The following is a 52,446-nucleotide window of genomic DNA, read 5'->3' on the forward strand; positions in this document are numbered from 1 at the left end:
CCTGCAGGATCCTCTGTTTTTCTAAGACCTGCTGTTGATGACAGGTGGCGTGGCATTGGCCTGCGTGAGGAGGGCTGGTTTCTGTGCGCGCGCCAAGGCTCTTCCCACTGTTAGAGCAACTCGTTTAAAACGACACACTTAAAACAGAAACCTGGAGATGAACCAGAACATTTAATTTTTGTACTATTTCCCTAGAAAAATGTTTGCAAATAAGCATTTAAGAGAAAATGTTAATAGCAATATGTAAATTACTCCTCTTGTGCAGTAAAGTTGTTTTTCTTTCTTTTTTGACAGTCGTAGCCTTCATTTAACAGGAACTGGACAGGGAGAGAAAGGGAAGACATGTAGCAAATGGCCCAAGGCTGGGAATCGAACTAGGGACAACTGCATTGAAGAGTATATGGATTGCCTACTCTTCCACTGAGCCATGTCAGACTCTTGAGTTTACTGCTACAAACAGAGCAGCTGACATGACAGGTCGAGGTCAGATTATACATTACAGGTGTGGAAACGTTTCTATCTGCATTGTAAATAAATGTTCTGGTTGAAGTTTGTGTATGTGTCCCACATAAAGTATGATCACCACTATACTGTTTTTACCTGGCCAGTGTCTGAGGGTTCAACCAGGACCTGTCTAAGACCAGCAGTTCGAGTGTAGTTGTGGTAGGAACACAGAAAGATTCCCTAAAACCAAATGCTTCCTTTGGTTCAGTCCAAATCTCTGTATCTAAAATCTGTTCTACGAAGACTGGAGGAGTATTTGTATTAAGAATTAAAAAGGAACTATGGTATTAGTTGTTTCTTTGTCGTACCCAGTGAGCAAGATTCATCATGGACTCTTCCAGAGACACAACCATTAACACTTATGTATTTACATTTCTTCACCAAATCAGTGCAAAGACAGAAAATTATCTCTATCCTCATGTTTATTGGCATCTAGCTGCTTTTAGATCTTTGAAGCTGTTGGTGGCGCTAGGCTCTGCTTCAAATACATGATCCCTTGTGGATGTTATGTTGCGTCTTTAAGACTGTTTTCCTACAGGTGAACTTTTAATAGAAATACTACTGGATGAAAAAAAGATGGCATGTATCATATCTGCCCAACTATGCCAATGCACATATTAGAAAGCACATCTAACTAAATGTGTTCCATCAAGGGAAAAACATCCCAGCCTCTCTGGGAACATTTGTTCTAGGTTTAGGGAGAGGAGGCTTAAAGTGATTGGAAAATTGTTGAACAGGTAGTGTAGATGTTTTATGGGTCATGGAACAACAAACCAGAGAGTTGATACTGCAGAGTTCTTAACATATGGGAGTTTAATTGTCTGGTTCACATGTGTTTTGAGGACCATAAGAAGGCTCAAGACTGTGTCCCTTCCTGTTGTGGGAGCATTGTGGGGACATGGAGTCCTGGAACTGTTTTTACAGAGTGTTTGGTATCAATAAAGCCAGAAGTATGTATTTTTTGCACAAAAATGTGGTGAAATTTGTTAGGAGTCTCAGATTTAACCAGATCAGATATTTAGCTGTATTAGTGGTGGTGTCGCCCTTGTGTGTTCTGGTCGAGAAGGCGCTGAGCCAAAAGGCAAAGACCTCATTTTACAGCTATTTATACTCTAGGCATTATCTATAGCCTTGAGATGTGGATAATGACTGAAAGAACAAGATTCTGGAATGATGTGAGTGACATTAACTTCCTCAGTAGGGCGCCTGGCGACAGCCTTCGTGACATGTCAAATAGCTCCATCATTTGGTCGGAGGTCAGACTTAGACCAATGCTTTTCAAATGTTTTCAGCTGAAGCTGCATCTGGTCAGGACGCCTCCTCAATGTCTTTTTTTTTTTTTTTTTTGGAGGTTATCCATTAAGATCCCACTCAGAGGAGACCCCAAGACAAAAGCAGAATTTGCCAGACTAGAGACTTCTTATCCCTTCTTTAGTGAAACTTCTTGAAAAACCCCAAGGAGAACTGGAGTGTCACTGGGTAGAGGGAAGTCTGGGTTTCCATTCCTGACCTGCTGCAAAGACAATAGATGGATGGTTTATCGGCAAAAAGAACAATGTTTCTTCTTTTTTAATGTCAGTGAAGAATTTTAGACATTGTACGTCGCTGATTTAATTATTTTGACATTAAGATAGTCTTGTCTTGAATTTCTGTGGAGTATGCTGGTGCTCAAAGCTTCATTTGTGCAATAATGTAACAACAATGATCACATTGTGATTCTTTGCCACCCTTTAAGCATGTTAAATTTTTGCCAGTCATTACTAATTAATTGGTGATGGTGTGAAACAGAACAGAGCAGTGATGGCGTCTCAAAGGTTCAATAATGGATGAAGTTTCAGATTAAGTTACGTATGTGACACCGTCAGTGCTGGCGTGACGATGGCGTGAAGCATTTCTCATATTTAGAATAGACTCAGTGTCTTCTTTTAAATATACTTTATCATGTGTTCTAGGATAAATAAAACATTAATCCTTCCATCTTGCTGCTTTAAATGTCAAGGAGCACATCCAAGAGAGGAGCATTATAAATCTCTTTCGACGTGAAGGTTGGCTGCTTTATGTAATTCTTCCAGAAAGCCACTAGAGGGAGACAGATCCCAGCTACTGCTGCGCCTTGTCAGACAATTTGGATCTGTGTAAAGAGAAACTCCGAGGTGTTGAAACACACATTCACTCATTTAAAGTAAACATTTCAACGGAACATCACCGAAGTTTATTGCTGCATCTTCTACTAAAACGTAATGCTGTCAGGGCTTACAACCCTTCACACAATCACTCTTATTCAAAAGACAAACCGATCTCTTTTAAAGTTTTTTTTAACTTTCATTCAGCTACAGTTTATCATCATGCACAAAGTCAGTATATCTGACCGCAGGGAGACCAAAGCAAAACATTCCCTCAGAGTCTTGGATAAACATACAGAAATCAGTCGGTTCATGTGTCAGAGGGTACATGAACCAACTATGAAACATGAAAGGGCAAATTTGCAGAAGTGGCAGGAGCGGACGTGGAGCCATATTAGCTTCAAACAGTTATCTCTCTGCTGATGAAGGACGATGCTGGGGGTGGACAGATTAGGGGCCCAGGAGTAGGTCAGAGAGGCAACAGGAGCAACTTTGTGATGTTTAGAGCTTTTGTATAAACTGAACTTAAACCTCACTTTTTAAATGTTACTTTTATTGTGTATCGATATTAACTTTATGTTGGAGTTTATTTACAATATGAGGATACAGATGCATGAATGCTTAAGATATATCTTTAAATACAACTTCTTTCTACAGCCGAAAAACATGACTGTTAGATTAACTGTGCTTCTCTCTCTCTCCTTTCCTTAGGTGTGAGCGTGCATGATTGTATGTCTGTGTTGTCCTGTGGTGGAATGGCGGCCTGTCCAGGCTGTACCTCACCAGCCACTGCTGGATGGATGGAGGTTTTACCACTTATTATCAGAATCTAACACAAACGTAGTCACAACGCTAGTTCACTTCCAGTTCACTTCCAGTTTATTTACAATTTATTTACATCAATGTGTATAAGTAAACTTCACAATCAATTCAATTCAGTTTATTTATATAATGCCAATTCACAACAAAAGTCATCTCAAGACACTTTACAAAAAAATTATTTTATACATACTTACTTTCCAACTGATCCTCGTTATCAAACAGTACAGAATGCTCCATTAATTGTTCAAAGTAGTTTAAAAAGTTTCCATCTAAGGGAACCCAGAGTTTTCACTGAGTCAATAACTAACATAGAACTTGCAATACAGGTGAACTATTGTTATTCAACTGCATATACATGCTATTGCACATCAACTCAACAAGTGCTGTTCAAAAATAATTTGGATTGGTATGAGAGACAAAATAATTCACATTGGGGATCCTAAGATCCATCACATGGTTTGTAGAAGTAAGCATATTTTAAATATTTTTTAAGAAAAAATCTGGTAGTCTGAGAAAGACAGATGTGGTCAAATAGTTTTGCAAAAATAAAAAATAAACCCATCTATTTATGTAGGAGCTGGTTTGGTGTGTGGATGTTATGGGTGGTTTTCCAGGAGAACAAAAAGACGGCGTACAAGTACAGGGAGTGAGTGGTTGTTGTTCTGCTTCCAAACTATGAAGCATTCATGACACGAATACCACAGAAGAAGAAAACTGAAAACTTTTAAGAGTTTTGCTAGCTGTCACATTATGGTTGATGATATTCCATCTTGATTCAACCAAGAAACACTCACACATTAAAGATTTTTATTCTCTGTCCCAGACCAGCAGCTCATAAATGTGAATACATGCATACGACTGCAATAGTCCAAGTACAACAGCTCAATCTGTTTCACGGTGATGTGTAAGTATTTACTTAGAATGGAATGCTTTTTGAGATCAATATTACAATTTAGACCAGTGAAAGGTTCAAAATGTTACCACTAATAGGTTCTGAGAAGCACTATGGAACTCTCAGTACAATATTGGGCCTTGTACAAATTTCAACAATAATTTGGAGTCTCGTCCCACAAAAACCGGTAGCGAATGAGAGAATCAGAGAATACCTCCCAACAAATAGGCAATAAATCACCGTAGTCACTTCAACCCAGAATTTGGGTGAAAATCCAACCCAGTTCTCTCGGGTGAACCTTTATCCCAGCAGTGTTGTGCTACATCGTCCCAAAACTGGGCTTGCAAGATAACCAGACTTGTTTTGTCTCAAAGTATTTGTAGAGTGCAAGTGTACCCTATTGTTCTGTTTACCTTTTGCAGGTTAGAGTTTAATATGGACCAAAGGCAGCTGGATGATATTTGGTAATGCTGGAAATAAATACAATGAACAGATTATGTAGCTGGTCAGCATAACCTGCCAGCAATGTGGAAACAAGCCAGCCTGCAATCAAATTCCACGAAGTAGATTCCAGGCTCCCTGTGGAGTCCGGTGCGCAGGGTCACACTCGTGTTTACCCTTTCCTTCACCTCCGTTTTGAAATCACACAAAGTGCCTTTTGGGGTCCAGTCAGTGCTGAGAGTTTACTCTGTATCTCACCTCAGAATTGGTTTTCCTGAAACACCTCTTCCTGATGGGGTACAGGACGCGTCGTGCTTACGTAAATAAGCGGGGGGAGCAGGCACAGCGAGCCAAAGGTGAGACCCTGCTGCCATATTTCATAAGAAGAACCATTGTTTTGTTCCAGACTTATTTCTTGCAATGCAAAGTAGTTTCCGTTCTTGCAAATGGCCCGAGCCAATAAATTTGTTGTTAGCGGCAGGAACAGACAACTTGCTGGCAGGTACAGAGAGGACTGCGACAAAACAAAGCCGGGGGAGGCTTCTTCAGAAAGCGGCTCTCGGTTAGAGTTTCTCGTTTTATATTGTTCACGCAGAGAAACTATAATGGACAGAAATGTGTGAACTTCACTGAAGCATTTTTAGACATTTTGAAATTCAAATGTTTCCTAAATTTTAGAGCAAAGAAAAAATAGAATGTTGCACAGATTCTCGTTTCATTGCTTAATCTGACCAGCCAAGGACTGCAGACATCAGATTATTATTATTATTTTTACTATTGTAGACAGAAAAAAAGAGTGAATTTCCACTAAAAACCTCTGAAATTTTCAACTTTTGAAATTTCTTTGTTTCTTCTAGAGAATCAAAGAAGAAACAAAGTAACATCAAAATTACTGTTTCTTCTAGCACATTTTCAACTTTCCAAACTCAGAATTGTCCTTTTTTTTCCAGACAATTTCTGAGATCAATCTCAAAAACTTTTGAGTTTTATGGCTGAAATTTGCTCTCCTCCTTTTTTTTTCTATCTACAATGGTCCTAATAGGCCGTCGTATTTTTTAAAAGAAGCTTGAACAAGCATGTTTGTTTTTGGGGTCTTACAACAACAGCCGTTCCTCCCAGAGAATGAAGGTGAGGCCTCTCAGACAGGTCATGGACTTCCCTCACAAATATACAGCCTTTAAGGATGTCCGTTTGAGCAGACTTCTTTTTCTGTAATAAAAGATCTGACAGTCTGGTCTCCGACTGTCATCCCCACTCTCTCCTCTTTCTCCTGCCTCTTATCTATTTTTAAACTCATGTTTGTGTAGGTTTTAGAAGGAGCTGCTGCCCCAACAAGAGACAAAGCACTCTTTCACTCTCTAAAGCAGAGAATGTCAGGGATGTGGTTTTTTTGGTTGTTGTTGTCTTTTGTTTTTTATGTCTGTGCACTTGAAATTATGCTCTTGATATAAAATGGTTGCATGATGAGTAAACATGAGAGGCCGCTGTCATGGAAAAAATGGATTAAAAAGTAATATGGTCCACACAACCCTCTTAAAACACTAGATGTAAAAAAAACTTTACAGAAAAAAAAATCATTTTAAAATGTTTTCACCCTTTGAGGTAACTTGTATTCTGTATAATTAATAATAATAATAAAAAGCTGCAGTACTCTGGTCGCATAATTGTGCATAACATTTGTGGAAGCACATTTTGATTGAATTTCAGTATTCAGGATTTTTTAGATAACAATCAGCATCCCACATTTTGACTTGGTAATGGTTACAGACTCTGTCTAGCAAACATTTTCTAAATCTACCAGATTGTGAGGATATTTTCAGTGTGAGTCCACACACAGACCCCACACATATAGTGTGTGGAGTGTTACTACATGTGTCCTGTTAGAAGAACCCTTAATGAACTGCTTGTTTTTTTGTTGCAGATATGAATGTACAGGTGAAACCAGATGTTTGCGTACACCAAATTTAAAAAGACATGCCTTTTTTCACTCACTGCATGAAATTAAATCAGACCAAACATCTCTAGTTTCAAGGTCATACCTGAGCTATGGTCCTACATCCAAAAGGAGTTGTAAAGGAAGTGCCTTGGACGCAGAGCAGGACCAAAAACCAGAGCAAGAAGGTAGAATCCTAAAGAGCAAGGATCATATTCCTGACTCCAACATCCCTCTGCCTACCTTGCTAACCTTACAGGCAAAATGAGATTTTAAAGGGGCAGTATTATGTAAAATCAACTTTTATGAGGTTTATATCCCCTCATCAACAACATATCTGGAGCGTTGCCTTGATTCTTCCATACATGTTTGAGAAATCGTTTAATCTCCCGTGGCAACCATTCAGCTGTGCAAAGCGCCTGGGTGGACCGAGCGCCGCCTTCAAGGCACAGCTCCTCATCTGACCTGCAGTTTCCAAGCTTTTGAGCTTCCGCCTCAGAGAGCAGCCCTCCCCCACTCAGCTCCTTCAGACTAGCCAGCATCCATTTGCAAACACCTGGTGGAACTGCACATCTGGTGAGCTCATTATAGGGGCTACTTCTCAATGCAATTTGAAGGTGTTGAATTGTGAAGTCAAATTTGATATTATGCAGCATTTTTATAACAACTGAAGATGGCATAGTTGTTTGATTGTGCTATAAAATGGCAATATGTACCTGGAAAACGCATAATACACAACACTGCCCCTTTAAACAGGAGCAGCAAAAGCAAAGCAGGTTGCTAATAACATATAGTGCCATCCAGGAATATTGTCTCTACTCCCCGGACACTGAGGTGTTAGCATCTCATTAGCATGTCATCATCAAAATGTCACACAGCATGACCATCCACAACGACTCTTTGAGATAGACAATAAGATTTATGTCATTCAGTTTCCCTTTGAGATAAAGTATTTCTGAATTGAATCGATTTGAATGAGCTGGACCGACAGGCATGATCGACAGAGCCAAGGTAAAGGTTTCGCCAACATGGGTTCAGGTTGTTTATCAGGGTATTGCATTGCTTCTGTTTTGCTGATCACACCTGAAGGTCAGAGGTCTCCTGTTCTCCGCCGTCCTGCTGTATCACAGCTCATGGGCGTTGACGGTCTGCTGTCTTGCTGCCACGAGGCCAGGTCTGCGAGGCCAAGGGATGTGCTCACATAAATACAGACAGTCAGAACCAAAAAAGCCTCCTCCTGTTTTTTTCTCACTATTATAGAGACGTCAAAATAGTTTAAACAAAGGAAAACAAATAACTCCACAGGTTGGGATGTTTATAGCATACATGGCATTAGGCCAGATAAAACTTGAGAAAAATATTTAGGTCCCTCCACCCAAATACAAATCAAATAAATCAACTCTCATGGAGGGACATATATGGTAAAACAAAACAAAAAATCTGATGCATGCCAGAGTTTCACTGATGTGTTTTAGTACAAAGGCCTTCTGATTTGGAGAAAGTTTACTTAAGATTAAGCGATGGCTTTTAACAAAGTTGAGCTTCCTCCAGTCTGCCCGCCTGAGGCCAGGATCCTGAGAAACGATCATTTAATGTGACTGCTGATAACGAAACAAACATGTTGACGTGTCCGGAGCGTAGCGGGCACACGGGAGGCAGGGCCCTGCTGCTCCACGCTGCTAAATAAAGATCCACTTGATGGATATACTCGGATAACATAAATCAGGATATCCCATCAGGAGTGACGAAGTGCACTATTGTTTTGGTTCAAGTGGGCAGCCATCCTGATAGACAGCACATTCTGAGCGCAGGGAGAGGACAGGAGGTTCTCCTTGTGGAAGCTTTCCCTGATGGGTCATGTCAGAGCTGGTTGTTTTCGGATTGTTACGCAATTGTTGTTAGCTAACAAGACGGCGCTTTGGTCTTTCCACGAGGAAGTTTCACATGCAATGTGATTCTCTGCTTCCGATATCAGGATTGATTTGCTGCCAGATTGCGATATTTTCGTTTGCAAGTTTTATTTAATTGTTTTTTTGCAGTTCCATTTGTATGTTTAATATTTAGACATTTGCAAGAGGCAGATATTCAAGCTTAATCTATTTTTTTAATTGCACTTATTCATTCTAGGGATACAACAGCACTGCAAAAACACAAAATCTTACCAAGTATTTTTGCTGAGCTTCTAGTGTAGATATCCGTATACACTTGAAATAAGGTAAAACTAACTTAAAATGGTATTTCAACAAGATATAGGAACTTGTTTTAATTCAATATTTTCTTAATACATAAAAAAAATACACAAAAAATCTGCCAGTGGAACTTGTAGTTTTTTTAAATTCGTGTTCTGCTGTTTGCTGTCTGCAGGTTCTCCCAATTTTTTGATCTTGCAAAAAAATTTCCATCAGTAGATGTTAGAAGCTGGTAGTGTTTATGTCTGTTGGACTTTAGTTTGCTTTCATCATTTTAGTTGTTACTTGTGGTTATTTTCAGTTTTTTCTTGTACATCACCTCAGTGCTTTACGTTATCTGTTCTTCAGAATGGCCTTTTATTGTGGGCAGTATAAGGTACACCTGTGCACTAATCATGACGTCAGATCAGCATCTTGATGTGGCACACCTGTGAGGTGGGATGGATTATCTCAGCAAAGCAGAAGTGCTCACTATCAAACATTTAGACAGATTTGTGGACAACATTTGAAAGAAATGGTAATATTGTTAATCTGGAATGAATTTTAGATCTTTTAGTCCATCTCATGAAAAATGGGAGCAAAAACAAAAGTGTTGCGTTTATATTTTTGTTGAGTGTATATGGTGGATTCCATCCAAAATCCATGTGCACAGAAAGAGGAAGAGGGCTAGTGAGAATCAGGACCACTATCCAAGATGAAACATTCAAGGACAGGTCCAAGAACAGATCAGGAAGATGGCCACAAGAATGAACCACTCAGAGTGTTCAAAAGACCCGTAAATGGTTTAAGTTTGATGTCGAGTACTACTGTTTGTATTACTTGATTTCTGTTCAGCGGTACTTTTGTCCCTTAAGGCATGCCGTAGTTAGGGCAGTGATGACGTCAGCACACTGCTGTAACCAAAGTTGCTGATATCTGGTTTGCAAGTTCGGTAGCTGAGCCGCTGTGCTAACACGTGGGAGAGATTTGCAAGAGATGTGTGTTTTCCTTAGAAGTGTGCGTCAATGATAAGTAAGTTGCAATATTTGAGTGTTTACTGCAGCTAATTGAGTGATTATGAAGTTTGTTCGTTTGCTATTATTTCACCTGTTGCTAAGTCCGAGTTATTATACCTTAGATGACCAAAGAAGGAAATATATAAAACCTAAATAATCTCAACCTCTAAATCACTATTAATAAACAAGCTAAGACAAGTTAACTAATAACCATGCCTCTGCGCCCGCTAAGTAGATATGTATGTTCAGCACAACGCTCTACAATACACACATATAGCAGCTAGCTTGGTGTAATGTGTAATGATAGGACACTTTGAACTTATTTTCTGTATTTTTGTTTATTCTAGGAAACCACACACACCCTCACCCAGACACACCGACACACACATTTATGCCCATCCATGTTCAATTGGATCAAGATCTGTAACACAGTTTGGAATACAGAACCGTTAAAGGATCCTGCCTTGTGTCTTCTTTATTCCATCTGTTGCACCTCATCCTTACATCTGGTCCTGAGCTGAATCTTGGCCTAAGTTGTGTTCTGGCCGACATTCCAGGTTGAGAGCAGTGATAAACACGAACTGCCATATACAATCCTTCAACCCTAGAGCAAACTCACCTACACAGAGAATGTCTCAGATGATGGAAACTGGAAGAAAAGGAGATGGAGGAATCAACCTGGGAATAAAAACCCCTTCGTTTGATGTACCAAACAAAGGGGCTGGGTACATCCCCTTCGTTTTGTACATCAAAGGGGATGTACCATAACTTATCAATTTTGGTAGGATATGACCAAATCCTACCAAAGAATTGAAAGAGCATACCTGAAAAACATCCCAGAAGCACTGATCATGACAGGACAGCAGATCTAGCACACCTGGCAAGATCCCAGGTGCAGGAAAAGAGGATCCAGACTAGAAGGAAAGAAATACACAGAAAGCCATGACCAAGTAGCTGGTATACAGTAGTGCACAGAAATTAAGTGGAAGTACGAAGTGGAGACCCCTAGGTCAAAGTGAAAATCACTTCCCAAGTCAGTGGAAAACAACCAAACTAAGATCCTGTGGGACTTCCACATACAAGCTAACAGAACAGTAATGACCAGCTAATGGTTGTCCATCACACTGTACAGCACTTTAGTTCTGTACATTTTCTACAAACTGGATAAGCAAGTGATCTGTAGAAGCTACTTAAGTCAAAGTAGTTTTGATCGCCAGTCTAGACTAAACAAGCCCTCTTGCTTAGAACTGCGCAACCTTTTGAGTACTTAATAATGCACTAAAAGCTGTATGAAAAACAAGCAGAAAAGAGTGGAAGCATTAAAAGTGCATGACAGTGTGAACAAAGCAGGGCACGGCTTGCTTCCGAAAACAAACACTGAATACAGCCTGATGGATTTTCCATTGCAGAGCAGTGTTAATGAGAGGAAGCAGGGGAGTGCTTCCCAGGGATTGCATTGTGATATCGTGCACCGTTTCACCTTCAGCAGTTTGATCGAGGGAAACCTCCAAGAGTTTGGCTAATCTGTCCTTCTCAGTCAGGGATGGTAAATCCCCGCTTGGGACATTTGGAAAACTGCCATATAGCATCCGCCAACTGCCTGCTATAAGAAAGGATGTTTGATAATGCCTTTAGATACAGTTCTGACTGAAAAACCAGCCTGCCAAACTTAACATTTAACCTATGCCAACTTTACTTAATGTGCTTCCTGTTCTAGTCCACAAATTCTTGGAACACATCAAAATAAAAACAAGTGCAGAGAGCAGTGAGAGGTCAGCGAGATGTAAAATCTGCTGGTGATTACAGGAAAAAGCCTAAGGGACAAGACTTGATATGTCAAATGAAACCCATTGTTATCTAGACGGTGGTGCACCTTCCTCTACCTGGCAGCTATGGAACCTGATGGAACCAGTTCAGTTTTATTTACATCATGCAAATTCATATCAACAATAATCTTCAAGGTACTTTGAAGTACAAACAAATCAATAGAAATTCATCGAATTCTATTCAGTTTATTCCAAGGATGAGGTGACAGTAGGGAGAAAGTTTACCAGCAGAACCAGGCTTCATTGGGCACAGATTGAAATTGAGAGGTAACTGCAACAAAACAGCAACATAAACATAGAGAACATTCTAATTCCACATGAATAGAGCCTACACAGCTTGTAGTCACCAGACACATTCCTGCTGTATGACGACAGTGCTGTTAAACAAGCATAGTGAGCAAGAATGGATTACTTCTCATGTAATGTATCACTCATGTAGAACTGAGATCTATACGAAATGGTTCCGTTTGCTAGGAACTGTTCCTTCTACAGCAACCAACAAATGACATAAGTGGCGCAACAGCATTATAGAAGGTTTTCAGAGCGACCAGTTAAATACTGGTTACACTTACACTTCTAAGCTGTTGACATCTATCTACTGTGAGGATTAATGGAGATATTCTGAAGGGTGTGGGAGGTGGGCTATTACTTGTTTCAGTTTGGCCTACAAAAGTAGGTTTGACTCTTTAAGCCCCCAGGCAGTTATACAAAACCATTGAAAGACAGATTTTTCTGATCCGTTTGATCAAACCTAATCAGTTTTTAACTATATCCAGACAACTATAAACAACTTTGCCAAGATGTCTTTTCACCTACTGCTTCTTAAGCCATATTTTCAATGCTTAAACATAAATAGTTTTTGTAGTTTAGTCCCCTCTCTGTCTAGGGGACTAGACACAGAGGATGCCTTGTAAACACTGAAGACAGCATTGCCACCAATTGATGGGAATTGATTCGGCTGTGGTGATTTTATCATGCAGTTGCCTGATATACTGTATGGGTTGCACAAATGTCATTGTTTACTGATGTCAGAACCAGTGGATGTGTTAGACCATGAATATTCTACCTTAGACAGACGAAACCAAGGTGGGACTGGGGTATTGTTATCCAAACATTGTATAACCCTAACCTATCTGGTCCTGCCACACAAGTTTTCAACTCTTTACAACCACCCTATGTCACCCTACAATGTGTTTCAGTACCTCTCAGTCTGTAGGATCAATCCAAAGGCTGACCAATGGAAGGTAGGGTTGGCTACATCATCTTTCATTGATATGTGCAATGCAGTGCCTTTATTATGTTGTCTGTTCACTAACATTCTCTAACAGACCTCTTAGGCCTTCAGATAACAGACTTGACTTAGATTAAATTACATACAGGTGGACTCTTAGATTTTTTAAGGTGTATCAAGGGAAATGGTGGTCAATACATAATGTATGCATGAAACTCTTCAGATTTCAACCTTTTTGTTCTTCCACTAAATGTTGGATTATCATATAGAAACCCAATAAAAAATAATCAACTTTGTGGTCATGATATGAAAACTGTTGAAGGATTTCAAAGAGGATGAATCCTTGTGTTTGGCCCCTTTACCTTCCAGTTTGTCATTTGAATTCAGATTCGAAGTGCTGACTTGGAGAGGTCAGTGTGCAGAATGAGCCCTAGTGAGGCAGGCCAGCTTTGTTCTGAACAGGCCACTAGCAGCGCAGACATGAAAAAGCTCCCCGGCTGAACCAGAGGGGAAGTTTCCTCCTGGTGCCAAATGTAAACTTGGCTCCAATAAAAGCATCCGCTGGCACCTCAGTGGACAACAGGAAATCTTTGTTTATCAAAAACTATCCCGTTGTTGGCCTCGGGGTCTATGACCCCTTTTGTTGTGGCAGAGCCCCTTAATTTAGGATCTGTTTACTGAAAAAAAAAGTCAGGCCCTTAAGATAAACAACAAAGACATAAAGTATGTGTGTATATATAGGCACTGCACAGATTGTGCGTCAGTCCGTCCGGCATTTATCTTTCTGTCAAAGTGCCTCTTGATGTGTATTGTTTCACATATGAGGGGTTCCAGACTGCAAACTCTCAAATAAAGATTGAAGCAGTAATTGAGGTATAACATATCTCTTTATTGTTCAGGAAAACAGAATACATAGAGTTCCATTAGACAGTATTCACACTCCTTTGCATTTCTTTTTTTTCTTTACACGTTTTTGCTGCTTTGTATTCTTATTCCAAAATCCATTTCATTGATTTACTTGAAAAAAACCCATAAAAATAAAATAAATATGGGCCCAAACAGTCCATAATCACAAACTGAAAACAAATTTTTAAACATTTCTTAAACTTATAAAAAACTCAGAATTGGGGGCAGGGGGAGCACTTACATCCTGGACTGATCACCAGTCATCAAAGTGCAGTGTGGAGACAAACAAAAGTAGCTACGTATGAATCCTAGCGACAATTTTGTGACTAATTAACCTAGCATGCACTGTGTGACTGTGTGAGCTCCACCTCCATCACCGGACTATGGCAAATAACAATGCTATGGAAAGTTACCAAATATAAATACATCTGCCAGCATCCAACAAACATTCCGAGATGGACTTAAAGAGATGGATGAATGTTGACCCTGCCTTTATCATCTTGCTCAACCAAAGTGACCAATCCCAGTTCAAGAGCCTTGGCGAACAAGAACCCAGCAGTCATTGAGGGACAGCTGCACTTTTGTCTTCTGGAAACAGGAGAAAAAGACAACCATAGTTAACGCACTCCCACAATCCAGCCTTTATGATAGAGTAGCTTAAAGGGAAAATGTGTTGGGTTTGAAATTTTGCTGGCCAAACCAAGAGAAACAAAATTTTCTTATGTGATGGCTTAAAATCTGAGTGGCATATCTTGAGAAAATCAGCCACGACTCTTTACTTGGTTGACACTGTCCATATTGTCAAGCATTGTAATGGCAGCCTCGTGCTCAGGAGATGCTTCTATGCAGTAGGAACCGATTGACATGGCTGCATGAAAGGGAGAGAGGGACTCTTCAAGAAAGAACCAAGACGCAGGTGTACAAAGCCTATAGAGAGACCCCAGATTTGAGACTTTAAACAGGGTCAAAGCTATCTCAATAAAACCTTAAACAATTGGTATATTTATGTTTGTACAGTGGACCCCTGCTGTTTTGTGAGTCAACGTTTGCAAATTGTCCTAAATTTCTGTGGGTCATATCTCTATAATTATCCATAGAAAATCTGCCTAATCACAGATTCTTTCATTGACCATGTCTAAAACATTCAAATGAAAGTGACATGCTCTTGGCATTTTCAAAGCAATCAATCCAGGACCGCCATTGTTTTTACCTTGGTGCTGATTGGCTGTATCCACAAGAGCAGATATAACAGAGACTTGATGTTAGCTTCTGTGGAAGTGTTGAGACAGTTTCCACTGTGTTTACCAAGGCATTATTAAGGTATTTCAGTGTTTTAATTTTAAAAATAGGCATTTTTAGAGGGGATCTCAAGTATTCACAGATTTTAGCCCCACTGTACCCATTATTTGTAAATGCTTGCATTTTCTAACATTTAAAAGATGCCTGAAAACTGGTTTTATTCATGTCATTATGAGTTGTTTTGTGTAAATTATTTAAAACTATCCTTAAGTCGAGATCTGAATAAGTCTGACAAATTGTGGAAAAAGTGGAGGAGTGTGAATACTTTCCGATGGTACAGTTTATCAACTGTGACGCAGGTCAGAGCATCTGAACCAAAAACAACCCAGACGTGTTTATTCTGCCCAGTCAATGGGCTTTTATTATGTTTCCGGCAATTAATCCATTTCATTCACAGTCAGAGTTCAATACATTTTCACACCATCTTGCTTTACAACAACAAAATCAATCCTCCAAGTTAAAGAGAACACTCTCTCCAAATTAAAGCAAAAACCATTTTTAGTTCTATTACCTTCCAGAAAAGTGCCATAAAGGGGGGTAAAAAACAACAACAACCTTGCCTTTGAAACAGCACAGTCTTCTTGGTCCACTTACACACACCTACCACTATACTTGCAAGCTTCATCTTGAGAAAGCTCAGAGTGTCTCTGTGATGCAGAGATCAGGGCTCTGTGGGGGCCAGCCCATCTGTCCAGGAATCTTAGTACTTTAAGTCACAGAAAAACAGTTCAGCTGCATTATGCAGAGTGAATTTAGGTCCCATTATAAAGCAGATGATGCTGATTTGTAGATATCTGAATATGACGAGGTTAATACACTGCAATATGTACTTTATACTGTATATATAGTCTAATGAATTTTGTAGAGTTACAGAAGAATAAAAAGCAACAAAGTACAACACAGATTGTTTTTCTTTGTCTTCTTCTCTACATGTAAAGATCAACACCAAGAACAAAAAACTGATTTCACAAACCTCAAAATCTCTTTCAGATTTTCTAAGGTAAAGATGGAGATATGTCAGCGAGCATGTACAATACCAGCAGTACCTGAGGTCAAGTTTTTTTTAGGAGACTGGTTACACTGTTTGGTATCAAAGGTTCATGTACATGTCATCAAGCTCCTACTCTTCTCTATGAAGCTTGTTTGCGTCTCCTGCTGTCTCAGCTGCTTGAGGTGTGGCATGCCGGGCGCTCATCCTGTGCCTGCGCCGTGGCCGGTGCTCCGAGAACCAGTTGGACACGGTCATGGCGAGGCGCAGGAGACCCAGGCTGATGCAGTGCACCTCCGACGTGATGGGGATGTCGGCAAAGAGAGCGCGCTCCCGTGAGATGAGGGCGCTGCTGCATTCGAAGTCTTTGACAACGTTAAGGATCTCCTGCCGCTCCGCCTGTCGTGTCATCCCCCTCACATTCAGCAGGGTGGAGACGTGCTTCTTCCTGTGAGGCGGAAAGAGGCATTGAGGAAGTTAGCCGGTAGGATGGCGTTAGTGTAAAACCATCACTGTTCGGTGTCGTCAATGTCTGTCATAAGTGTGAGTAACAGTCAAAACACCCTGACTCAAAGCATCTGTTTCTGGGAAGGAGCACCAGGAAACGCCACGCCACATTTGATTTGGACTCGTTCAGTTACGGTCAGGAACTTTCATTATTACCGTTAATGTCCTGTTTATTTTGGACTTTGATAATGTATTGTAATGTATTGGGATGGAAAAAGGATGGTCCATTCCAGTAAACCAACAATGGTTGTGTCTCCTGTGCTTTTTAGCATTGTCACCTGTCAGTTTTCTCCAAATTGAGCTCAGTCATTTCAGAAGCTTATCATTATGCTTTTCCTGCTCGGAAGCAAGCTTACAAACCTTTTGCTGTTGGAACGCCAGTGTTGTCAAACTTCAAGTTGACAACACTGTCAAGAAGGTGACGCTGATCAGTTGGATGAAAAAGAGCCTGATATCATGCCCCACATTATTCCGGTAGTGTTTTTTTTACAGAATTTTTTGGCACTATTCCTATTCATTTGACAGTAATCTGACAGGAAAGGTCCAGAAAGAAGGCAGGGAAAGACTTGTAACAAGGGAATCAAAATAGGAGTCAAAATCAGGACTGCCGCAGTTTACAGCTTCTATATGCCCACTCGAACCACATTGCCATGCAATGTCCTTTTGCCAGAATTTGCAGTGCCTCTTTGGTAAATTTCTTCTTTCTTTTTTTTTTACAATTCACACGGCCTGACAAACTCATCTAATTCTTCAGTCTTGTCACATGATTGCGACTAGACGACTTGCTACGTAAAAAGTCATTGCAGAGTAAAGAGTCGACAAGGTGACTAGTTGGTGCAACTCCTGATTTCAAAAATCTGGCCCTACTTATCACCCTCAGGTGATATGTAATTTAGTAGGATGTCCTAGGGCACAGGTGTCCTACTCCAGTCCTGGAGGGCCACTGCCCTGCAACCTTTAGATGTGCCTCTGCTGTACCACACCTGAATAGAATAATTAGGCCATTAGCAGGCCTCTACACAAGAAGGAGGTAATTAAGCCTTTTCATTCCAGTGTTTTGTACCTGTGGCATATCTAAAAACTGCAGGACAGCAGCGCTTGAGGACTGGAGTTTGACACCCCTGTCCTAGAGCAACCCAGGAACCACCATGGATCAAGTTAACTGGAGTGACCTTACCCAGGAGACCCAGGTTTTACAATGCCATGGACATAGTAAGAAGCTGATGCTCCAAAATCAACACCTTCAAGTTTGATGGAAATGTCTTGCTTCCACAAAAATACAAATCACATAGTTGTTAGTGAAAAGTCTGACAATCAAACAAGGCAATGATTGGGTTTTTTTGTCCACAAGGTCAAGAACAATATTTGTAGGTGTCAAAATGTGAGCACAGCAAGTTCAGGTATTCTGTGGCAGCTACTAAGTACTAGAGAAATAGATCCACCATAGCTAGATAATAAACTCAAAGAGTGGAAGAAGACGGATGACTACCTCTAAGGTCATCTTCACCTGAAATCAACAGTTGGTTGGAATGTAGCAACAGCTTGGTGTTACAACAGGACAAGAATCCCAAGCCCACATCAGAACTTATTCTAAAACCAATCTAAACATTAAGCTTTTGGAATGGCTTTGAACACTACTCCAATAAGAAACTTGCAGACTATGCTTAACAGCTGGGTCACTGCCAGGGAAGCAACCAGTCTGAATGAACTGCAAAAATATCCAACCAGGGTTACGCCAGCTGAATGGACAGTGGTCCAAGTAGGATGAAGCACACAATACTTAAGGAACACCTGGCCTCTTTGATGTATTAGATTTCTGTTATGTGGTAGTTTATAATAAACTCCCAGAAGGAAGTGACGGCTGAATGAGGAGTTTATGTCTGAAGTGCCATGTCTTATCCACTTCCACACCTCCTTCTTTTTTAAATTCTAATTGTGGCACCAGTCTGTCTCCTGCTGGGTGGCAGGAACAGGAAGTACTCGGCAGCAGCTTCCTGTCTATTCCTCGGAGACTTATACGTCACATGCTGATAAAGGTTGCCAACGGTCACCTGAGTCATAATCTGTGCAAACAAGCTGGAACTTCTCCTCGCGAACCCCCAGGGGCCTCTCTGTCTCATCCATTTTTAAACCAGGCCCTTGCTGATCTCCGAAAATAGTTTGTGTTAATATAGAAAAGTTTCCACAGCCCTTTTCCTTGTTTTGACCCATTGTTTTGATCCAAAGAAGAACAACAAAAAAATCATACATGTTTTGTTTTGCTTTTGTAATTTTAGTGTCAGCAAAGCCATGGTGAGAGTGTGTTTTTTAAGCACGAAATAATAAAGGGAGTTCAAATCCGGGTTGTGATCTCACCTTATATCGGGGAACTCCTTCACCAGGACAGCCACCTCCATCTGGATGGAGGGAGTGTCTTCCAGGAGGATGATGTCAGCTAGGTGGGAGATGATGCTGTCCAACCAAGATGCATTTGACTCCTGGAGCACAGAAAAGTGCATCTTTACAAACTCATTAAAGTGATCAGCTTGTTTTTTTTTTGGACTAAATTTGAATAGTGTTTTCGCCACGCTTCTTCAGCTTAAACATTTCCCTTTCAGAGGAAGCATGGAAAGCAGTCCAGAGAGAGCAACTTCAGAGGAAAAACAGATTAACGCCTCCTAAGGCCAGAGGTCAAACACTTAATTCACTGGTGAATAACAGATCTCCACCTCCGTCTTCCGAGTTTTTGTTTTACCCTCAAACGCTCAGGAAAAGAGGGATTAATTCCTTACTTCGGCATTCGGTAAAAAATAACAGCATCCCTTTTAGACAGCCATTAAAAAGTCATCCTCTTCCCCCCCTGCCCAAATGTTCCCAGTTTCCACAGAGGCTCCGTCCCCAGAAAGGCCATCAAGGCCAAGCCAGAGGCACATCAAAGCTGGCCAGCTGACAGGAACAGGAAGTTCCTTCCAAACACAGCAACTTCCTGTTGTCAGCCGAGGTGACGGACACTTGTTTGAACTCGCACCCAAAACGGGGGCAAATGCCACTGCGTCAAGCCCAGTTGTTGTACTCTCTCTTCCCTCCTTTGACATGTGCTAACGTAAGCCCGGTTCATCCATCTCCATCTTTGTGAAGGCAGCCATTTTTCAGGGCTGCCATCACTGAGACATGTTCTTTTCTTGTATAAACACTGTCTGACTTTTTCCTGACCCGGGAAGTTCAGAGGTCAATCTCCACTCACCATCACCCTTCTCCCTCGCCAGCTTGTTGTTTTGTTTTTAAGAATCCTCCCCCCTGGAATACCTTAACATTTCTCGTCTCCAAAGACGTAAACTTTACGCTGGTCATGGATACTTCCCCATGCTAAAGCGTTTCTTCCAAATCTAGCACGTGTCGTTTTGTGCGTGCACATCAAACTTACCAGATCTCTAAAGAGGCCTTTCAACTGCTTGGCCTCGTCTTGTAGTCGAAAAGCCATCCTCTTTCTCATCTTGGAGGAGGTGCAAATGATCCGTCCTCGCATAATGGCCCGGACGTACTCCACCAGGATCCGTCTATGCACCTCACCCACCAGTGTCTGCCGGTTTAGAAAAAGTAAGCAATGATCTGCTACATACACCATTCATTCAATTCTTTTAAAAAAAAGCCTTTAAAATATTTGTTCCCACTTCACAACAAGGTCGGTGAAGGTTTTGTACCTGATACGGAGGAGGATCCATCCTTTTGAACTTTTTGAAGTGCTGTTTAGTGCTGGCTTCAATGGCTTCAAAGGCTTCGGTGTTGTTCAGCCATTTCCTCTTCATCAGTTTGTCGAAGAAAGGCTGTAAACAACAGATCAGAAACACATTAACAAAGTGCAGCGTGATACATTTCTGCAACACACACACACACACACCCACCCCCACAGCTCTCTGAATGCTTTTTATAGCTACCTCATACATGTACAGCCAAGAAAAAAAAAGAAAGTACGCCCTCTTCCAGTTTTAGGGCTGCGTGTGGCAGGACAACGTGAAAATGATCTGATTTCCACCAAGCATGCAAAAATCAAAAACTACAAGCTTCTGTGGCCCACTTGCCTGGATTGGTGTTAACTGTTGTGAAATCATTATTTACCAGTGGAAGACATTTAATATAATTCCAAATCTTCCTAGAAGTGGACTTCTCGCTACATTCACAACAAGATCAGACTAAAATATACTCAGAGAATAAAAGGCACTGAGCATTTTATTCTTCCCGACAGATTTCTGTCTGGAAGCTAAAGCTTGGCCCAAAGTGGCTCATCAACACGACCTGATCCTAAACACACCAACAACTCTACAACAGAAAAGCTGAAGAAGAAAAGAATTAAGGTGTTGCCAGGGTACAGTCAAAGTCTAGACTTCGTCCTGATTGAAATAGTGAGGGACCTTAGGAGAACCGCATAAAACAAAATGACAAAAAAATAATAACAGAGCTATGATTGAAATATAGCAATGTGAGAGACTCAGAAATCATACAGAACATGATTACATTTAGTAATTGTTGATAAAAGTGACTCTGCAGGCCATTTGAATCATAGGGGGTACTTAGATTTTCACTTGCAACTTCAGGCCTGTATAAAGATCTTGTGTTTTGATCTTTATTAATGACAGTGTGGAATCTGATGTGTCCGTTTCTACATGTGAGATTTTTTTTTTCAAATGAAACCCACTGTAGATCAGTTCATTTTCTATATCCAGAACTGAAAAAGGAAGCACTTTCTTCTTACAATACTTTTTTTTTTAAAGTATTGTAAAAATACTTTTTTTACAAAGTGTTTTGTAAAATAAAAAAGTATTATCTTAGAACTGGTGATCTTAAAAAATGTAATCTCTTAGGGTTTATAATGAAATTCACAAAGCTAGCTATTGAAACTGAACATCCTGCTGGAATATTAAAATGTTTAGTAATGAGAATAAATTTTCCTGCTGACCCTGATGTTCTCAAACAGTCTTCCCGTCAGAACCCGCACTGACAGGTTGACGACTCTGTCCAGGGAAGAGCTGGCTCTCTGGGCTGACTCTTCGCTGCCCTGTGGGTCGCACTGCCTGCAACGCTCCACGAAGTTCCTGCAGCAAGTAGCACATTAAAGTTATTTACCGCAAACCTTCCCATCAGCAGTCAAGTAAATCATGTCACTATGGTTACAGTTGTACCTCAGGGGAGGGCAGCAGTTGACCAGCGCTATGGTCTTGGACACGTATCCGTCCCCTCTGTCTCCAAACTCTGCCTGTGTGTCGTGAAACATCTCCACCTTCCTCTGGAAGCTGGAAACATGGAAGGTTTGTGAGAAATTTCTGAATGAATGTCAACTAGAGAAGCTATGAACAGCAACAATCAGCCAAGAACCTTATAATAGACATATGTAAACAATTTTACAAATTGTGGAAATTGTCTGAGCTCTAAGCACAATGGGACTCGCCATGAAATAATAAACCCAATAGTAATGTGCAGATGTTTTACATCGTGGCTACATGTTGGGAGTTTTGGTTAACCACATGATCCTGTAATCGAATCTCAGTTGAGAACTGTCCTCGCGACCCTGTTACCGGGTCACCACTGTTACTTCCTTAGACCACTTCTTATAGAAAGTGACCACTGCAGACAATGAACAGCCCACAAGAACCGTTTGCTCATTTTTCCTGCTTCTAACACCTCATCTTCAAAGACACAATGTTCACTTGCTGCCTGGTATATTCCAACCACCATGATGAGGCACCATGATGATTAGATAAAAATGTGTTATTCACTTGACAGTGGTCATTATGTTATGCCTGATTGGTGCAAATGCCTTAGTTCTATTCCTAACATCAGACTAAAAATGTAGTTTCCTTAAAATCATGAAAACAAACCCATTAATGTTGAGTGTGAACTAAAATTAGAAGTGTTGTTCTGTTTGTGCTTTGTTTATAGCTTTAAAGTGATCTTACTGTTAATCCTGGTTCCCAAATTATATTTATTCTCATGATAAAACTTGTCATCCTGTATAAATGATCTAATCTAATTTCATGTTTGATGTGAACTCACTTGTAGAGGAAGTCAGCAAGCCCAATAAGACAACAGCGGGCAACTCTTGCACCTAAAAACTGGCTCACAGATGTGGATCTATCCAAATCCACCTTCAGCCTCTGGAAATGTCACAAATAAGGGTTAGAATTTACATTCTCAATCAGAAATTTGCAAGAAGGTTTGGGTAAAGATACCAAGATGCTACGCTGTACCTGGATCACTGAGCGCGCCAGGTTTGACTGATACTCCTCTATATGTAGAGTCTGGGCCCATCGCCTCTCCTCATCATCCAGAACCTGGATCAGCTCTGTTGTCACTTTATCCTGAAAAGAAAAAGGTTCCATGAAAATAAATCTTCCATCCAGCTTTTCATAAGAATATCTATAAAAAAAATAAATAAATCTTCCTCTTACCCTGACTATACTGATGCAGTCTTCCTCCAGCCTGTCCACTGTCTGTTGAGGAAGAATAGGCTCCAGTGTAGAGTAGTGTATGGCTGTACTGGTGCCAATGGTTCCTAAGACATCCCTATGGGAAAACAGACATTAACAAAAAGATGTATCACGGAAATTTAGGTATATCTTCATCAGACTGATGCATCCTGTAAAGACTGTTGTCACCAACCTGTTGTAGATGTTGTAAAACCAGTCTAACAGTGAGTACACATCTGTGATCTGCAGCGGCCCACTGGTGATGGTCCGGAGACGTTTGGCGATGGCCTGATGGTAACTTTCCACATACACCTGGAAGGCTGCAAATTCCTCTGGGTAAATGGACACAGCGTTTCTCCTGGCCGCGTCCAGGTCGTCCACCATCCGGCTCCTCAGACGCTCCAGATACGAGGCTAGCTGGCCTGCCTGAGTGTCTACCTGGTGAGGCAGGCTCCAGTCCGCAGCTTCTGCTACCGCCTGCCTCCACTTGGTCTTCAGCCGCCGAGGGCGCTGGCTGGGTTGGATGTTGGGACTCACTCGCTCTGTCTTGGACTCCTCTCTCAGAGCCCAGGCAGCATCGGCATGCTCCTCCTGTTGGATCACTAGCACCACTAGGCCAAGGTTAGGGCCAGCACTGGGTTGGCGGAGCGACTCTCTCACCACGTCCCACATCTCCTTCTGCAATGCTTCGTACAAGAGCTCCACATCCTTAGCCTTCCTCCTGCTAGAGTCTAGCGTTGCATTAGAGCTGAGAGCCTCGTCAAATGATGAAGATGACAAAAGATGGCTAATAGGTGGGGTGCTGGGACCTAAGGTAGAAGTAGGGGTGGATGCAGTTGTGGCTGGCAGCAAAGACAGGAGCTCACACTCTCGTTCCAACTCCAGAATGTGTGTGTCAGCCAAGAGAAGGTCTCTGTGGTTGACTAATTGTAGAATCTCCAGAACTGTTGGAATGCAACAAATAGAAAGCTAAGTTTAAGTGACAAGACTCAAAAGGATTCAGATAAAACGAGGAACATGCTTTTCTGTACTCATGATTATTGAGTATCTGTGCAAGTGTCTGAGCTACAGACTGGGTTATCTCTGCTCATTCTCTACATTCTTCTGTTCAAGCAATGCTCCCTGTGGAATAAGTTCCACAGGTTAAGCTTGTGGTTAAGCTTTTACAAGAAAGTGTGGTGGGAGGAAGTGCAATCATTTCCTGATCTGACAGTCAACTGATGAGAGACTCGGGAATCTGGGGACCTCTCAACCTAATCAGAGCGTTGTCTTAGACTCACAGGAAGCACACATAAACCTTGAACGGGAAGTTCTGAACTGATGCTGTTTCCTTGATTCTTACCTGACAGGGGCTCTCTGGTTTTGATCACCGGTTCCTCCTCTACCTCCTCCTCGTCGGCCTCTTGGGAAGCCTTGTCCGACATGGATTCCCTCTTGAGCTTGCCCAAGCTGATCCTAAGAAACGAGGGTCGCCTGGATCCCTCTGCCTCGCACTCTGTGCACAGGTCCCCACAGGGCAGGCTTTCCCTGCGCTCCTCCTTTCGGCGACCTGTGAAGCTGGAGCGCATCCACAGCAGCGACAACAGAACATGAATTAAGACCTCCTTAAGGACTGCTTAGTGCATTGCAAAACAGTATTTGCTGTTATGGTTGGAATGGCACTTATTTACACACATCTGCTAAAGTGTGGTGCTGCAGAGGATAGACTAATTCAATGAGCCAAGCAAGTAGACAACATGTCAGAAGAAAACAAAAGAGGTTCCATAGAGCCACCACAACAACATTACATCACACCTTTGAACTAAGCTTCATCTAGATGATGCTGAGACATTATTGGAACAATTTCTCAATTTTTCGTTTCTTCCATTACTTTTATTTTAAACTAAAGTACTTGCCCCTATTTCAAGCTTATCCAACATTTTTTGAACAGACCGACAAACGTATGTGTACCAATAAAGTAAGCCATATTGTTGTAAAGTCACACAATCACGACTCAAACAATATATTTTTTTGCAGTTTGTTCCCCATCCGACTCCCCTCAGCACCCCTTCCTCACCGAAGTAGGGTCATAATCCCCTCCGAGCCTCTTCGCAGCCCTTTCTTCTTCTCCTTCTCTGCTGGGAGTGTATTTGAGTCTCCATGGTTGTAGTGGGGAAAGCTGTTCCCCCACACATGTCGTCCTGATATGCGAAGACCCTTCCCCAGTTTTCCAAGGGTTTTGAGGGGTGACACTCCACAGATCCGCTCCAGAGTCCCCCGGAGCGGCTTCGCTTTGGGGTTCCCTGCCCCGTGCTTCTCTGCGTTCACTTCGTTCTCTTCCTCTTCTCCATCCCGGCAGGACCTCAGCTGGAGGTTCCCCCTGACTTCCCCCATGAAGAGGCCCGTGTCGCCCCCATTCTTCTCGTCCTCGTCCAACTCCACATCCTCAAAGGGGTTGAGGTTCTTGTTCAGGTCCTTCAGGTCCTTTAGTTCCTTCAGCTCGTTGAGATCATTCAGGTCCCTCAGGTCCAAGTCCAGCCGAGGCAGGATCAGTTCACCGTTTACTCTAGGGAACTCATGACAGCTCTTGGATCTTCCTGGGAGCTTTTTTAGAATAGGCATGATTGCAGGTGATCCTTAAAAACAACTGCAAAACAAGAACATTTTAGATAAAGTCACATTGTTCAGTGGCACGACAACTACATCCAGGGTAAAGGTTAAAAAAAAAAGTTCAATCAGTTCATTTGTTTCTTTTAACTATTATTATTTTGACTATGATGTAAAATCCAAACACATTTTTGATGCTTTTGGACATTCTTTCGCAAGACAACAGTTTATATAATTGAAATCAAAAACTTTCTATTATAGAGTGCTTATGTAATGCTCCTCAATGCAGAAAATAGGAAACACAGCTATAAATTATTGCCATCTTATCTGACAAACGTTTTGAAAATATTTGTGTTGGACCACCTGCAGCTTTTGGAGAACAACCAACAAGAATGTTCTAGAAAGCGACTTACCCAAAGTGACGGGCCTGTTACTGCATTTTCTTTTGGACGATTAATAAAATGCGAATGTTTTTGTGAAAAAGTAAAATAATCATTCTCTGCAAAAACTCAATAATGTGTTATCCTGTGATCCTCAAAGAGAGCTTGATTTTTAAAGGCAAAAATATGTAAAGAGTTTTTCAGTAAAGTACATTTCCTGTGCCTACATTATGCTTACTAGCTGCTTATCCAGTGTCAGACTGGGTGTGAATTGTGCAGGTCCAACATGGACACAAACAACAATGCACACTCTTCCTCATACCCTCTGCCATTTTAGGATCACCTATAAACACGCATGTCTTTGGAATGCATGAGGAAGCCAGAGCAGCGGCGGGAAATCCACAAAGACTCAGGGAAAACATGCAAACTCAAAGGGGAAAAGCTTTAGCAATCCATTGGAATATTGCTAATCATAAACTACTAGACTCAGTGCTTCCACATGACCACCAATGCAATTGCAGTCACAGGTTGAGGACAAATAATTCAATATTTTCTGTAAGTTTGTGACTTTGGTCTCACACACGTGCGCACACCATCCCAAATCTTTAGAAATACAAAACATAAAATACAAATTATTACTACCAAATATTATTCCTTCAACTGTTCCTTATAAATGGGGTTCAGTTTCAATGCATCTAATGTTTTCTAGTAATTAATGCTATTTTTCAAAGGGAGTCATCTGATTGTTTGCAAGGCTCCACTTAAACAAACATACTGCTATGCGCATATACTGAATCCTATTGTTTCTTGTTTTTGTCTTTACTAGCAATAAACAAAGCATTCATAGCTCTAATACTAACAGGCTGACACAGACATGTTACTAAATGCACAGAGCTGTGTTATGAATGAACTCAGAGCTGTTGTTTACATTTTTTTGTTAACTCAGTCTGGAGCTCCCATAAGAATTATTCAGACTAAATAACTTTAGTTTTATAAATTTTTTGTAAAATAAATGGTAGCTAAAGGATTACACATACAAAAATATTAACTTTTTACCAAAAACAAATGTAAATCTACTGATATATTTTCGATCATCAGATTGGTTTTAAATTTTTATTTTATTCTGCCCAACAAGCTACCTCCCATATGCAGTGTGCATAATTTTACATACACATCTGAAGACTGGTTTCCAGGTCCAGATCTGGAAACATTTAAAATGTTTCTCAAGTAAGGTTGAAAAACATTTTAAGGCAGTACAATAAAGATCAAATAGGTGTATGATTTAGGATTCGAAATACAGAAACCTGAATCAGGATCATTATTGAGTGAAAAATCATTTGTTGGGATTACTCTTTATGGAGAGAAATCGTCCATGAAGAGTAAAAAAACAGCATTAACAGAGACACAAAACACAAACCAGGGCAGTGATTATAGTTGTTGTTTTGTTTACCTATTTTCATTATTCTTATCTTTGTAAAACAAAAAAACAATGCGAATGTCAATTTACAGATGTGTTAAAAATATATAAACGAGGTAAGTGAAAGACTTATAACAGCATTATAAACGATTCGGATCATCATCAGAGTAACACCTTAATTGAAAGGTCAGTTGTGTTGGTGGAGTCAGGAGAAAAGCATCTGGGACTTACCTGAACACTGCCTGTGCTGAGTTTCAGTTCAGTGTCATCTTTGAGAGTACTGGTCTTGTGAGCTGCCAGGCTGAGTGTGTGTGAGAGAGACTGATGAGTGCAAGAGCGTGTCTGAAAGTGCTGGGTGACTCAAGAGAGCAATGGGGCTGCCTGTGGCTTCCTGATGCTCTCTATTGTGGTGGAAGGTGATATGTTTTCCTGAGGAAAGACCCCTACCTCCCCCTCACCTACACCACTGAGCCCATCCTGCGCCCCCCACGCACACGCAGATACACACACCCGCACCCGAGGGACACTTCTAATTACACTAATTGCAGGAGCTGTCCAGTGGAGGGGGACAGGACATACCCCTTGCTCGTCTCTCTAAAATGGGGTTTTGTGTTTTTTGTGACAGCGGTCTTCTAGAGGGCAGAAAACAAAGAAAGAAAACAACAGCCTTGAGAAGAAATTCCATTCCTTCCTCATCAGCCGCTCATTAATCCCCAGTGGAAGATTTAGGTGGAAGATTTGAACTTTCATGACAGTCAACTCTGCTGCTGCTGCTGCTGCTGTTGTGATGCCCTGGCTTTACTGAACAGCTTTGAGCAGCAGCAGTATGGCTCTTCACTGCCACCCAATGTTCACACTGAGTTATGACAAGAGCTTATAACGCCAGGGCAGCCAATGTAAAGCCGAAACATCGTTATTATAAATACCATGCTAGCTAAAATGTTGCCTGTCTATTGAGTTTATGATTAACTGTTTGGTCAAACTGTGAATTATGAATATAGTAGTTAGCAGTAGCTTGTGCTAACTACTTATGTAGGATGCTACTGCTTAGCTAGGGTGAAATAAGCCATTAACACAAACTATTGACACTAACATTATTAAAAGGCAAATGGACTTAACTTATATAGCACTTTTCCAGTCATCTTGACCACTCAAAGCACTTTACACTAGAGTCACATTCACCCATTCGCAATCACAAACGCTCACACATTTATACACTGATACGAAGATCGGTAGGCAATTTGGGTGCTTTGCCCAGAGGCACATCGACATGTGGCTGGAATCGAACCTACAACATAGCATAACTTTACCCTTTTACCCTCTTGTTATTTAAATGTGTCAGAGGTTCAATAAGGTCATAGGTTGTTGCGTGTTTCAAGATGGCGGCCTGTGAAGAACTTAGAGGCTCTTTCTAGTCTCTTATAACCAATAAACCGAATCACAGTTTCAGCCTGATTAGACTCACAACCTTCATTCTCACAAAATGTGGTCTGAATGTTAGGTAGAGATAGGCCCAGGGAACTGGCCTCCATCTTTGTCTGGAGTTTCTGACATAAATCAGGCTGAATCGTTTTTTCTGCTTTGTTGTGTTTACTCTTAACATGTTTGCATCATTTTGAGTTAACAGGGCCTTTAACTTTAAGCTGTGTCATTTATTTACCTTTTCTAATGAAAGTTTGCTCAGTCCATCTGCGTTTACCTGGAGGTTCCTTCTCTCACTCATCCACAGTCCCCAAGTTTTCACACAGAACGGAGGGATTGTTTTCTTTAAACGACTCATTTCTATTTGGCATTTCGTGATCGACTAAATGTGACAGATTTGTGATGCAAAATTATTAACTGATATGTATAATTATTGTAACATTGAATCAAAATAAAACATTTTGTTTATACAGAAGAGTACATTTTGTGAACTGGATATATAGCTATATGCATATAAATATTTAAGCTACATACATATAGCTTCACAATAAATATCTTCTGAATGTGATTACTCACAGTATTAAAAAAAAATCTAGTTCTCACTGCTCTCTGCTGGACAGATTAAGTAATGTTCCGAATTAACTTCTATCCAGTCTGATGGCTTTGATAAATCTTTAGCAAGAAACTAATCTCATGTTATTATTTATCTGTTTATTTATTTGCTCTAATTGTTAGACATTATTGTAGTGAAGTTTATTAATGTAAGCTTGTACTTCCCTCCTTCTTCAGCTGTCCCTCGGCCAATTAAAATGCAGAAAATTAAGTTATGTTTTTTTCCTACTACATTCCAAAACCAATTTTACGTTTGTTTAGGTTTATTGTCCTGTTAGATCATTCAGTTGTTCTCAGGTCTTAACCTTCTAGCTGTTTCTAAAAGGTATAGTTAAATACCTTTCCAGTTCTTTTTCATTTTGCCATTTAATTTATGCAACGCACCCATAACTCTAGCAGCAAAACAACCCCATGCTGTGATAATACTCCATGCGTAAAAGCTGCTACTTAATCTCTTTACTGTTTTTGATTACAACACACTTTAACTATCAGTCGATATTGAAGGTATCGTTTGTTGAGCTCGGCCTGGTCTGCACCCTCTTAGTCCATGCTGATATAAAAACTGGTGCTCCAACATCCTCCCAGTTTATCATCTGATCAACACTGGTGGTTCCTGAGCAATGTAACCATCCAAGCCAATAATGAGTGTTTGTCTTTTTCAGGCAGGAAGTGTGATACTCTGGATGGACCGTTTCTCCAGCTCGTTTCCTAACTTCATAATGTTTTATTTAAAGAAATTACACAGAAGGAAACCAGTGATTTGGTTTAAATTAAATCAAATACAGAAATGATTTTATCAAGCAAATGCATTTTGTGGTGAGTGAAAGCTACAGGGATTATTGTGGAGTTGTCTCTAATCTTATTTGTTGCATGGCAGCGAACGCTGTTATGTCAACACTTGGAGAGATATTGTGAAATAAAAATATATAAATGCACTATCTACTGTAGTGATACAAATAAAACTCATTTTACTTAAACTGAAATACCATTTCCAGAAACATGCGCTCCCTTCTTTGACTGCTCTTCAGAGGCCTTGCAAACATGAAGCAAAACAAATAGCAAATAGTTGCATAAATTATTTTATTAAGTTGACTTTTTAACATTTCTATCCAGAGATGCATCATTGAAAAGCTACAACGTTTCAGTGATCACAAAGGCTTCATTCCCAGCGTCACATCATGTAGATACAGTTCAGTGAAATGCCTCCTAATGGATTTCTTGTTTTTGTCATACTTAAACATTTCAGATCACCAAAAACAAGTTTTAATATCAAACCAAGACCGAATCTGCAGAAAGCTTCCCAAATTTTTATGTCAATATGTAAGGCATCTCTAAGGCTACAGTTAGAGCAATAATCCATAGAACATCCAAAATTACTCCCAGAGCGTATCAACAACTCTTCCAAGAGAACATGAAAGAACCACATTCAAAGTGGTGCAGCACTCAACTGCTGTTAGACCTACAGTTCATGATCCAACAATAACAACTTAACCAGCCAAAAATGGCCAGAATGGGAGAGTTAAAAACCACTGCTGTACAAACATAGTTAGGATTAAGGGTGATTACTTCTAATACCAGATTTCTTTGGATAGATTTTGTTTTGTCCCATAAAAATGTTAACTGCATTTTGTGATCTGGTTATCTTTGTCTGATATTAAGATTTTTCTTGATGTTCGGAAATATCAAAGAAGTCAAAGTGAAAAAAACAACAACAAAGAAAAAAAACCCAGAAGAATCTGTAGGGGAGGAAATACTTTGCCAAAGCTCTAAATATGGAATGTTTTTCACATCATGATCAGTTAGATAGCTGCAAAATAGTTTAAATCACAACTTTCCATCTAACCAAAATAAATAAAGGATGGGGGTGGGGAGTTGTTTACCCCATTACTCTGAAATCTGTTCCTATTAGGAGTTCAAGGTCACTTTTTAACTACTCTTAAGTAAAATAGCTCATTTTTCATATTCAAATCCACATTGATCAAATTCAAACTTTTAAAGGCTGTTTCAAATCATAATTATGCACAAATCAGATATCTAGAATGTGCTTAATGTGATATTTAAACACCAATTAAGTATAACATTGTAATACTGATTATCTCATCATTATGGGTGAATTATGTTAGGCAGCACGGTGAACATTTTGTCCTTAGGATTTAGGTGAGTTTGACCTGTAAAGGTTGGATAACTGGGTCAGAAAATCTCCAGAACGACAGTTTTCGTTGGGTATTTCTGGTCCAAGGAAGGAACAGTGCAGAACCAGAGACAGTAGCTGAGAAACACTGAAGCATATGATGAGTAAAAGTTGACCCGCGTGGAAATGTAAGAGTAAACTGGTGAGTAAAAGGCGACTTCTGAGAGGAAGAGGCATTAAAGTCTGTAGAATTACAGCAGGACCAAACCAGTCAGGAATGATCCTAGACTTCCTACCATTTTCACTCATTCAACAATATTTTTCCACAAGTGACTTACTGTGTAATGATTCAGTAACAAACAGCACATAGAACAATAAGGCAGGGATGCAACTTAAGTTTATTTTCTATAATAATTCTTATAAATTATTCTGATGATTAATTGATTAATCAGGTTTTAAAAATTGGAACATTCTGCAGATTTTCCATTTAACCACTTAAGCATTTTTCACACACTATTAGAAATACATTACCAGATTCATATGAGCAAACAATTGAGTTCCGTTTCTGAATAAGAAAATGAACATTTTCTTGCTTAAAATGCAACAGCGTAGCATTCCTTTAGTGAACGGTTGGTCATTTGTAGCAAGGGATGCATCTAAAAATTGTTCTAATGTGTATATGTGAAAAGCTCAGCCCTTCCTGCTCAGGTTAGCATTAATACAGTGTATTTTTATATTAACTAGTCCATAATTGGATTATAAAATGTGCTTAATAGAATTATTTTAATTTTTTTTTTTTTAGATTTGAACCAAGTGAAGCTAAAGATGCCACTTGAAGTGTTTTGGATACAGACAAAAGTGGGGGTTTTTTGCCTCTTAAATGCAAAATTTACATATTTTTTGTACAATTGTGGCTTAATATCTGTTCTGAGTATTTTGTTCTTTCAGCATATGGCCTTTTTTTGAGTCTGTGTAGTCCAGTTAGCAATTAATAGACGACTAAATTGATGATTATTTCAACAATCGATTTATCACCATTACTCTGATGAATTGTTTCAGCTCTACAATCAGGCCACTGAGGATGAAACACAATCAGATCATTAAAAATAAGAAGACAACTAGATTACATCACTGCCATGTTCTTAAAAACTGGATCTGCACATTTTTAAACCTCAAGCTGATTTCTAAATGCGTACATGGTAAAGTTCTTCAAATGGATCAATGGATCAAAATGAACTCATTAGCAGCAGAATTAAAAAATACAGTCTGACTGGAATCAGCTCAAAATGGTCAAGTTCAGACCCGACTTCTTTGTGCCACTGAGTGACATCATCAGTAGCTGCGTTTCCATTAACCAATTAATTGTGCAAATTGGAATTGCAAAAATAGATTTGCCTAATAGAAAAGTGGCAGCTTTGGAAAAATTTGTTTTTTGGTGAAACGTTTCTGCGTTAGGATGAGGAGGATGACGGCCTGTTTTTTTTAATGGCGATGCGTATTCATGTGTGATTTTTAATTTCATTTCTTATTTAATGGAAATCCCTTGGTTGCCAAATTGTGTGGTTTTTTTTAATGATCAGAATAACAAAGTTTTGAGCACATCTGTGATGAAAATGGAGCTAGTTTTACCATTTAAAACAAATCTTTTGAAGAAACCCTTTGCAAAAATAAAGGATGAAACAGAAACTATAAGCATCTTTTTGATAACAGATAACACATCTGGCATAAATCCCCTGCAAATCACAGTTAAAATCATGGACTAAGTTGTGAACCAAAGTAGGAACCTGCTGGAGCATCTCTACCGGACTCAGGACACCAGATCGACTGGCTTAGCAGCAGGTAAAACATTAACTGGTAGTAGATTAGGTTTTGTTTGCCTCCTAACTCTGGCAGAATGAAGGTTTCTCTTTGCATTCCTTCATGCTTTAACTGAGAGCCGTTTGTGAAAAGAGTCACTACCTTTAACTCTCAGCAGGAGAGCCTTACATTTGAAATGCGTCAGTATATTTGTTGCTCTATCGATCCCTGAATTTTTTAGTCCAACACAGCCAACCTTGTGTGTCAGTTTGTCTACGCGCTGATCCGGTCCTTATCAGAGACTCTGGTTGTGGCCTCGCATCTGATGGAAGTGGTGCTGCGGGTTGTTGAACTGGTAGGGCTCGTGGCGGTGGAGGCTGTGGCAGATGACGGGATGCTCGATGCCTTCGCTCTGCAGATCCTCCTGCTTGTGGACCCCCACCAGCTTTGCCACCAGCTCCTTGATGAAGGTCTGAGGAAGAACACAGAACCCAGAGCCGTTCTCACACACAGATCCGCTGAAATTTTGCAATCGGGCACGTCATTCAAGTTTTGCTTTGCAACGTATACATTGACGTATACATTGACGTTTAAGGAGTGAAATTCGGTAACTGGTAGACAGTGTCTTCAGTATTTACATTATTTAAACACCATTGATGTATTTTATTGAGATTTTATGTAAACAACAAACATGAAGTAGAAGTTAAGGGTATGTGGTTTTCATAAACAACTGAGAAGTGTGATGTGGATTTGTACTATGAAAATACTTCTGAATGTTGTTGTAACTCATATCATCCAAGTATCAGCTTAGAAAGCTGTGCGGAAAGATGTTGGAGTTGGGGATATGATCCTGGCCGTGTCATCAATGGAAGAGCTGGTTTGAACTTCCTTCTTTTCTTTCTGCTCTGCCGTCGTAGTTCAGGTATTATTTCAGCTTTCTGGATGCTAATCAGCTGCTCCCAGTTGTAAAAACAAAACCTTGCTGCCATGGTTACACATCATAACAGGTGTTCGGAAGCAAAAGAGTGAAAGAAAAAAAAAATCACAACATCCAAAACCAGAGGGAAGAATTGTCTAAAAAAGCAATGCTTCAACCTAAAAAATATATGTGTATGACCAAAACTTTACCAAAAGAAAACATCAGAGCAAACATAACAGAGCCAGTCCAATGTGCTGCCATTCTAGAATATTTTATGTTATTCATCACCTTCTGCTCCACTAACCTTAAAAAAATCCAGTGCCCTTCTATGTTTCATAACTTGTATAAAATGTTCATCGGTGTGTAATATAATCTGCCTCAGACTTTTGTAGAAGGAAAAAAAGTTAATGGACAGGGCTGAGTTTTAAAATATCATCCAAAACTAAACATCTGTTCAATCCATCATCTAAAAAAGAACAACTGGAACTGGACCAGAACAAACCAAAACAGAATTTCTTTGCCCCACACTGAAACTCCTATGTTGCAGAAACACATCATCTGCATGGTAAAACATGGTGTTGGCAGCATCATTCTGCGGGGAAGTTTTCTATAAGATTTGAGACATTTGCAGCAGAAAAGTGACCCTAACCATACCACCAGAGTTGTCATAGAATTATATTAATAATATTCATATTTCTCCCTAACATTCTTGTCTTCACAACTACCATATGAAAATGTACGTTCCTTTAATAAAATGAGATCTGGTTTTCTCTTTCTCATTTTGGAGCAACTAGTTTAAAATTACAATCCATCTGGTATTACTCTTTATAATTTAATATATTTCCTATAAAGCCATACATTTCTTCTTTAATCTGAACAATACTGAAGGAACCCCACATGTTTGGCATCGTGATACATGTGGGTTCCTTGTAAATACACATGTTTGTGTATTTACAAGTATCTTGTAAATACAAGATATCTTTGTGTATCTTTCCTGTAATTTGGCAAATCCTGAATCAAATTGTGTCCATTTGAAACTTGCAGGATACGCATCACACATGACATGAGGAATGCTGCAGACTCAGATAACACTCAAAATGTTTTGTTTCTTTTAAAAAAATATGTTTTTAAAAGAAACAACAGTGCTCATAGAGAGAATGTTGAAATCAGCATATCAGATGTCCATGAAATGCTTTCATGGACATCTGATATCCATACACAGCAGGACGCTGTTAACATTCAACATTATGTCATTCTGGAGCTATGAATGTGTTTTGTGTCCCCGTGTTTATACTGTTTAACAGTCATAAATCACACTGACAGAAAAAGCAGGACGATGGCTTGGTAATGATGTCTGCTGCTTATCTTACTCTCTAGAACCTTAGGGTGACCCAATGTCAGACTTTCTGTCTTCTGAACCAATCAGATTTGATCAAGAGAAAGCAGGCTTCTAATACCACAACTCTGGGTCAATCCCCAAACAATTGTAACATTTAATTTAAACAGAAAGTCCTGGTATTCAGGCCCGTCCTAACCAGATGTCCAAACCCCGCCTGCCGGCTGTGTTTGCTCCAGCCTCTCCTCTGAGACTCTCCCCAAAAGTCTACAAACTCATCACCATTCCCCCAAGGGAGGGTCCGGCTCAGCTGCTCGGTTTGTGACCTTCTTGTTTCAGTCATTACCCACCACTCATGATAGTGGAGGTGGGAACATCAAATTGCACTCCCACTCAATTCTCCAGCAGCGTTCTCAAACCTGGTACACTCGGTTCGATTAGGGACCAAAATTTGCAACATTTGTTACATTTTCTGTTGGTGTGGTTTGCTTTCACGCTGCATTGTGTCAAACAAATCAAAGCCTTTGAAAAACGTGTTCCCCCCTCTCGCCTCTGGTGGCGCTCCACCAAGAACCACTAAAGGAAACAACTGTTGTTCTATCTGTTGATCTATAGATAGCCTCTTAAACCTTCCCATATCAATGGGCAACAGCATTTTTTTCTCCACTTCCTGTCATGATTTGAGTGGTGAAGTAGAGGCAGCAGACCCAGGGTAAGATGAATAAGATGGTTTAATAATGAAAGAAGTCCAGAAATCCAAAAAACATACAAAGTCCAGGCAGCACAAAGGAGCGGATGCAGAAGCTCGCCGGTACTGGACAAACGCGACGAGGAACAAAGAACACAGGTGGGGTTAAATACACAGAGGGTAATCGAGGAGACAAGAAACACCTGGGAACAATCAAGGGGCGACAGGACAATACGGAGACTAAGAGACACATAAACTCAAAATAAACACAGATACAGAACAGATCCTGACACTTCCATTGCTGTTGCCTTGTAAAACTCCAAAGATGGAGTCACTCGATTGTGACTCCATCTAATATTCTCAGGGATTATAAAACTCATGTGAGGATTAAGCTTTGCTAAATCTATTTATGTATGCAGGTTAAAAAAAACCAAATCGGTTCCGTTTACTGACGTAAATCAACACTGATTCTTTCAAGAACACAGGAAGGTCCAGAGACCGAATACGACGGTTATCAGAATTTAATGAACAAAAAGGCAACGTGGGACGTTGTCAACATAGCTGCTTTTTTTCTGCATTTGTCTGTTAAATAAGACAATCAGTCAAACTCTTCCTTTGATCTTCAGTCTGTTAGGGTAAAATGGAAGATTACAGCCTGCTGAGAAACAACATGCGTTGTGTTGTGGCAACGGACACAGGAGACAAGCAGCCAAGTTATTAATAAAATCCGACACTCGGCTGCCTTGTACATTACTCAAACTTTGAGTTTCTTGTGGATCCTCCTTCAGCCGGTGTGCAGATTTATACATTTACATAAAATGTAGAAAAAGAAAATATAACAAGCTGTTTTATGACCGTATAAACACATGGTCCTGTATCCTGCATGTTCATTTTATTTGATGGTACATAAACACCACAAATATTTAGAATTCTTTCCTCGTTTACTGTAAGCACAGTAAAAGTAAATTCAATTAAATGCACAGATGAATATCACTCTACTTCCAAACTGATTTTGAGACCAAACAGGGACTTCTTCTCGGAAGAAATAATATAATTAAAAAATTTTCTGAACAAAAAAAAAAAAAAAAATTTATCATCACATGGGATAGAAACATTTATAGTCATTTTATTTGTTTTTAGGCATGCCTCAATAATAAACCTGCCCTCAATACAAACAGCAGAAGCCGCGGTGTATCTGGAGGCATTTTCCAGTGACTGACGTTTAAACCAGGCCTGTACAAGAACAATGTTTGACTCAGGAAAGGTCAGTTGTTTCTGCGTTAAAATTGAGGCAAGAGAATACAGAAAGAAATTGTTGAGGAGCAAGATCAGAAATTAAATGCTCCAATTCAAGTTAGTGAGTTCGAAACTATGCACTGTGCCAAACGTGCGGAAAAGTGTATAAAATTAGTAACGATTCTTATTGAATCTCACCTCAGTGTTGTTGCTGCAGCTTTGGAGGAGTTCCTGTTAAAAAACAAAACAAAACAAATAACATCAAAGATTTACAATAAAAATTACACATTTATCCTCAGATTTGTGGCACTACGATGCTACAGTAATGTGTTGTTAAATCTACTAATGTGACTATTGGAGGAACTGTTAAATAATGCAAACTGTTTCTGAATAAACAAAGCCACCAAACACAGCAAATCACTAAAATATGTGACACGTCACGTCACCTTTAACTTCACGATTCGCTCCTCATCAGTACGAAGGTCAATCAAGTCGTCAATGTTCACCTCCTCCGGCATGTCGGCCTCCTGACGTCGTCAAATGTTTGCAAAACAGGACAAGGAGGAAAAGATGTATATGAGGGGCCGTTTAGGACAAAATTTACGTTTTGTCTCTCACACACTACCAAAAAGTCTCGCATACTCCAAAAAAGTAGCCACGCACACTCCAAAAAATTACGTTTTGTCTCTCACACACTACCAAAAACTCTCGCATACTCCAAAAAAATAGCCTCGCACACTCAAAAATTACTCACGCACATTCAAAAAATACTCAAATTGCGTATACACACTACTAAAATGTCACACACACACACACAAACGTTAACTTTCTCGCTCACATACACTACTACCAGCTCGCGCACATACACACAAACGTTAACTTTCTCGCACACATACACTGCTAACAGCTCGCACACACACAGACGTTTATCTCTCACATACACAAGACTAAAGTTGAACACACACACAGTACTAAGACTCGTTTTATGTATGTGTGAGAGCGAGACTTTTTATGAATGTGTGAGAGTTGTCACGGAAGAGGCGGGGCATAATTTTTGGATCAAACTGCGCATGCGTAGATCCTAAACTATAAGTTTCGATTGTTGACTCACTGTATGTTCTATTACTTAGTATATTTGTGCTTTTAAATATATATAGAACGTTTAACTTTCTTGTAGATTAAATGTGCTATAGAAATAAATGAATCTGATTGATTGATTAAAAATAGCAAAATTGCTGTAGTACAATCTGTCCACTGGGTGCCAGTATTACAGGAATTATTAACCGGCGCCAACTAGTGCCGAAGAAGAAAGAGTTTGCTATACCGAACATGGCTAACTCTAATTCGAAACGAGAGAGAATTGGTCAGGCAGCTGCCATTTTAAACACCGCTCCGGAACGTAACAGAGATGAGAGTTCTGAATCTACTGTAGCACTGCGGGCAGTCGTTGAATCGTTTAATGCGCCTGTCAAAGTGCTGGTTGCCTCCGGAGAAGATAGAATGGTGTTTAAAATGGCAGCTGCCTGACCAATTCTCTCTCGTTTCGAATTAGAGTTAAACATGTTTAATTATTCGAATTAAACACCATTCTATCTTCTCCGGAGGCAACCAGCACTTTGACAGGCGCATTAAACGATTCAACGACTGCCCGCAGTGCTACAGTAGATTCAGAACTCTCATCTCTGTTACGTTCCGGAGCGGTGTTTAAAATGGCAGCTGCCTGACCAATTCTCTCTCGTTTCGAATTAGAGTTAGCCATGTTCGGTATAGCAAACTCTTTCTTCTTCGGCACTAGTTGGCGCCGGTTAATAATTCCTGTAATACTGGCACCCAGTGGACAGATTGTACTACAGCAATTTTGCTATTTTTAATCAATCAATCAGATTCATTTATTTCTATAGCACATTTAATCTACAAGAAAGTTAAACGTTCTATATATATTTAAAAGCACAAATATACTAAGTAATAGAACATACAGTGAGTCAACAATCGAAACTTATAGTTTAGGATCTACGCATGCGCAGTTTGATCCAAAAATTATGCCCCGCCTCTTCCGTGACAACTCTCACACATTCAAAAAGAGTCTCGCTCTCACACATTCAAAAAGAGACTGACTCTCACACATTCATAAAAAGTCTCGCTCTCACACATACATAAAACGAGTCTTAGTACTGTGTGTGTGTTCAACTTTAGTCTTGTGTATGTGAGAGATAAACGTCTGTGTGTGTGCGAGCTGTTAGCAGTGTATGTGAGCGAGAAAGTTAACGTTTGTGTGTATGTGCGCGAGCTGGTAGTAGTGTATGTGTGCGAGCTGTTAGCAGTGTATGTGTGCGAGAAAGTTAACGTTTGTGTGTATGTGAGCGAGCTGATAGTAGTGTATGTGAGCGAGAAAGTTAACGTTTGTGTGTGTGTGTGTGACATTTTAGTAGTGTGTGTATACGCAATTTGAGTATTTTTTGAATGTGCGTGAGTAATTTTTGAGTGTGCGTGGCTATTTTTTTGAGTATGCGTGAGTTTTTGGTAGTGTGTGAGAGACAAAATGTAATTTCTTTGAGTATGCGAGAGTTTTTGGTAGTGTGTGAGAGACAAAACGTAATTTTTTGAGTGTGCGAGGCTATTTTTTTGGAGTATGCGAGAGTTTTTGGTAGTGTGTGAGAGACAAAACGTAATTTTTTGGAGTGTGCGTGGCTACTTTTTTGGAGTATGCGAGACTTTTTGGTAGTGTGTGAGAGACAAAACGTAAATTTTGTCCTAAACGGCCCCTCATAGATGTACGTCAAAGTGAAAGAAACATAGACGGAAAGAATGCAAACATAAAATTCTATTCGTTGCTCTTCCTGCCAACTGCAACACACATCAAAAAGCTTTTATGCTATTAAATATAACATTTCCAACTTTTGAATCATTCAAACTGCAAATGAAACTTTAATCACTTCTATGTTTCTGGACGTTTCTCAGATAAGACCTATTTTGCCTAAATGTTGCTAATGTAGCAAAATAAGACCGTGCTATCGTCATGTTTGTGCATGAGGGAAACGAAGGCCTTCACACACGGTGGAAGACAAATGTGATGTCCAGGTTAAAGTGAGGTTGTGATTATTGTAATATGTTCTGACATCATTCAGGCATTTAATTCATTAAACAAAACCTGCTAGTTAAATTACTTTCTTAAAGAAAATTAATTCATGTTTAACTATTTTCTATTCTTTGACAATATTTTCATGTTCTAAGGAATGAATGAGGACTTTCATCTGGATTTCCCCTCCCATCTATTGCACTGTACAAATTTATTTTAACTTTTGTCCCCTTCTTGGTTCGGGGGCGTTCAGTTTCTGCCTCAATAAGGTGAGTTTAAGTATCTAAGTGACGTGTTCACGAGTGAAGACGGTAAGACGGAGCTGAAGATAGATTTGATGAAAACTAAAAACAAGTTTGCATATATTTTAAATAAAGACAACTGATTCAATTTTACAGTGTATCCTTTGCGATGACGCCGATGAAGCGCAAAATCCGAAACACTTTGGCCAATCAATGCATTTGTTGTATAGATCTTTCTGTCAGAGCAGCAGGAACTTTGACCTTTGAACACATCTCTCTTGCTTGAGTCGACTGTCATTTTCTGAGAATCGGCTAAAGTCCTTGTACTGCAAACATCTGTAGACCCAGGAGGCGGAATAGTGAAGTTTGCATAATACTGTAACAAAGGCCTGTTCTGCTGAAACAAGCAGCCATTGTACAAGCAGAGAAGCCATCCATCCACACCACTGGACTGAGCTTCTCCATTTGATTGGGATCTTGGCACAAGCAGGACTGCAGTTCTACGGTACACCCAGTCTGTTCTTTGTGGACAAGATTATTTTTTATTTCTGCAATCAGCGACAATCTCAAACCTCTTTTTGCAAACAGAAACTACTTTTGCACTTTTAGCACACCAGGAAATCAATGCTCAGGCTGCAACGATTAAGGAATGCAGGTGCAAAACCTGTTTTGTTCTTTGCTTTATCACTAATCTAAATTCTGTTGCTTGAAAATCTAGTAAATCTGCTTTTGCAACACAAACCCATCGAGTTGCATCCAAAAACACCCATTTCTCTGCATCTAGTGATGTGCTCCATCCCCCTGTCACCATCTAGTACACACAGTTTACCTCCTGGGACACTCCTCTCCTCAGATTCCCTTCCTGTCCTCAGTAAACCCTCAGTTTGTTGTCCCATGATGTCCATGTAAGGACAGAAAGCCCCATGTCAGATACAGATCTATGAGAGGGACCCAGCCCTTATACACAGAGTCTGGCCATGTAAGGAGATGCAGCCCCCCCCCCCCCCTCCCCGTCTCCCCTCTGCCCTTTCAACACCTCAGAGACCACTAGAGCCTTGGGGACTCCCCAAGGCGCCTTAACCCCTTTTATAGCAACTTAATTCTTTAAAACTTATTTTAAGGGACTGCATATTGGATTTATTGCATTTCTGCACCAGTTCTAATCAAATAGCAAAGTGATAAAGAGGCAGCAGCATGCAGTGGAGCCAAAGCAGCCGCGGGACCCACCTGGCCCCTGTACAGCTGGTCCAGGCTCTCATCGATCCACTTCTCCAAGTCCAGCCGCCTCTGCAGCTCCTTCCTGTTGTACTTCACTGTGACCCGGGCGTGCCTCTTCGGGATGTGTCCGCTGAGCTCCAGATCTGATGAAACCGGCTCGTCGTTTTCTTCGGGCGGTGTCCCGCTGCCGTCAGTTGCCATCGCTGCTGTGAGCTTGCTCTCACTCGCTCCTCGCCTTTCTGCTTGGCTGGAGAGCGGAGCGCTGGGAGGCGCTGGGAGGCGACAGCAGCGGCTCTGCGGGCTGTCCGGATGTTTATGTGGGGGTGGGATAATTGTTTAGGTATTTGATTTTGTCTCGGTTTGGGGCTACTAACTCTGCCAGTTAGTAGCAGAGTTAGGGCTACTAACTCTACTAACTCTACTAGTAGTTAGTACGCACTGCCATTCCGTCCCTCCCCATCCATCTTCTAGCAGCAGGTAGATAACAAATGGTTTACATGTAGAATTCATGAGAAACGAAACTATTATTATGCCTTTTCTTTTTGTTTTAACAAAAACTACGAAGATAAATACTGATAAAAATGTCAAAAATATAAATAAGAACTAAAAACCTGAATGTGACTGTGACAGACTTTGAGCAAATATATTTCAGAGAAGTCGATGAGGTAAGAAATGCCCCGCTGAGAGTAATAATTTAAGCATTCTGGGAACAAAACATGCGTCCTGTGGTAGATTTTGAACTGCAAACAGGAAATGACAAGCACCTGTTCTTTTTTTTCAAATAAAAAAAAAAATTAATAGTATTGTATTTTCAAAAGAGTTTCAGGTTCTAATGGCCTTTATTAAATTGTACATAGACATAGGGAGAGGGGGGAGAAGGCGATGATGCAGCGAATGGTCACCTGGGCAACCGGAACCGACTTCCGTCTCTGTAAATGGTGCTCGCGCTCCACCAGCTGAGCATATGGCCCCCAAATAACCCCAATAACTACAACAAATACTTTTTTCCTCAAAATTGGTCACAAATTTAATTTGGAAAATAAACTTTTTCAATGAAAAGACTATGGAGAAATGACTGATGGATGAATTATTAATTAGAATGGACACTAACGCCCTAAAATGCACTTTTCTAAATACTCTGTCTGTACAAAATGTTACTTTTGTCCTCTACCAAGCAGACTATGCCTATTATAATCCCATGGTGCAATCCAAGGAGCTACAAATTGAACTGTTTTATATCAAATATTTTATTCCACATCACACACAACATGAACTTAAATAACATGAGTGAAAATATGCAACAGAACACAAACTTTGGCATGAACTTAAAATGGCACATGAGCGTAACGTGACCAATATTTGTATTCGGTAAGTCTTTTGAAGAAATGGCTCCAGTTAGCCTCACACATTTATCTTTGGGATATTTCACATATCCAGATGCAACAAACGTCAGTCTACACTCAGCATCATATAAATATATTTCTACATCTGCGACAATCAAAGTGAAGCCATAAACACAAGTTTTCAAATAAATAAATAATATAAAAAATAAGAGGGAAAAAATGATGGTGCTCACAATAAGGAAAAAATGATCAAAGGAAGATTGAAAAGCAAAAGAAAAGTGTTTTAAAAAAGGAAAACAAAGTGAATGTGTTGAAAATATATTGCTTCATCCTGCATTTGGTTTGTGTTGTAGGTCCTATCAGTGGCGGGTTACATTATTTGTCTCTTTGGGTCTTGAACACTAAAGAGCACAATCCTTTACAAGTCTCCAAAAGTCTTGTAAATCATCATTAGTTCATGTGTCAGAACGTAACTTTTTATATTGACATTTCTATCTGTTTATGTGTCTGCTCCTCTCTTCAAAAAGAGAGAAAAGCAACAAGTGCTAAAATGTTCTTTGCCCCTGTTTCAACGTGTGTGTTTTTGTCCTGGTTTCATCTCAGCCCGGGTGCAGAGCCCAGCATGGCATCGTCCCTCCACATGAAGTCCTGACGCTCCGCTCTGGCCAGGCTGCTCTCCACCGGGTTGTGTCTGTACCCGGGTCTGCCATCGGGACACAGCGTGAGGCTGAGGCGAGCTGTACTGTTGCTGATCTTGAAGAGGCTGTTAGGGCTGAGGAAAGCATCTCTCTCGCTGCCTCCCAGGTTGTTGACCGCCTCCAAGTCATTGTAGACCGCAATGTCGCTCAGCTGCTTCCTTCCCTCCATCCTCTTTCTTCTCCGCCTCAGGAAAAAGATGCCTGCGACCAGAACCAGCACCAGGACTGCCAGGAGGCAGGAGATGGTGACGGTGGTGGTGGAGGAGGGCTGGGAGGCTTGGCGCAAAGCGGGCTTGAAACTGGGTTGAAGTGTGAACTCGCAACTTGGACCCATGAAGCCCTTCGGACACTGGCATACAGGCCCAGTGAAGTGGGTGAAGCAAGTGCCTCCGTTTTGGCACGGACGAGCCCCGCAGGCATCAGAGCGGATGCTGCAGTTCTTGCCAGTGTACCCTAAGGTACAGGAGCAAGTGTAGTCATTCACACCATCCTGGCAGGTTCCAGCATTTTGGCAGGGATTTGAGGTGCAGTCGTCGATGTTGACCTGGCAGTTGGCACCGGTGAAACCTGGCTGACAGCGGCACAAGATACTCTGGCCGAGGTCCAAACAGTCACCACCTGAAGAAGAGTGAAACACTCAGCTCAGCATGCAGGAGTAAGGATGAACAAGATGATCATGCTTAATAAAAAGAAGCGTGCTCGTTCACTCGTCAGCCACAAGATGTCGCCAGAGAAGACTCTAACGGCGGAACTCACCGTTCAGACAAGGCCTGTTGCTGCAGCGGTCCAACTTCTTCTCACAGTTGGAGCCGGTGTAGCTGGGAGGGCAGCGGCATGTGTAGCCTCCTGTCATCGTCTCCACGCAGGTTCCGCCATTAAAGCAGGGACCGTCTGCGCAGGTCATGGCAATGATCTCACAGTTCTTTCCGTAGAACCCCTGTGGACAGGTGCAGGAGTAGTCGTTCTCCAGGTCCTGGAGACAGATTATAGATATTAATATTCTGCACTTGCTTTGAGTTCAGTCCGGTAGAAGATTAGCAGAGATCCCCTGGACAATAAGCCTTTGTGAGAGGCAGAGTGCCCATTTTCTTTTATGAATTAACTAAAAGTAATCTATACCTCAAGCAACAATGTTGGGGACCACTATGTGATATCTTAATCCCCTTGATCCACAAGCCAAATGAGACACCGCATCCCTGCAAAGCACACAGGTAGGGCCAATGGTTGTGGACACTTACATTGCAGCTGCCTCCGTTTTTGCAGGGGTTGCTGTCACACTCGTTGGTTTCCAGCTCACAATTGGTGCCTCCAAAGCCGGGCCGACACGTACAGGTGTAGCTGCCCTGACCCGTGTTGGTGCAGGTGGCCCCGTTGGCGCATGGCTTGTGGTTGGTGCAGTAGTTGAGGTCCTGGTCGCAGAAGAGGCCCCCCCAGCCCTCCTGACAGTTACACTGCCACGGCTGGCTGCACGTCCCATGGAGACAGCCTGGGTAACGCACGCATTCATTACAGGAGGGGCCCTGCCAGCCCATGCGGCATGTACAGCCCCCTGGGGCCTCGCAGTAGCCATGCTTCTCGCTGCAATCCGCCGAGCAGATGGCTGGAGAAAGAAAGGGAGGGGAGGAGGTGTGATTACAATGGGCACGCCTTCTCAAACACACACACATATACAGATCCTCCCCCCGGCCCCACTCTGCCAAGTCTGAACCCACCTTTGTCTCAAACTTCACTGTTGGTTAAGTATTAATCCAAGCAGCTGGCAGGCACACAGCCGAAGAAAGATGCTTTCTTTTATGTTCTTTCCATCACACACACACACACACACGCCCGCACCCCCGACCCCCCATCCCCCTCACACACACGCAGCCAAACTGTCACTGTCTCACACACAAACACACTGCCTCTCAAATCACCTTGAAAAATGTGTCTAAAGGGGGCCACAACTCTTTCTCTTATTGTAAGAGAACAAACGGCAGATGGGACATAATCACCATCATCATCATCACCACCATCATCATCATCAGACTGTACGAGCACAAAAGACCCATTGGCTCTGAAAACTCTGGAGTTTATCTTTAAGCACTAAAACTAAAAATACAAAATTTTCCCCCCGCAATATTCAGTCAATTTTGAGACAGACAGTTTGGTCTGTGTTTGAAAACAGGGCACAGCTTCTAGGTATTTTGCATAACTTTAGAACTTTAACTGCGTTTTGTGTCAGATTCAAAATGGTTAAATCATATGGAAGTTAAAAGACAAGTGAACATCTCGATGCTGGGATCAGAGCCAGCATGAGACATAAGCAAATAAAGCTGCTGCTCAGGATCCCCAGGCCAGTAGGGGCCCCCCAGGAGCACTTCACTTAATCACACAGCACCATTAACGGTGGCCAACTACACTCATGTGAAGCACATAGTTTTACAGTAGCAACTAGGTGAGCTAAGAGCTTTTAAATGTGCTTCAAAAGTTGCTTACCCTCAAATGTAAAAGTTTTACTTCCTCAGGAATTCAAATCAATTCATCTAGAAAGTGAATTATTAAATCACTGTAATTATTATTTTAATTATCAATTTGAATAATTAATATTTATAATATTATATTAATTGGAAAGGACAATCACTGATTACTGTATAATAATATGAACTGAAATGTGGGCCCCTTATGGCTCCGATTAATTTTTGGCCGCCTCTGCCTGGGAACTTCATCAGTAATCTCCACTCACGCTCAGAGCAGTAGTTTCCTTTCCAGCCCTCCAGGCAGATGCGGTTGCCCTCCTCGTCGCAGGTGTAGTGGCCCAGCGTGTCGTCCCTCGGCCTGCAGTAGTCCGCGCAGCCGTCCCCGAAGTAGTACTCGTCGCAGTAGACGTGGTAGGAGTAGCGCAGCTCGCTCTGCTCGCCGAAGTGCACGTCCTGGGACCAGTCCTCGCCGATAGCCAGCCTCCTCCTGGTCGCCAGGCGGCTCACCAGGTTATTTTGGTTGTCTGAGAACAAGAGATGCGATTCGTTTTTTTCTGGTGATAAATAAAGTCATGGAGTAAAAAAAAAAAGAGGAGGAAGAAAAAAGTCCACCTGTGTACTCTGTTGGAGATTCTGCGTTCCAGGCTTCGATGATCAATGAAAAAGTCCCCTGAAAAGCAAACAAAGTGTTTAATAATTCATATTCTAAAGATGATGGTGTTGGAGCTTGCACGTTATTATTGAACTATGAGCCATGATATCATTTCGCCCCTTTTCTTTAGATTTGATCGCAGAACTTTTGACTACGAAACCAAGCTGACAATCGATTAATTAAAGTAATCCGGCTATCTGCTCGGACAACTGAAATAAAAATAAGCTGAGGCGTCCATGAAATATGACAATCAACAAAGTGTTGAGCTATTTTGGCTTGGTCAAGTACCTTTAACTGTGTCCAACTACAATCACGTGGTGCAAGTAGGGCGTGGGTTGTAAAGCACTTTCTTCAGAAATCGGTATAAAGCTAAATTAAATTATATCTCATGTTTGAGTATTTGTGATTGCTTAATGATTCATGAACACTTTCATACAGGGAGAAAATAACGGATATGAAACTGTCAATAGCCAATAAACAATAAACAATATAGGTTGCAACAAATCTTTATTTATTGGAATGAACAAAATTGGAATGAACAATAATTTCATTTGGAATGAAAATTTTTAATTTTCATTCCAAAAGAAAATTGGAATGAATGAAATGGCGAGTGATATTTTATTATTATCATTATTATTATTATTATTATTATTATTATTATTATTATTATTATTATTATGTTTTTTTGTGATTTTTGTACTTACCGGCCACTTAAAGTGGAAGGGGACTCGGATGGGAGCGCTGCTGGAGATCGACGTGTGATCCGCCCGGATTACGTTCGTGTGGCCGGTGCCAAAGGTGCAGGGCGGCTCGGCTGAGATCACATCCTCCGGGTGTTTTAGGCAAATCCTGAAGAAGATGTGACAGTCTCTGTGTCTTCTGCAGATGCGCTGCGCCGTGTGGAAGGAGTGGATCTTCAACTCGAAGACACCGGAGGACCAAACCTGCGACAGGGCGACGGTGATCATCGTGAGGTATACGGTAAAATACATTGTAAGGAGGTTATTTAAGTGAAGGTAATACGAGTCAACTCACCACGTGCACCAAGGTCAAAGCCAAGAGATATATCAGGTGTGAATGCGCCATTGTATTCGGTGAAGTCCGGTTCCTTGGGTTCTAAATAGATGTTCGCAATAATATCCCAAAAATAACAGTAGACTTCGAAAGCGTTCAGTTTATAAAAAGTCAGATCTCTTTATAAAAAGTTTCATCCCCGTGGAGTGGGATATCCTTCCAGTGCTTCCAGTTCCCCTCTGGTGATCTCCCCTTGGGTCCCGTGAGGAAGCTGGCGCTCTCTTGGTTCGGTTCTGGTGCGTAAAGACGCAAAGGGCTTTTATAGCCGCGCGTCCCGCGCGTCGCGGCAAGGAGGTGGAGCGCGCGCAGACCTCAGGGGAACATCCTGACACACGGGGGGCTGCTCGGGGAATTAGGCAACCCACATTACATTTGGAGTGGAAATCTGAGGAATATTCATAAGAAGCTGGCGCGGAGCAGATACGCTCCCTCTACAGTTTTCTCATCACGTTAATTAGCCACGCAAAATCAAAGTGATGGAGGTGATCTGTCACCGTTCTGACGTTTCAACAGCAAATCAGTCGCGAGTCAGCAGAAAATATATATTTTTTTTAAAAAAAGTGAATTTAAAATGGAAAAATGTTCGAATGAAGCAGTTAAACTTAATTTTCTCTTTCAACCAATCGAATGTTGACAATCCTGTTCAGACTTCCAGGACGATCTCAGCTTTCAGTTTCCTAGTTTTATCAAACAACCACAACTTTCACTAAACTGACAGATCAAGAAGTTTTCTGAACTTAAGATATGAAAGCTATGGATTATGAGAGAAGGAAACCATGGATACAGTCGGCCCCAATCAACAGAAAGAGGGGGCCTTCCTTTTTCTTTATTCTCTTCTCTCTTTGCCCCCTTCTGTAATTGCTCCGACGCGTGTGCGGTGACAAAGGCTGGGCAGGTCCAGGATCAGACTTTATTAAAGCTTCTAGCAGTTATTCGGGCCTCCTCGGCTTGGTGAAGGGGCGCGACAGGGAGGGTGCGGGCCTTTGTTTGGAGCGCGAGCGAACAGCTGTATGGTAATAAACGGCACATGCTCGCGCTCGAGAGGCAGCTTCCTCCCTCTTGGCTATTGACTTACACGCGCGCGCGCGCACGTGCCTGAGCCTACAGACCACCAACAGCAGCAGCAGCAGGCTGCGCTCTCATTGGCTAAGGAGGAGTTGCGGTGGGCTGCGAGGTCCAGCACCTGTCGCAGGGATGCGGTAGAGTAAACACACCTGAACTGTTCTGCAAACACTGACCTGACGCGCCACCTGCGCCGCCAAGATGGCAGCTGATAAAAATCAAAAAGTTAATGTTTCACAAGAACAGTTTGAAATGTTAGCTGTGGTAAATAAATAAATAAAAGACACAAAGAAATCTGATCCCAATTATAAATAATTCTTTTAACATGTTTATTAGAGTGCAATCAGATTTCTGACATAAGTTGTGTTTTCTACCTTCTTTACAGTGTATGTATGTTTTGCTTTGTGTGGCGCCTGGGTGAGCGTGGGTGGGGGGTGGGGACCCATTAATATTACAATGAGTCAAAGGGGACGCGTGCCTGAAGTGGCCCCACCTCTCCTCCCACCCCCCACTCACAGCCTGACACGCTTCTCTGCAGAACAATAAAACCTCCATCACGCACACTTGTGAGGAAAGTTACAATAATTGCTGGGGATGTGAGAGAAGTGACACCTCAAACACGCCAAACTTTCAGGCTCCGTATGGAGCAAAATTCTGGGATGGATGCGGGACTAAAGGTCATTCAGGAATGCCAGGAAGTTCTCTGCACCCGGGTTGGCTGTGTGATATCTAAGCAGTAAGACGCAAAACAGTCCTTAAATGGCGACCCACTGTTAGAATGTGAAGAGTTTCACTGAATTGTCTCACTATCGACATTAAACTGCAATCACTTATTTTGTTGGAGTAATAACGCTGGAATAATGCTGTTACCTTTGACGTATACATGTTCTTTATACCCCATTCTAATACACCTTAAACATTTTCTTCCTCCATTTGTTTATTTCTTCAATGTCAGCATCACGAAAACGTCACATTTCCTCAGTTTCAGCTTCAAGCTTTTCAAAACCTCTTCATGTTTTTGACTGTATGGAGAGCAAAAAGTGCCAAATCACAATAAATAACTTATGAAGTCATTATTTAATTGTGTCATTAATTTTTTAAAACTGGAAACAAATGCAGAAATAATTAATTAAATAGAATGAATTTATTTAGTAGAATTAATTTTATGCACCTCGACTAAATGTATAGATTTAATTTTAAAAATTAAGTAACATTTCATGATTTAAATGGTTTTATGTTCATGTGCTGAAGTGCATCGTGGATTAATTTAGTCAACTTCACCCATCAGACTCAGAGGGCAGGATTAGGGCAGCTTCTACGGAGACCCTGACGCTGTTTCCAACGGCAAGCCAAGACAACTTCTTTCAAGTTTGCTGCGACTTTCAGGTCAATACCTGCATTGAAAACGTTTACTGTAATTTGGCACTCTTCTCTCTCCGTATAAACCATTCCATGACCAACTGTTTAGGAGATGGTGCACTGATTTTGGGTCAATTCAAAGGAAACTCTACATCATGTCAAGATGTCATTAGAGGTCAAAACTAAGAACTAAAAATAAATGTAACTTTGGCATTATGTAAAATCTTCAGAAAATATTCCGGCTACAATTGAATTCAATTACATGTGATTTTTTTTTCTCTTTATGAAAATATAAAACCACATATAATAACTAACAAGATAAAAATGATACAAGTGGTTTTTGTGTGTGATTTGTTTACAGGTATCTATCAGAGCAGACAGTGGAATGAAGTCGGTATGAATGAGTGAAGGGATGAACTTTCTTTTTTTCTATTACGCAGACACCTGTCAGACTTGACTTGCTTATTTACAAATGGGAAAGGAAGAATCTTCTTGAAGAGTGATGCAGAAAATCTAATCAATGCATTTATTCTGAACTTTGTTGTTCTCCATTGTCAGGATGTCTAAAGATTTCAGTACAACTTCAGCAGCGAGGGTCCCTGATGGGATCTGAGTGAAAAGATCTGTCCAGGCTTAACTTTTCCTTCATTGTTAAACTCAGATCAGAATTTAATGCACACTTTGCTCTCAGACAGCAGGTTTCCAGCGGTGCCTGGTACAAGAATGGGAGGCAGGTCTTTGAGTTAACAGACTCCTCTCCTGTGAAACCGGACCCGTGGTTTTCTCTGTGAGGCAGACACCCGGTCTACTTCAAAAGCTAAGATAACACAATAAGGTAGTATAATTATCCCAGCATGAAAAAAATAACAAAATCCACCACAAAAAGCTCTAAATGAATAAGATGAGCAAATACAAACGTCTGACTTCTACTGTAAATATTGATCATTTATAACACGCATGTCTTTATTCACAGTAAGTTGCTCAGAGGAGAAAGGTCATCGCTGTAGCTACGCTGTGATAGGCTCACGCTGCTGAGGACAAACTGACCACTTTCTACTCACTGTCTTCTTCTTCGACTGCTCTCCAATTTGCATTATTTGCTATCATTCTTCTTCTGTTTGACTGCGACGCAGTCAGTACTCAGTTTTTGACTCAGTGCAACATACTGGGTTTCCTGAAAACTTTTTGAACTCAATTAAATAATAAACTGATATTCATGGATTGTTTGATAAGATCAGCTGGAATGTATGTGTGACTGGATTGAAATGACTTGAGATTTGTTGTGAATTGGTGCCATATGCAGTGTCATTCTGACACTTGTAACACTTGTAGCTCTGAACCAAGGCATGCATGCCTGTGTGGTGCATATTTCCACAAGTCATAATTCTTCATCCCGATATGTATCACACTCACCATGAGCAGCGCATAAAAACACTAACTTTAAACGTGTGCTGCTCATGGTGAGTCGGTCTACAGTGTATCTGCTGCACGGCCATGGCTTTGTGCGAGGGGAGCAGATGGACACTGCTGCTGTTGTCTGCGTTACTTGCCGGAGTGTGACACGCGTGTGCCACGGGGCATGGGAACCTAAGAGGAGCCGTGTCATCCCCCCACTCTCCGGACCTCCCATCACTTTGAATGGCCGG

At 41.0% G+C, this 52,446-nt stretch overlaps 3 protein-coding genes across 3 annotated transcripts; all 3 read right to left on the minus strand.

Moving 5' to 3' along the window:
• Positions 1-15,475: 15,475 nt before the first annotated feature.
• LOC102219333 (exocyst complex component 3-like) lies at positions 15,476-27,886 on the minus strand. Its single transcript, XM_005807102.2, has 13 exons — positions 27,711-27,886; positions 25,153-25,722; positions 24,439-24,653; positions 23,290-24,040; positions 23,079-23,193; positions 22,878-22,988; positions 22,684-22,784; positions 21,813-21,923; positions 21,590-21,725; positions 20,337-20,459; positions 20,060-20,215; positions 19,012-19,133; positions 15,476-16,597 (listed from the first exon to the last, which is right to left on the minus strand). Exons 2-13 carry the CDS (start codon positions 25,695-25,697, stop codon positions 16,282-16,284), a joined length of 2,802 nt encoding a protein of 933 aa, XP_005807159.1. The 5' UTR covers positions 25,698-25,722; positions 27,711-27,886; the 3' UTR covers positions 15,476-16,281.
• A 2,693-nt stretch (positions 27,887-30,579) lies between these two features.
• On the minus strand, positions 30,580-42,443 carry LOC102219072 (protein phosphatase 1 regulatory subunit 14A-like). The gene is made up of 4 exons (XM_005807101.2): positions 42,166-42,443; positions 38,067-38,147; positions 37,819-37,851; positions 30,580-33,913 (listed from the first exon to the last, which is right to left on the minus strand). Exons 1-4 carry the CDS (start codon positions 42,355-42,357, stop codon positions 33,737-33,739), a joined length of 483 nt encoding a protein of 160 aa, XP_005807158.1. The 5' UTR covers positions 42,358-42,443; the 3' UTR covers positions 30,580-33,736.
• Positions 42,444-43,820: 1,377 nt separating this feature from the next.
• On the minus strand, positions 43,821-50,423 carry LOC102218807 (delta-like protein B). Its single transcript, XM_005807100.2, has 7 exons — positions 48,341-50,423; positions 48,010-48,249; positions 47,266-47,323; positions 46,920-47,177; positions 45,436-45,797; positions 44,954-45,170; positions 43,821-44,815 (listed from the first exon to the last, which is right to left on the minus strand). Exons 1-7 carry the CDS (start codon positions 48,389-48,391, stop codon positions 44,094-44,096), a joined length of 1,908 nt encoding a protein of 635 aa, XP_005807157.1. The 5' UTR covers positions 48,392-50,423; the 3' UTR covers positions 43,821-44,093.
• Positions 50,424-52,446: the final 2,023 nt, after the last annotated feature.

Source organism: Xiphophorus maculatus, chromosome 11, assembly GCF_002775205.1.
Source record: "Xiphophorus maculatus strain JP 163 A chromosome 11, X_maculatus-5.0-male, whole genome shotgun sequence".
NCBI lineage: Eukaryota > Metazoa > Chordata > Actinopteri > Cyprinodontiformes > Poeciliidae > Xiphophorus > Xiphophorus maculatus.

What these genes read in the sequence shown, in the direction of transcription:
- LOC102219333 (XM_005807102.2), bottom strand. Translation starts at nt 25,697, where the DNA reads ATGCCTATTCTAAAAAAGCTCCCAGGAAGATCCAAGAGCTGTCATGAG. An exon ending in TGGCGCGCTCAGTGATCCAG is followed by an intron (nt 22,785 to 22,877) that starts GTACAGCGTAGC and finishes TGACATTTCCAG; the next exon opens with AGGCTGAAGGTGGATTTGGA. An exon ending in GACTGTTTGAGAACATCAGG is followed by an intron (nt 20,460 to 21,589) that starts GTCAGCAGGAAA and finishes TGTTGTTTACAG; the next exon opens with CCTTTCTTCGACAAACTGAT.
- LOC102219072 (XM_005807101.2), bottom strand. Translation starts at nt 42,357, where the DNA reads ATGGCAACTGACGGCAGCGGGACACCGCCCGAAGAAAACGACGAGCCG. An exon ending in ACCAGCTGTACAGGGGCCAG is followed by an intron (nt 38,148 to 42,165) that starts GTGGGTCCCGCG and finishes TGACGACGTCAG; the next exon opens with GAGGCCGACATGCCGGAGGA. An exon ending in GCTGCAGCAACAACACTGAG is followed by an intron (nt 33,914 to 37,818) that starts GTGAGATTCAAT and finishes GTTCTTCCTCAG; the next exon opens with ACCTTCATCAAGGAGCTGGT.
- LOC102218807 (XM_005807100.2), bottom strand. Translation starts at nt 48,391, where the DNA reads ATGGCGCATTCACACCTGATATATCTCTTGGCTTTGACCTTGGTGCAC. An exon ending in CCTTCCACTTTAAGTGGCCG is followed by an intron (nt 47,324 to 48,009) that starts GTAAGTACAAAA and finishes TTTGCTTTTCAG; the next exon opens with GGGACTTTTTCATTGATCAT. An exon ending in CAACAGGCCTTGTCTGAACG is followed by an intron (nt 44,816 to 44,953) that starts GTGAGTTCCGCC and finishes ACTCTTCTTCAG; the next exon opens with GTGGTGACTGTTTGGACCTC.